Raw genomic sequence first — 71,562 nt, 5'->3', positions numbered from 1 at the left:
TCAGAAAGATTAAAAATGATGTTTGAAAGCCAACATGCAGATTTTGATAAATCAAAATTTGGCTTAACTCCTTCACTTAGCAATGAATCCCTAAAGAAAAAGGTTATCAATTCACTAAGCAAACCATTAAATAAGATAACTTATTTCAAACATGAAAAGAATGGGCATAACAACTTTACCTATCGTTCTAACATAATTAAATCAAGTAGTAAAGTTATTATAATTAAACAAATTTGGGTTCCAAAAGGAACTATATGTTCTAACTCTCAAGAACCCAAGCAAGCTTGGGTACCCAAAATGAAAATATGAGGATGTAGATTAAGGTGTGCCAAGATACCCATGAAACAAATAGAACTTTCATACAAATGGGTGCTCTAGACACACATTAAAGAGTGAAACTTAAAATACACTTATGAAAAGTAATTAAAAAATTAATAATAATGAAATCAGTAACCCTTGCATCTCATCATTACTTTTGCTTTAGTATTTGATTAAAATATGAATTGCAAGTATTGATCAATTTTGTGATATAGAAAATACTTTTGAAAATATTATCAAATCACTTCATTTTATAGTATGATTTACTCACTATTGGATAAGTTGCTAAGAATAATTCTATGAATTCTCTATATGCTTGATTGAGAGTTTTTATCCATGGCATTATTGTTTATCGATCATAGATATGAAAATGTGCACTTGGTATACCTTTGAATATATGCACTATGAATACCAAGATTAAAGAAACCATTTTGGATATAAAATCAACTCATGCTAGTATGTACTTAATCTCAAAAGACCTTGCCTTTGGCTTACTTAGAGTATCTTCTGAAAGGTCAAAGTTTACTATGCATGTTAACTAAGGAAACAAACAAAAATCAATTTTTTAAATCTAAAAATGTTGTTTTCAATACTAAGTTTTCAAAAGCTTACATTGGTTTTGTTCTTGGCACTTAAATTGAAATATTTTCTGCATTGGCACAAACTCACAAAAAGGAATCAAATGAAAAAGATTTGCAAACTATGAATCATGGCATAGTGTTGAAAACCAATTTTGTATTAAGTTGTGCACAGAAGATAATATTGAATGCAATTGCTTCTGCACCAAGAACACCATAAGTTAAAATAGGATCAATAGAATTCTTGAAGAAATGAAGAAGGCAATGTTGTATGATAGTCTGATTAAAAACTATCATCATTGCTTGTCATATATATGGTATCTATTAGGTCTATTATTGATGAAAACTCCATTTGATCTTCTGAAAAATAGAAAATGATCTATTGCATATCTTTCATATTTTTCAGTAACTTATGATATGCTTGATATGGTCTTTTGAAAATAATGCCAAATCTGATACAGATATTTTTATCTTTGGATATCATTCATCAAGCAATGCATATAGAACATTCATGAAAAGATTCTAGTTGTAGAAATATGAATTCATTTTATTCTCTATGAGACTAATGATTTATTATCAAAATACTAAAATTAGATTATATATGTATATGGTTAATCTTTTACATATAACAATCTGAAAACTTGTTAATAATTAGAACCAAATTGAGTTTTTCAGAAATGCACTCAATAAAGAAAAATTGATAACTACTAAAAGACTAAATCAAGAAAAGATGAAATAGATCTTGATGAAATTCTTGCATGATTAGAAGTAAAGATCACCATAATCATCTGCTTGCTTTATGAGCTTTATATTCTGTCAAATGAATGTGTAGAATACACTCCTATGTGGTTATTTCATTAAAAAAGGATCTATGTAAAATAACCACCTTATTTGAAAACACTCATTACAAATATGATAAAGCAATTTGTGATTTGGAACAAACATCAAAAGCATGATAGAATAATTATTTAATAGACCAGACTGTGTGATCATTATGTGCCCTTGTGCAAGACTTCAATCTAACTCTAATGAATCATAATTTATTGATAACAAATGAATCATAATCTGAATTTTGATAGAAACAATTATTTAAGGCAATTTGATCAAAACTTAGCTAGCATGCCTTATTGATAATTATCTTAAGCAAATAGAATCTAAGCTAAATTGATGTTGAAAATAAGAAATTAATTTGACCTTGATGAATCTTCCGATTGCTTCACATGCTTGTCCTTGAACAGTCTTGGTTAATGAAACTATCTCTTTAGTTCAAGTGACATATGTTTGCTTATATTTAGGCAATCTCTTGAGTAAAGTGACTCAACATTCAATGATTATCATATCTTAGGTTGAGTTACCTAGTTAAGAAATATGTTATATGAATGTTTTGTATCTTGAAGAAACTAATGACTTTCTTTCAAGAAAGAAAAGAATTTTGTTAATAATGCAGGATCCTTGAGCAAGAAAATGAGAGATTTCAACTTGAAGGATATCTCCATGTAAGATACAATAAACATTCTCATGCAAATAAGAGAGAGGACCTTCTTCAGCCAAAAGTTCATACATAAGAAATCTAGTAGGTATTTGACTGAAGAATGCAGAATGGATTGGTAATTCTAGATACCTCTCTCATAAATTAATTGAGCAAAGTCAATAACTTAAATCTTAGTATGGCATGGTTAAAATCTTTAATTATTAATTTCTTGATATCATGTCTATATATATGTATTCATTGACTTATGCTTTCAGAAATTGATTCATGGTTTGCTCAAATTAAAATGCACCTATGCCTATATCATAACCATGAAATATACAAGTATATGCTTAAAATTTTGATGTAAAATAACTTGTGAAAAGTTATGAATCCTTGAGCACAATGAAAATATTGTTTGCATGATATACATCTATATGATACATAAGATTATTTCTTTATTCTGCTCTTTCATGTAAATTACTTGAGAATAACAAAAAGAGAGAGAGATAAAGAAAAGAAAATGGATATTATTCAAGAGATGTAAAATCTAAGCAAAGGCAAATACTCCAATCTTAAGAAAAAGAAAAACAAGCATAATATATTCAGCACTTTTGGAAGGGATAAAATCTGTAATTAATTACACTTAAACAGGGAAAGTTTGAAGTGAACATTTGAACCTTTCTATACTGCTCATCATAGGGATGGTGCCAATGGGGAGGCTAGTGGTAGTACCCGGCACTATTTGACCCAACTATTCGGTGTAGGGCATATTAGGGACGGCACAAGAGGGAGGCTAGTGGTAGTACCTCGTGCCCCTTCCAACTCCACCGGATAGGGAGCAAATAGAGAATAGAGCATAAGAAAGTAAAAATGAATGACAAAGTAAATGAAAGTATATAAGAAGCATCAAGTCAAGCTTTAATCACTTGGAAACACACCTTAAGGATGAAATCAATGCAAGATTATATTTAAATAGGGGGAGTTTATTTGAAAAAGAATTGATTTTGATCCTTGACATGCTTATTCTTAATATTTTAATGCATGACTTAACACGTAATATGTTTTGCATGTGGCATGATGCTTTAAATTACGGACTCTCAATATTGTGTAATGCTCCATGCTTGGATAATTTGATTGAATATTTGAAGTACTATTTTTTTTAAGTAATATTAAAAAAGAAATTTCAGTTTTGTCATTCACGTTTATCTTTGAAAGTTAAATAGATGTGCAAAAAGAAGAAGAGAAGAATATTTCTATTTAGGCAAAATGAATTGATCTTGATCTATCTTTCTACTTGCCTAACTTTGATACATAATGTCCTAATACTTGTTAAAATATCCTCCATCGTGTATCGAAACTCAATATTAAATATAAAGATTCTGAAAGTGCTCTAATGTTATTGAAATATGTGTTTTCAATCATAATGATTTAAGATGAGCTACAGTGTGGAAGATACATATATCAAATTATGACTTTGAAAGCCTCTATTGAAAATCTTTATGAAATTCAGAATCTGATTTTATATAAAAGCTTAAACTCAATATGATTTCTAAATAAAATCTTAATGTAAGAAAAACAGAATTAATTTACTTAACATCTTGATGCCTTGGTTGATTGCTCCGATACGCATCCGAAACATATCATTACTTATCTTTAGAGTGTACCAATATTGGTCCAAATAATGTGTCTTTCGATGATCTTGATTGCAAACAAAAATTTCTAAATATATGATTTTATTTTGATATTAAAAAGATTTATTGTGTTTCGTGTATACATTGCTGAAAAATTGTGATTAAGTAATTGAGTTCTATAAATCTATATACCTCAATGATCATCTATATGTTTTTCTCTCCTACATTCTTCAAGACTTCCATCAGAATATATATAGAGTGAATGATCTTAAAGCTAGAAATATTTCAGCTCACTCAAATGATTCTAAAAGAAAGAAAATGTAAATGCTTTTGAAAGAAACTGAGCTTAAAATGAATCATTTTCTGTTTAATATTTCTATATATTTTCTCTAAGATTAAGAGAAAACATAACTTGTTCTTGAAGGATTAGAAAGAGTAATTGCCACAAATTTTGAATAATACTAGATTACTCTACATTCTCGATATCATAGAATTTCAGTCTTATTCACGTTTATCATTAAAATCTGAAATTCAACAATAGAAAAGAATGATTAAAGAAGAATGCATCTTTTGAGGGGGAGCTTTAGATATTCAGTATCTTTTTATGGATTGATTTTAATGAACCTCCTTATATTGCAAAACTTGCTTTAATTATATAATGAGTTTATACCTTGAGATGAGTTCTATAAAGGTTGTCTTATCTCAAACATTGAGTCTTATGAAAATAAGCTGAAACTTATAGAAAATATTTTTTTTTGAGATTGACAATTTTACTGAACATTATCTTCAAATTCTAAACTCTTAAATGGAATGATCAATTGAGGGGGAGAAAGAAAATCTTAGAAGGAGAGATCTTATGGAACTTAATCGCATAAATCTATAACTAAAGGAGAGAGAAAGCATACTAAATGAAAAGTGATCCTAATGCTCTCCAATATGTATCATCTGAAATTTAATCTGAAAATCTTTATGATACACCTTGAGGCTTGTTATTTGGTTAATATATCTTATGCATAAATCACGAACCAAATTGCAATTCAAATAGTTGATCTTAAGAGCCTCTAATTTGATAAAAAAAGGGGGAGTATGATATGTTGAATTTGCTTGAGTATCTTTTAGAAAATCTATTTTGAAATTCACTAATGAGTCCTAATTGGCTTGCTCTTTAGAACTTCAAATTTTATGCCAATTCATATTTTTATGTATCAAATTGTGCTTATTTTCTAAAGAAATAAAAGAAAGTCTTTAAATGAGCTCTAAGATGTATCAAAAATTGCATATTTTGGTATTTGTGCCCCAATGTTCTTATTATCATAAAAGAACTTTGAAGTCATTAAGAATTAATGATCCAACATGATGATATGTTTTTCAAGTATATGAATTTTGCACTTATACTCTGAAAATTAATTAAATTGCTCTCATGTTGATAAAATACTTAATATATTGGGCAAAAGATCTTAAATGAACGAGCTTTCATACTTATTATTGAAGAGAGGTTAGATTTCCATTCGTGCTTTCTTTGAATATCATTCGTGGTACTTCTTGAATTAACTTAAAAAAGATTCCATCTACACTTGAGTTGAAAACTATCCTTGGAATCACATTCGATGTGTTCTGCCCTGAAATTATCTTAATTGGCTCTGATCTATGCTCATTAATCTTATTCTAATATTATTGCCTTGAGTTATATGATTCATATCCTTGCAATAATTTGACATGCAAATCAGAGTACAATAAGAAAAAGAAATATTTGAGTAGTCTTATCTTTGTGCTTAATGTTTCACTATCTTTTTGATGTTGTCAAAAAGGGGGAGAAATACCTAACTATATGTTCATAATGCTTTATATTCTGTATGTTCTGAATTGAATACAAACCAGCTTAAATTTAGATATGTTGATTATGTTAAGCTGATTAAATCTAAAGCATTATCATGAAGTATGTTTTAAATATATATGTTTTCTACTTCATGCAACTTAGCTATGCACTACTTCTAGAACACAATATATTTTATATTGCATATACTCCAAGTTTTGTCATCATCAAAAAGGGGGAGACTGATGACCCAAAGATTGATTTAAAGATTGATTTTGATGATCACAAAACCTTGAAGTATAAATACTAACGTTTGTGTTGCAAGGAGAAAGATAGTTATTTTGCAAGGAATATAGCAAGTTGGAAGAACACAAGAAGGCCTCCAAAGCTCTCAAGAAAAGTTGGAAGAAAGCTACAATTTATTGACCCAAGTTTCAAGTTCAAAGGACTCAAGTTGGAAGAGCAAATTCAAAGGAAAATCCAAAAGAATAGTCCTCGAGTCGACTCCTGGATAGTACGAGTCGACTCCAGGGAGTAACAAGGCAGAAACACAGAGAAGCTATTTTGGACCCTGAGAGCCGAGTCGACTCCTGAGGAACTCGAGTCGACTCCGATGGTTGGCAGGTCGACTCCAAAGGAAGCTAGAGTCGACTCCCAGAGGAAAACAAGCAAAAAGTCAGAGAGCCAATTTCAGACACTGAGAGCCGAGTCGACTCCCGCAAAATCCAAGTCGACTCCGAGGCAGCGCAACCCCAAAGACAGAAGACGGCATTTTCGTCTCTGAGAGGCGAGTCGACTCCAAGACAGTTCGAGTCGACTCCAAGGCAGCGCGACCCCAAAAGACAGAAGACTGTTTTTTGGATACTGAGGGCCGAGTCGACTCCGAGACAGTTCGAGTCGACTCCGAGACAGCACGAGCCAAAAGACAGAAGCTCGGGAGTTCGGACTCTGAGCACCGAGTCGACTCCCAGAATTTCCGAGTCGACTCGAGTAAGCAAAGTTGAAAAATGCATCCATGGATTCCTTGGGATGAGCCGACTCCAAAAGTGCAAGGTCAGCTCCAGATTTTGGCGAGTCGACTCCGGGTTAAGTCGAGTCGACTCCCAGTCGAGAAGACCACTTTAATTCAAATCTGGAACAGTTGCCGAGCCGACTCCAGAAAAGCATGAGTCGACTCCTGCTACAGTCGAGTCGACTCCAGATCGCGCGAGTCGACTCCGATCCCAACGGGAACTTTGTCAGGAGTTGCAGACTGTGGACAACGGCTCTATTTTTGTCTCTAACGGCTAGATTTCTGGTTCCACGACATGTAAAGCTATAAAATCAAGAGGAGAGCTAGGGGAGACAGTATGGAAGTGGGAGAAAACATTTAGGAAAGAGATCTCAAAGAAAAATCTCCCAAAAGCACAAAAGGGCCATTCAAAGAAAAATAGAGAGAAGAAGAGCATCCGAGTGAATCCCAAAGCTTCCTCTCCAACTGTGTGCTGCCTCAGTGATCCTCTACCTCGTGCGAAATCAGAAGAGGGTCAAGTAAAGAAGAAGCCGAGTTTCCTCATCTACACAACTTGTTTGAGGGCTTCTCTTTACCTATTTGTTTATATTGTTATATTTGCTTGTTTAAGAAGCTTTGATTTGTTTTAAACCTTTGTTTTAATATCTTGTAACTTGATTCAATCAAGGGATTGAATCAAGGGGTTAAGGTTTGTTGGTGAGCCAAAGGGGAAAACCAACGGTGTAAGGTTGTGGTTGGTGAGCCTTTGGGAAAACCAACTGGGTTGGATTGTGAGCCCGTGAAAACAATCGGTTGGTTCTAGTCGGTGAGCCTGTGAAAACCGACCGAGTTCGTTGTGATCTCGCAAAACAACAAGTTGGGTTGAAAAACAACCGGCTGTAATCTGTAGGATTATAGTGAAATTCCCAAGAGGTCTTGGGGAGTGGATGTAGGTGCTGGGGTGCACCGAACCACTATATGTTTGTTGTGTTTGTGATGCTTTTTGTCATTGACTATCTTGCTCACTTACTTACCTAGATAAATTGCCTGCTTAACTCTTATCCGCGCATCCTTTAGTTGCAAGCATATTCAATTTACTTAATCAAGTCTCATTCGATAAATCAACGTATTGCTAAGTTTAAATTCCACTGTGCAACTATACAACTTAGCATAATTAATTGAAAAGTGTTAGAAGTAGCTTAAAAGTTTTAAAAGACCCAATTCACCCCCCCTCTTGGGTTGTATCTACTGGGCAACACCTTTCCGCGGCTTAAAATCTTTTCTCACGAGAGCCCTTTTGTGGGACAAAACCGTGAGGGACGCCCAAGCCCCCTGTACGAGCTCCGCGCCTGCAGGTGGGTGCGCACCCCGTGCGAGCTCCGCGCCTGCGGAGCCCAGAGCGGACAATACCTCAGGAGGGACGCAACCGCTTTTCCTGCTCGGCCGGTGTGCAGGCTGTTGCCGGGGTGAAAATCCCGCAACAGATACCAAAATCTATCCCTTTCTATAAAATATTGCTGGCGAATGGTATGTGCAACGCTCTCTACTGAGATATCATATATCTCTAGAAAAACTAATAGTGCTACTGCTTGGATGGCGATCTATATGATCAATCGTACTGAAATTATAGCATAGAATTTTTCGACAAATTCTCTCCTTTAATTTTTAAATATTTTATTTTTTGATTTCCATAAATGTATCTATATTGTATTGTTTAATTCACCATATTTATCAAAAACACAAAGAAATAGAAAACTTTGGGCTGCTGTGAGTGAAATATTAGGATAAGCCATTCACTGATTTTATTTGAGATGAGACATCACAGTATTCAGACAAATCCGAATGATCAAATGGTTATCAATTAAAGGTTGACTTGTCTAATAGATCCGTACCCGATGGGTTAATAACTTGTGAACACGTGAGACAATGATCATCGCATTCAGAAATCCAGTCATCAATAAACAACCCAAATAGGCCTGACAATATCTATGCTCTGTACCAGGCGTCCAACCTGTAAAGAGATAGTAGCAGCTGCTCGGGTCTACTTGTTTCAACCAAACCATGATTGGATGGATTCTTATTGATGAATTTTAACCATATGCGAATCTCACTTTACAACCTGGTTTGAAAAGAAGAAGAAGAAGAAAACTTGCTTTTATTCTTTTTTTTTTCTTTGATAGAAAAGAAGGGAGACTTATATATAACTATTTAGGTCCAAATGCTTAGAACGCATCATCCAAGATTTGAAGTCAAATCCTCTAAGCAGAGGGATATACACGACGATTAGGAGAAGTCCCAGTTCGCCGGTTTCAGTCTACTTGTTTCAGCATGATAATAATCAAATTTGGGGTGCAGTCAAAGGGCTTGGCTAGAACTTGACCAAATCTAACCTTATGTTAATTCTAAAAGATATCAACTAATTCATATTATTTGTGAGTCGTGACAGTAATCTGCGCAGGTCTTGAAATTAGCATGCCATGGTGATTTTTAATTAAAGCTGTTGCTGGAAATTGGACCCGGGGGCTGCCGCGAAGCCGGGGAAGGAGGAGCTCCGCTGCTACATGGGGCGGACGGCGGTGCGCCGGCCGGCGACGTCCTCCTGGAGGGTGTAAGTCCTGCAAAAAGCCGGTGGCCGGGCTCCCCGGCGCCGGCCCTCCGATGCCTAAGTCAGAGGGGGCCAATATGTGGAGAGAGCAGGGAAGAGAGTATATGGAGAAGACAGCAAGAACATCTGGGTAAGATAAAGAAGACGAAGAGGATGATGTCCTCAATTGTGTCTGTGCTTCCCGGCGGGTTCGGTCCCGGGGATCTGTTTCCGTTTTTTGTTGTCCCCCCCCCTTGGTTCTCCCAGCTTCCCTTTTATAGGAGGGGATTACGTTACCTGGGAGGTAACCGGGGGATTTGTCTCTGTCTGTGATAATTGGGCACGATTTGGCCCATTTATGGCATAGTGGAGAACGGGGCCGAATCAGACCGGGACCAGGGAGTTGTCACGGTCGATCGGACCTGTTGGAGTGGTTGAACCGCCGGCCGTAGCGGGCCTGGGGTCTGTGGATGGTAAGTGCATTTATTACCGAATGAACCGGCGGTCAGGTAGAGCCATGCGCTCTGACGGTTTAGTGATCCGGAGATCGTCTTGGGCCGTGTTCATTAAATGCCTGAGTGCATCAGAGACTTGAGGGAGTCTCATGCATTAATGGCAGGTCGTGCCGAACGCCTGCGGAGATCTTATGCCTTGATGGCTTGGAGATAGTGGCAGGTCGCAAGTCGTAGGAGTTGTCAAATCCCTTGGACTTTAGGCGGAGGTTGAACATTTGGTTAAGGCATGGGCTCGGCCTGCTGTGCTCGGCTCTCTGGTCTCGGCCTTCTGGTCTCGGCCTTCTGGTCTCGGCTCTCTGGTCTCGGCCTTCTGGTCTCGGCCTTTTGGTCTCGGCTCTCTGGTCTCGGCCTTCTAGTCTCGGCCTTCTGGTCTCGGCTCTCTGGTCTCGGCCTTCTGGTCTCGGCCTTCTGGTCTCGGCTCTCTGGTCTCGGCCTTCTGGTCTCGGCTCTCTGGTCTCGGCCTTCTGGAGATACTTCTGCATGGTCGGGTCTCTGGCTTCGAAGTCGCCCACAATTTGGTTGACGACGAGCTGAGAATCACTGAAGGCCTTCAAGTCCTTCACTCCTAGCTCTTTGGCTAGCTTAAGCCCGGCGACGAGCGCTTCATACTCCGCCATGTTATTGGAAGCAGGAAACTCGAGGCGCAGGGCCTGCTCGGCGACCACCCCCTCCGGGCTGGTGAGAATAAATCCTGCTCCACTACCCTCCGAGTTTGAAGAGCCATCGACATGTAGAGCCCATGTAAAACTCGGGGTCCGCTCCAGCGGTGGCTCGGGTTCAGGCTCGACCTCATCTGGTATGGTGCACTCGGCCATAAAGTCTGCGAGTGCTTGTGCTTTGATCGCCTGTCTGGGCCGGTACTCAATGTCGAATTCCCCGAGCTCAATGGCCCATTTAGTGATCCGACCCGCACGATCTGATCTCTGCAGGATCTGCTTGATCGGCTGGTCAGTCAGCACAGCCACTGTGTGAGCTTGGAAGTAGGGTCGGAGCCTCCGAGCTGAGATGACCAAAGCATAGGCGGTCTTCTCAAGCTTGGAGTATCGGGTCTCAGCATCCCTTAAGACCCGGCTGGTGTAGTACACCGGTTTCTGAAGTTTGCCCTCCTCTCGGACCAAGACCGAGCTTACCGCAACAGGGGAGACAGCTAAATACAAGTAGAGGAGCTCACCCTGTTGAGGCTTCGTGAGTAGGGGAGGGGAAGCCAGCAGGTGCTTGAGCTCTTCAAAAGATTGCTGGCACTCGTCCGACCACAAAAAGTTCTTCGGCTTCTTGAGGGCTGCAAAGAATGGAAGGCAGCGCTCGGCTGAGCGGGAGATAAACCTCCCGAGGGCTGCCACTCGGCCCGTGAGCCGCTGTACCTCCTTGACCGTCCTGGGAGGCGTCATCCTTTGGAGGGCTCGGATCTTCTCTGGATTGGCCTCGATTCCTCGTTGTGTAATGATGAAGCCGAGGAATTTGCCGGAGGTGACCCCGAATGCACATTTAGCTGGGTTGAGCTTTATCTGGTACTTTCGGAGTGTGGAGAATGCTTCGTTGAGGTCGGCTATGTGGTCTTGCGCCGCCTTGCTTTTCACCAGCATGTCATCCACGTAGACCTCCATGTTTCGGCCTATTTGGTCTTTGAAGATCCGGCTGACCAGCCTTTGATAAGTCGCCCCGGCATTTTTTAGACCGAATGGCATCACTTTGTAGCAGTAGGTTCCCCCGTCGGTGATGAAGGCTGTCTTTTCCTCGTCTTCTGGCGCCATGCGAATCTGGTTATATCCGGAAAAGGCATCCATGAATGCCAGCAGCTCGTGACCCGAGGTGGAGTCCACGAGCTGGTCGATGCTGGGAAGTGGAAAGCTGTCCTTCGGGCAGGCTTTATTCAGGTCGGTGTAGTCCACGCACATACGCCACTTTCCGCTAGCTTTTTTGACGAGGACCACATTGGCGAGCCATTCCGGGTAGGATATCTCCCGGATGAAGCCGGCTTTAAGGAGCTTGCCGACCTCCTCGGCTGCTGCTCGTTGTCGTTCAGGGGCGGCGCCTCGCTTCTTTTGTCGCACGGGCTTGCAGGTCGGCTTCACCTGAAGCCGGTGGACCATGACCTCCGGGTCTATCCCCGGCATGTCTACAGGCGACCAGGCGAAGACATTCATATTGTCCCGTAGGAAGTCGACGAGGCGACTCCTCTCGATTTCGCCAAGGCCAGAGCCGATCTGCACGGTTAGCTCGGGAAAGTTCTCTCGTAAGGAAACTTGAATTAACAACTCACCAGGCTCTACCCGCTCTTTCTGGGGGTTGACCCGTGCCTCCATAACTTCAGTTGAGGGCTGGTCAGTCGTTGGGGCGGGCACCTCGGCTGGTCGTTTTGCCTCGTGGGTCGCTAGGTAGCATCGCCTTGCCACCATTTGGTCCCTTCGGACTTCACCGACTCCCTGGCTGGTGGGGAATCGCATCAGCAGGTGGTGAGTTGAGACCGCTGCTCGGAGGGCGTTGAGTCCTGGCCTTCCAAGGATGGCGTTGTAAACCGAGGGCAGGCGTATCACAAGGAAGCTCATACCCACGGTACTTTCACGAGGGGCGAGCCCGGCTGTGATCAGAAGGTCGATCTCGCCCTCTACTGGGACTGAATCCCCAGTGAATCCAACTAGCGGAGCATTCATCCTCCGTAGCTGTTCTTTCGTCATCCCCATTTTACAATAAGCATCGAAATACAAAACATTCGCCGAGCTTCCATTATCAACCAGGATGCGTTTTACATCAAATTTATTTATGATCATGGAGATGACCATGGCATCATCATGGGGAGTTTCGACTCCTTCTAGATCGTCATCTGAGAAGGAGATGGCTTCAGAGGTGCGCGGGCGCTTCGAGGAGGCTCCTTCCCCTGAGGCTTCCCCAGCTGAGGTCCCTCCTCGGATAGTGTTGATGACGCCGGCGATGGGCCTGTTGGCATTGGAACCTTCAGGTTGTGCTGCTCCTTCGGCTGGCTTCTTCCCTTCACGCCGGCCTTGCACAAACCGATCGAGCACCCCTCGGCGAATGAGTGCTTCGATCTCATTTCGGAGCTGATAACAATCCTCGGTATCATGGCCGTGATCCCGGTGAAAACGGCAATACTTCCGGAGATCACGCCGGATTCTGGTGTCTGGCTTTGGAGGGGGGAGCCGGATGCAATCCCGATTCTCAATCTCCATGAGGATTTCAGCCCGAGGAGCATTGAGGGGAGTATACTTTTCATACCTCCCTTCAGGTGCACGGGCCTGCAGTGGGAACCTCGGGCGGAGTGACCTCTGCTGCGGCGGTCCTCTCAACCGGGGTGGACTCTTCGGGCAGGGCGGATTCTTAGCTCGTCGTGGAGACGGGCTTCTGGGTCGGCCGCGCTCCTCGCGGCGTCTTTTCTTGGGGTTCTGCTCGGTTCCACCCCGCCTAACTGCCACGGCCTCTTCTGCCTTGGCATACTTCCGCGCCCGAGCGAACATTTCGGTGAGGTCCGCTGGGAAATTCTTCTCAATCGAGAAGAGGAATCTGTAGGACCGGGCTCCAGTCTTCAGCGCCGATATGGCGATTGACTGGTCAAGCTCCCGGACTTCCCATGTTGCGGCGGTGAACCGGTCCAGATATTCCTTGAAGGACTCTCCCTCCTTTTGTTTGATGTCGAGGAGGGAGTCGGATGTCCGCCGCTGGGGCTGGCTAGCGGCGAAGTTGCCGGCAAACTGTCTGCCGAGCTGCTCAAAGGAGGAGACAGTACTTGGCTTCAGCCCGGTGAACCAAAGCCGGGCTGGTCCTCGGAGTGTCGCCGGGAAAGCCTTGCACATCATGGCTTCCGAGGCTCCTTGTAGGGCCATTAAGACCCGGTAACTCTCCAGGTGGTCAAAGGGATCAGCCTTGCCGTTGTAAGGCTCCACCTGGGGCATCTTGAACCGGAGGGGAACCGGTTCATCTTCAATCTCCTGGGAGAAGGGCGACTTCGTATTGAACTCGAAGTCGCCGTTACGTCCCGATTTTCTCCCGTGGAGTGCCTGGATTTGGCGCTCCAGCTTTTCGACCTTCTTGTCGAGTTCGTCATTCTGGAGGATCGCTACAGCGGTTCCTCCGGGTGCATGTTGCCCTGGAACCGACTCAGCTTCTGAAGGCTGTGGCCAGCCTCCGTGATCTCTGACTGGGTGCTCTCTCCAGAGGGAGGCCTGGACTTGAGAGTCCTGACCTCGAAGAGGAAGCCCGCTTGTAGGAGGCTCCGGTTGAACTGGAGCCGGGGGAGGCGGTGCTGCTGGGATGCCCCTGGGTTGCAAGCTTTGGACGGCGGTAGCCAACGCCTGCACTTGCTGCACGAGGGCATCAAATTGTTCCGGTTGAACTTGAGGTGCTGGCTCAACCGGGGGTGGTAAGTTCTGAACGGAACATTCTGGGCTTGGTGGAGGACGTCGAGAGGCATTGGAAGCCCCTTTGCTTCTTAGCTTCATGGTAGCGAACTCGGTCCCCTCCTTCTAGCGCCAACTGTTGCTGGAAATTGGACCCGGGGGCCGCCGCGAAGCCGGGGAAGGAGGAGCCCCGCAGCGGAGGACGCAGCCGGCCGGCGCACCGCCGTCCGCCCCCTGCAGCAGCGGAGCTCCTCCTTCCCCGGCTTCGCGGCGGCCCCCGGGTCCAATTTCCAGCAACAAAAGCCTTTATGACTGTTTTTTTGGTGAAGTACTGATGTCAATGGTGAAGATTGTGAAGGGGTCAGCTAAACCCTCAATCTGGATATGAATTGATTTCTTGGAGAAAAACAAAAAAGACAAGGCAGGGAAAAATATAAAATAGCAAACATGGCTCACAAACTGAAGAACTTAGAGATGTTCAGGTCTTGTCTTTTTGCGCGGGTTTACCCTCCCCAAAATTTAAGGGCCTAACTACGTCTTAGTTTAAGCTTTAGAGTTGGCCGTAGGGCAAAGGATTTGAGTGTATACAATTTTTTTGATACTACTCGATCAACACTGAAGGCGGCTTAGATTTTTCTTGCAAAAATGTAACCTGACAAGCCTAATTAGAAAAATGGAATTCATTTCCATCAAAAGATAGACCTTGCATCCGATACTACCTTCGATGTTAATATAACGCGAGTTTATGGAATTCCATGAAAACTTGTAATACTAATGATACTACCACATAACACTGAAATTGGTACATCTTTCTCGTCATTCACTATTTTTATATTTTAAGCTGAGCATCAATTTCAAGTTCTTATACACTCTTTCTTTTTTTGTCTACAACAAAAGGCATGTCGATAATTCGATCAAAAAACAATTTTTTTATGAAAAAAGTCACCAAATAGCATTACACTACTAATGATCTTATCTTTTGGAAAACTTCACATGTTTGCAATCACCAATTTCACATTATCTCACTTGCAACCACCAAACCAGAATGACATGATCAGGTACTCTTGAGGCATTACAAAATTGTGCAACGTAACCCCTTGTTCAAAGTTTTAAAATACAAATGCTCCACAAATTTTAATAAACATAAGGCGTATTGTTGATGTTTGATTATTTTTTCTCACTCTCATACCAATGCTAGGATCCATTGGCTAAGTTAGAAAGGTCTTCAGCTTCATTAACCTCTCCCGGAACGTGAAATTCCTTTACTTCTAGCTAGAGGCTGGAAACAAAGAAGTGGGGCTATTTGTGCAGCAAAACAACAAAAAATAACAAGAAGAACCTGAACATTTCCCACCCTTCAGGTTGGGCCGGGCTCAGATTATTAGGCCCACTCCATCCCAACATTATTTTAGATCTTTTTGTAAAAAATCATCTCTATTTCATGGATCTCAAACACACGGCCCCCCGATCACCGTCGGCAAGTCACATGCACCTTCCGCCGCGACCCTCAACGCAGGCTTGGGCTGTGAAGAGATCCAGTCTATTGGGTCCAACCAAATGAAGAGATCCAGAACCAGCCCGGCCCAGTCGGTGTCCGGCTCTGCTTCTTCCATTGCTACATGGTTAGAGGGATGGTTCAGGCTACTATCTGAACATCCATATATAAGATTCCGTTTGAAGAAAAGAATGATAAAGAATATATATACACACACACCGTTATCAAATAAAATACAAGTATACAAGATGAACATAGACATGTATGTACACAGCTATCGTACTGCTACAAAATTGACTACTTACAGCTGATAGCTGTGTTGACGAAATCAAATGATAGGAAAATCACTTTGATTTAAAATGGCATGGATCGAACTAAATCTTGGCATGTAACATTGAAAGCTTCCTTGCAATTTACATGCTCCTTGGATATGGCTCCCTTTAGAGATACAAAAAATCTTTCTTGCCTTCACTTGCTAAGTGCAATTTTATGGTAGCTAGGGAAGTCATTTTTGCACGTTGCCACCTGCACAAGATAGAAATTTATTGTTAGAGTGGTATGACCACCTTTCTTTTAATAAAATGATGCTTAGTAATGCAATTAGACTGCTAAGAATAGATGCACATGAACAACGTCCTTAGCTGAGAGTTATTGTTGCAAGGGTAGTTGCCATGTGATCTATATATGTAATAACCTAAGATCTTACTCAAAAAAAGCTAACAAGAAGATATTTTTTTTAAAATTTTTTAGTCATTTATAAGTATCCAAAATCTTCTCGGCAAATAACTGATGCGGGACTAAATATACGCCCGCACGGGTTTTCACAATATATTTATCTAATGAGCATTTCAAGTATTTTAGTATTGCTCGATATTTATTTATCTTTTGAAGTCGCTGCTCGCATATTTGAAAGATGGATTTAAGACAAATTGCTCAAAGTTAACTTTAGTACGTCGCTTGGAAGGATTAGATTGGGGTGATCGTACCAATTATTGAGGGATCTCAGTCAACTTGGTGGGTTCCGTAGGGGTCTAAATTGGAACCGTTTTTATAGAAGCCTAAGGGCTTGTTTGGTTCGCGGGAAAAGGAGGAAAAATGTGGTCAACGGGAAAGTAATGAGATGCCTCTTGTTTGGTTGGAGTTTTCAAATGAGAGAGACGGAAAAGTTGTATTTTCATGGGAATATGATTCCTACATTTCATGGAAAATTAACTTTCCCATGAGAAACATGGAAAAGTTACTTTCGAAGCGAGAATCACTCCATTTTTACTTTTTTCCAAAAAGGCCCTTCAGTATTAAAGAAGCATAAAAAAGGTATTAAAGAACTAATTTTTATTAAGGACATAATAGGAATTATACATAATTTTTCCAGGAAAGTGGATGGCCAACCAAACATAAGCACTTTGGAAATGTGTTACTTTCCCATGGTCAACCAAACATGCCAAAAGTACTTTTTTAGGCATCATCTTTATAGGAATTTGTTTTCCAAGAATCATATTTCTAGAAGGAAAAATGCTTTCCGCGAGCCGAACGAGCCCTAAATATTTGAATGTTCAACGTGACTAGGGCTGATTTGGGAACTTGTGTAGGTGATGAAAACTTTGAGAGTTTTGGGCCCAGCCCACTGAGACCAGCACGAACTCTTTGAATGTTTCAGCGTGTCAAGAAGAGGGTTGGTCACACGTCTTTGTATTGGTTATATTCTTACGGGTCATCAGTCAAAGTTACTCGGTCAAAACTAAGCTAATCTTATTGGTCAATTGAGTTTGAAGTATCGAACAATCTCCGGCATACAGTGCAAACTTTCTACAGTAGGGCCCAAGGGCCTCCATCTCTTACCGTTGCATGCTCGAACTTCAAGAAACTTCTAAACCGAGACCCGGGGGGTTGCCGAGTTTCACGGCAAAAATTTTTTCTTACTCAAATATTTTATTTAGAAAGCTGAATATATAATATCTAAAAATAATAATTTTTGTATATTTCTATTTTAGAATGATGAGCATCTATTTTTCTGAAAAAATATATAAAATTATCTTACTCTATCTAAAAGCTTCAGAATATTGTTGAAAAAAATATTATCCCAATTTTTAACTTGTAAGAACTGAGCTTTTCAATATTCCACATAGATTTTCCTTTTTATAAAATATGAATTCATGTTCTCATGGAAAAACTATTTTTTTTGTCTATCTTTTCTAAAAACTCTGATCAAATATAAGTTATTTTTTCTTATTCTCATTGACCATACTTTGTTATAAAAAAAAAAAATTAACCAAATATGAGCCATCTTTTTTTTTCTATATTGTCATTGACCCTACTTTCCTCTGTGAATTCCTCTATCTGCATTTTGATTAGATAAAATAAGAACTAAAAGTCAAAAAAGAAATACCTATGCCCATCAGTGTGTATTTTCAATAATTTTAGCAAAAATAATTATAATCTTCCATCTGATACTTTTGTTTTCGAATATATTGTATATGCTGAAATATTATTCTACCAAAAACAAGGGGAGAATGAGACTGACCGCTTCGACGTCAATTCTATAGACAAGCAACTTGCGCCTCTCCCGGCAGACGGTCCGGTAGGCCACCAGGATGTGAGCCATCGCCAGCGCCGCCGAGCTCAAAAACAAGCCCTCCATCGCCGCCGCGCCGTCCATCCCGTCAACCCTCACCTGGCTCCCTTCCCCTCGCACGGAGGCCGCCGCCCCGTACATCCCGATACCCTTAACCAACACGTACCCCATCGAACCAAAGCCACACAGCATCGCCACCCCCAGGTACAGCCCCCGTCCGCCACAAACCACATAAACACCTGCAAGCATGCGATACCAATGAGTACCAATTCATCCGGCGACACGATTCTCTTAGAACTGGATTTCCTTCTTACATAGGATGAGGAGGGATCTGGCTGCGGATATGATGGGCACGTCGACCAGCGAAGTCCGGAAATTGAAATCCTTCAGCTGGGCTGCGAGCGGTGCAGAGGGAAAGGCCGGATCGGAAGAGGTGGATACCAGGGCAGTTGGGACCAGGAGGTCGAGAATCACGATTAAAAGAGGAGGGGCGCAAACAACTAGAAGGGAGGCCACCATGGTTAGCAGGAAGAAGAGAGTCTTGGCCCATCTCCATGGCCGCCGAGTCCATAACACCTTGGATGAGACGCCTATCATCATCGTCATGCTCTACTATGCTTGGGGCAATGGAGTCCAGCTAGCCGGCGATGTATGTTGCTATGGGCTCATTGGACAACAGCCATATAAGGGACCGAAAGGAAGGGAATTTGGCAGAGAAATTTCTTTTTGCCGTCCGGGCGGGCTGGCCGCGTGCATAAGAATCCAGTTGACCGCCCCAACCGCCCCGTTTCCGTGTTGGCGTACGGCAGCAGCCTTGGGGGGCTCTCTCCCACCGGGGCCCGCGGAAGCTTCTTAGTTCTGACCCCAAACCTTTCCCTTTCTCTATTTTTATTTTTTATCTTTCTCGCATAATATATATATATATACTTGAATTTATATATTTATCCCTATAAATGTACTTTATATAAATGGAATTTTCTATGGTACTTCAAAAAAAAATTTAATATCCTTTCGACTCTGTATCTCTGACCATCCGATTTAGTATCGACGGTTTGACATATCTACGAGCAACCATCCTTCGTATACATGATTGGTATAGTAAATATATTAAATTTTAAGAGCATTTGGAAATAAAATTTATACTTTATTTTATAATTGCAGTTGAGTTAAGGGATGTTTTGAAAGCTTGTTACTCCTTTTTTTTTTTTTTCATCTTCTTCTCTTTTTAGACAGTTCCTTCTCCAAGAGTCCACGATACCTTGATAATGTACCATCTTCGTCCTCTGCCTTCCTTCTCATTGCCTCCATCCTCTGCCCCTTCGCCCTCATCATCACAAACAACAACGTCCAGGAGACTTCTAGATTCCGAACCTTAGGAGTTTGGCAGCCTTGACTCCATCTTCATCTTCGATGACACCACCACCCTCGACACTTAGCGCCTCATCCTTAGGCCCTCCTTTCCATTTAACTTCTCCTTTAGTGACCCCTGCAAGGCCTTTTACCTCTCCAGCATCTGCACCACGATCTCTGTCGTCTTTGCCGGCCACCACAATACCTAGTTTGTGCCCTTGCTTTCCTCTTGGACACCAAATTCACTGTCTCTAGAGTTGTTCCAAATCTATAAAGCCACCTTTTCCTTTTTTTTCCTCTACCACACACTTTGTTAGTGAGGGCGGCAAGTCGGCAACATGCAATCAAAGATAAACTCAATTATCTCCAAAAAATAAAACTACAGGAGAAACTCGCTCTTTGAAGAAAACTTGCTTTTGGAGGAGATTAAGAAAAGACAGACAAAAATAAAAAAATAATAAAATATAATAAAGAATATTTCTTTTTATAAAATAATAAAAAATAGATCCTGGTAACTAATAAAATATTTTTCTTTACAAGAAAAATAATAAAAAGGAGCGACTGGAAACTTACTGGTAATATGTTAACGATAAAATACGTTAAATATTCTATTTTATTGCACGATCAAGATGCCTTCTAACTTTTTTATAAAATAGTATAAAGTAGCAGCATAGCAAAACCCTATATAAATAGCTGCCCATGGTCCATATTTATCCAAGTAAATTCACGCATTTATTCCGATGGATATCCCTTCACTTTTATAAATTAATATTAAAAAAATTACCATAGCAAAACCCAAAAAATATTTTTTTATTTCCTATAAATGAAAGGATGAGGCTCCAGATATTCTCACCCACCATCGCAGAGGACGCGATGTTTCCGCGAATCATCACGTGGTGGGACGCCACGCTGTTTGCGGCTAAAGGAGCGGATCCAACACCCGTAAGCACAAACATCAACTGCTGGCTTTGGACAACGTTACGGTCCACAGGTGGCTTGGTCTGAAGGATCCGGTTCCATTTAGCCCTCTGTTGGTCAAAAGTCCACGTGAAGAGAACCTTCTCTTGTTCTGAAAAGGCAGTTATTGTGAGGTCCTGTTTGGGACCTCAGCCATCACCTCAGCGGCCAACCTCCAGCCACACCAATCCACATTTCGATTTATCTCAGATAGTTAAAAAAAACACCCAAGGAATTTCTTCGTAACTAGGAGTCCGGGGGGCAACCGCAGGCAACTGCCTATGTTGCAGCAAAATTTCAGCAATTAGAGCAATATGTGCTTTCAGCTAGTTCAGTCATCTTGAAGGGTGACTCGGCTACGATCATCAGCTGGATCCAGGAGATCCAAGGATTGCTGCTGCTGGCCATCTCTTGACTCGCGATATCTAAATGATGATGAGGGACGAAGGAGTTGTCCAGATGAAGTATGTATTTAGAGAAGCCAACGGAACTGCAGATTGGATGGCCACCTACGTGGCTAACCATGCTAGCAGCACCCTGTGGATGAGAGATGGGGAGCTACCTCGGGTGTATCCATACACCTGTTGTATGAATCATTTGGTCTAGCAAAAAAAAATATTTTTTAATATTTTTTAATTTTATATAAATATTTAATTTTTTTTGACAAATAATTGATATGGGCAAAATATATGCTGGTACAAGTTTTCACATCATGTGTCCGTGTGAGACACTGAAACAATGATTTGAATTTCTTCCGAGAGTTTCCATCTAGGGCTGTCAGCGAGCCGAGCCGAGCCCGAGCCTGGGAGAGCTCGGCTCGGCTCGTTTCACAGAAGCTCAGGCTCGGGCTCGGGCTCGGGCTCGGTAACGAGCTCTATTTTGAGCTCGAGCTCGGGCTTGCTTGGCAAAGCAAAAGCTTGGGCTTGAGCTCGTAAAGCTCGTTTCAATTACGAGCTCTAGAACGAGCCCGAGCTCGGGCTCGTAATCGGGCTCGAGCTCAGGCTCGGGCTCGATAACAAGCTATTTTTCTCTATGTGATTAGATTTTTATGAATTATGGTGCTGAAATAAAATTTTTCAGTGAAAGACTAGAGCTCGTTTGGGCTCGTGAGCTGCTCGGGCTCGAGCTCGGGCTCAGGCTCGAGTGTAAACGAGCCTCATATTGGGCTCGGGCTTGGGCTCGTTTGACTACCGAGCCGAGCCCGAGCCGAGCTTTTACCGAGCCGAGTCCGAGCCGAGCCCGAGCAGCTCGGCTCATTAACAGCCCTATTTCCATCCAAGCTGACCATGACATGAGCAAAGAAGCAATTACAGGGATCTCGTGTGGTTCACGTGATTTAAAGGCTGCGAGTTTTACCCAAAAAAAAAAAAGGGATGCAGGTTCCTTCACGAGCACAAGAAACTCACCAAAGTCATGCCTACAGATCACGAGCTCATGCGTGACGGTTCGTGGACGAATGAACGATTGACTACGCTTCTTCTCCCAAAAATAATAATAAAAAAAGGGGGCAAACCACAGCTGACGTAAATGATATCTATTGCATCAGTGGCTGAGCTGACCGCTGAAATTTTGTTCGATTGAGCCAATTAGGTTGTGATCCACGTCATGAGATTTGCTTTAGTTGTTTTAATTTAATCTAGATTTTGATCCAAAACAAGCCTCCTTATGGTGACGGAATATATTATAGGATGGTTGCAATAAAATTAATTTTAAATAACTATAGTGAAAATAACGTGTATTTTAGTCTTCCTAGCTAACTTTGATATTGATGGATAAGACATGTTATAAAAGGACATTCTATGAACTTAGTCTCCAACTCATCCAAAAATGTTTGTGAGATCTTTCCATCGAAAATATCTACAGTTGGGTTTGAAAAATCAAGATCTTGTTTGTGAGCAACGAGGAGCACAGCTGGATCTTCTTCACAATTCTTGTTGTGAAATATCTACAGTTGGGTTTGGAAAATTAAGATTCTATTCGTGGGCAGCGAGGAGCACAACTGGATCTTCTTCACAATTCTTGTTGTGATTGCAATTAGGCTGGTTCTAGTTGTCTCGATGGTATCAATAACTTCATCTTTATGTAAATTTTATTGTACTATATATTTTAATACTAATGACAAAGACTCGCATATTTATTATCCACAGAGCGGGGGTTGCCATGCCTTATCTCAAATCTGAGACATTGGATGTGTATGTAGGCATTTATTAAACGTGAAGAGGCTGCCCAATCACAGTCTGCTAGCAGTTTGTCCCAAAAGAACCTATAAAACGTCCAATTTAAAGAAGCAACATTTGCCTCGTTGCATACTCTGTAAAATAAATGAAAAATTAAAAGATTAGCAATCGCTTTCAAATCAGATGATGATGTCCAAATTTAAGCACACATGTCACGTTGCAACATGAATGAGCAATCAAAGATCAAGAAACGGTTGTTCCAGCAATATCTTCACGATTGTTTTGGAACGAAAGGTCTCTAGCATTTAACTGAGATCCATTCTCAGTTCTACCTTCTCTTACTCAAACGAATTCACCGTTCCATCACCGCAATGACCAACACCCCGTTTGGCAAAGCTGTTGGTAGTAGAGATTCAGTTTGACGAACAAACTGAGAAAGTACTTTTGGTATAACAAAATGGCTATAAAAGATCTTGGATAGTATTATATAACAAAGCATAATAAATATAATATATATTAATATATAAATATATAATATAGTATAATATTACTATAATGTAATATAATATTATTCTAATATAGTTAATATAATATTGTATACTATAGTATAATAATATAACATAATTTAATATTATATAACATAACATATTAATATAATAAAATATTATATTTATAGTATAATACAATACTTTGATTAGGGTTTCTTATTTGTTGGGGTCCTGCAGATTTTTTTTACTTTATAAATTATGATATAAATGGATACTTTCTGTAATTATATAATTTTATTATAAATATTTTGATCTAAAAAGAAAATTTTGTAAATCTAAAATAATTTTTCAACATGTGTTAAAAATATTTTTTCAAAGAAACTCTATTTTGAAACTTTTTCCAAGTAGACGTTTTCAGCTTTTTGCTAAAATTAAAATAAGTTTTTAATTTTTTTACTAAAAATTTATATTCACTCCAAAAAAAAATTTTGGAGTATCAAAAAGTGCTTTTTTTGCGGGAGAAGGGAGTTAATACGTGGGGTTGGAGCCAGCATCTTGGTATTTGTGCTAAGTATCCGTGTTACCCTAGCATTACTCTTCCTAAAGTCCCTAACGGCCAACCACCCCCGGGCCGCTGCGCCACGTCACCTGATAGGTCTCGGCGATTTGTTTATGCTCGGTCCGCGTTAAACTCGGTCTTCTCCTCGATACCGTTCTTGGCCATTCTGACCCTCTGTGCTCCTAGCCATGGCAGCAGACGAACTTCCCTTTCTCCCTCCTCCTCGGCGGTGAAGCGCCGGGGAGATCCCCATCTACTGGTTGACAGGTTCCCGGCTCCATTCCCAACTCCGGCGGGTTGTCGTCAGCCGTAGCAGTAGGCCCCTCGACCTCAGCATAACAGCATTCAGTAGCACCATGTCCAATCCTCCCACAGGGTACAGCCGGAACACCTTCTTCCCTTCCCTCCCACATCAACCCCCGGAGCCAGCGGTTCTTGGAATCGACAAGCACCAAATCTAGTTGAAGCGTTTAGGTCATCCAGATATACCGAAGAGGCCTCCAAGATCATCTCCCTCTTCTGGAACTCCATCGGGAAATCCTGGAACCGATCCCAAATGGCTGCATGTCGGATGGGTGTTTCGGCTGCCTGAAAATATCGTCTCCACGGTTCAATGCATTTTCTAGCCTCCATATGTTCTTCAGAGCAGAGGCTATCAACGCCTTCCTCAGTCTCTTCTCCAGCGTCGGCAAGTTTCCACTCTGCCCTTGATGTCCCTGACGACTCCTCAGGGAAAGTAATAACCTTGTGACAGTGTCGAGTTCTCCACTTCCTCCTCTGAGACTCGCAGCATCCGCCATCTGGGAGCCACCGGTCATGGCCATCCCCTGTTTTAGCCGTGGCGAGGGTGCCGCTCGGCAAGCACCGGCTTTCTCTCTGTTCGCTGTCTCACTCATCCTCCGATTCTCCAGACCTAATAAGGTTTCTAAAACTTAAATCATCATCTCTGTTTAAGAGGATGCAGGGATTTTGCACGCTTCTCAGAAAGGACAGGGCTACTCATAGAGATGCAGCACTGCCATACCGCACGGGCAGGCAATGGAGTAGGGGACACGGTGGCGTCGCATATCACGGGCAACTTGGGACAGCCGACGCACGGCACCATTGGTACAAGGGCTTCTTCCTTAATAAGGATAATTAAGCACCATCAGTTTCGCTTTTTAGTGGAGACTAGGAACTTTTACTTTAGCAACATTGCAATGCACAATAAGCCTAGGGGAAAAATAACGGTCAAATGAACAATAAAAAGGTCAAATAATAGCCATTATAAAATTTTCTTGCCTGAGACAGTGAAATTTCTGAAGTGAGTTTTCTGAGCAAGACAATGACAAGCCCTTTCAAATTTCCTAATAAATGAAATGAAACAACAAGAATAAACAAAAAAATTAATTAAAAACAAGAAAAAGAAAGGGGAAAAAAAGATAGGAACCTACAGCCAAAGCATCTAGATCTAGTCCAAGGAGAACAGCCAATCAATCAACACAAAATACAAACCGCATCATATGTATCACTCAATAAAATTATGGAATTAGAGACTCGTCACCCAGGCACCTATACCACACGCCCTGCCCTTGCTTTTTTTGTTTTTTTGTTTTTCTGTTCTGATGAAGATGAATCAAACCCATCTAGCATGAGTACATCCAAAAAAAAGTCAAACAATAAAAATCTCTCTTAATCAAAGCAGCATAAAAGCACGATCAAACCAAAAAATTCCTTCCCAATAATCTGTCATATATAAAGCTATCCAATCCTCCGTTCATCCTGCACTTGCTTCACCTCACAATGACTAGATGGGAGGAAAGAAGCAATGACGATACCCGAGCATCACATGCAGTTCACATAATTTTAAGTCCGCGAGATGCTTGACAAGCACCGGAAGCTTACCCAAGTCATGCCCACAAATCATGAGCTCATGCCTGACGCGATGAGAGGTAGTTGGCCTTAAAGGCAGTGATTGTAAACGAAGTAATGATTCATTAACTCCACTTGTGCTAAAAAAAAGTCATGATGAATATCACTTGATATATCACTGGTGATAACAACAAAGACTTGCAACTTTATCCACACAGGCACAAACGTAAAAAAAGAATAGCTGGGTCATGCCTTATCGCAAAAATCTGACATCACTAGGACGTATATGTAGTCATCTAAATAGGCTGCTAGCAGTTGGTACAAAGTCCGATTGGGAGAAGCATTTACATTCAAATCAGATATTGATATTGTGCAAATCTATGTAAACATATCACAAATGCAACATTAATGAGCAACTAGAAGGTCAAGCAACAATTTGCTCCAGCAACATCTCCAATCATTTTTGAGCTGAAGTTCACTGGCACTAGACTGAAATTTGAGTGTCAGTTCTACCCTCTCTTGCCCAAAAGAATTCATTCTGCCTCAATATTGCAGGCATTCATCAAATTACCTTGCCCTAAGGACCCGACCCTGATGCGTCTTTCCCCTCTTGGTTGGCCGTCCCTACAATTGACAGATCGATGTCAAGTGAGCAAAATTATAACAGTCTCCATAGCAGGAAATCTAGGTTGATTGAAGATCGACAAGACCCACAGTTATTGAAGGAAAAAGGAACCAACAATTTGCAGAAATCATTACAAAAAAATCATAACAAAAAAGGGCGCCAAAAGTTTCATTCTCAAAAATAATTTATCACAAGAAAGTTCACTTCTGTTGCCTATAAAACACAAATTATCCATTGTTCATTTTAAAATAATTCTAAGATGCACTAAGAATACATAGAGGCATCAAGCAATTGGCTCACATTACATAATTCCTTTTCTTAAGATGGGATGTCAAATAATAAAATATGATTTGGCTGCAAATTTTCCATTGATTTGCACCATGGCTAACATTAAGCATATTTATGGTAGTTGATTATAAGATTATGTTATGAGTAGCACAACAATCTAAACCTACTCCATCCTCTGTATTGTACTTGCAAATATGTAACCCATCTTTTTCTTAAATCCCAAACAGAGCATAAAACAATCCCTACCAAGAAGCAGATCTTCAACAAGGGCATTATATCAGAAAGATGGTGGATGAAGAAAGTGACTCGTATGATTTTGAGGGTGGTGGAGAATCATATCCTACATCTAATTGTCTGCTAAATAATGTGGGGTACCAGGTGCTGCACGTGCTTTAGTGCATTTTTTTTGAACCGAAAAAATAACATTAGAAGGGAACTATTTCTTGCTTCAAGGCATGACATAACCAACAAATTGGGAATAGACAACTTCAAAAAAAGGAGTTTTCAATAGTTAGTTGCATCATACAGCTTACATGTGAATCAGAAGTATCCAAACTCCCATGTTTTCACCTCTTGAAACAGAAAATCACATGATTTCCAGGAATAAAAAATGAAAGCAAATTCCATATGCAGATGACATAAATCAATATTTGAACATTTTAGATGGCTTTGCCCACATTTAGCTAAGACGTTAACAAAAAGAACTTACATGCAAGAAATCATAGACCTACACAACACCTAATTCCATCTCCAAAACCCTATTTACATCTCTCCATGTTAGAATAAAAGAACCGTAAATTACAATAAGTTAATAACCCAAATTTTAAAAGTAAACCCCATAAGTGTACACAGAAAAAGGACCAATGAACATTACTTAGGAACTATCGATATTGGCATGACAAAAAAAGTGCCAAATACAGTTGTTGGCCATCGTCATCTCCATCACCCTACGTGATCTGGAGCACTTGTAGCTGAAAAGGTGTGGCTCTTTGTTGGCCTGTACTTGAGGAATCCTTGAACTAAACCTCACCCGCATCATTGCAAAAGGGTATTGGGATCAAAGACCCTGCCCCTCCACCAAGCAGGTTCAATAATCTTCCAACAGTGAGAGTCAAAACTGGGAATCCATCAATTTAAAGGATAGGGGAGGCACTCTAACCAGGCTCTATTTTCACCGCTCATGAGAGACAAGGTCTGCAATTCTGGGATGCCCCAGGCTCCCCTCCTTTCCTATCCTTCTTCCTACAGACCTCTTACCAACTTCTGAATTAGAGTATCATCTTCTACCTCCATTCTGGGGAAGATGAGCTGGCTGTCTTAAAAGGCAATTGGGTGAATTGTTGGGTCTTATGGGGGTCAAGAGTTTTTTATTTTCATGTGAAGGGGTTTTTGTTGTGATTCTTCTCTATTACACAAACACACACACACACACAGAGAGAGAGAGAGAGACAGACAGACAGAACACAATACCATCAAGTCCTAGACCTACACACAAAAAAGAAACTAGAATGCCAAAGAGGTTTAAATAAAATGCACATAACACAAGGAAATGAGGGACAAAATCTCGCCTAATGAGCAGGGAGACACTTATAAGTGGGCACCAGAATACATATAAATCCAGGTGTTCATAAGAATGAAGACTATCTCAGCAACCTTCTCTTCCAGCTAAGCAAATAGCTGCAAAGGTTAGAAGAGGAAGGGAGAAGGGACATTCTTCACATGGCCATTTTCGAACAAAAAATATCTTACAGGGAAAAAAAATTGAAATCCATTTCCCCATTTGGTTGGACACAGTTTTTCAAACCTAAATTACAACCATGAGCTTTGAAATGGAATGTAGATGCAGAAACCCACAATCTACTTATCGTGTCAACTCAGGAAAGATAGCAGACGGTATTTAAAGAGAGAAAAGTTCAAAAATAACATCTGCACATGCAAATGCCTCAACAGCCAGCTAAAGACCTAAGATAACATTATAAAAATTAGATGAAAAGGTGCTTGCACATGCTCAAGGTACTTGCATTGTAGTAAAACCTCATGGTTATGGTTACTGTATTTTTGAATCCCCAAATCCGAACATATGAACAAACAATGTAATTTAGCTTCTGCAATTGTAGAAAATCAGTTCAATAAAGATGAATAAATCAACAATGAAGAGACTGAAAAGTTATTTTTTTTAAAAAAAACTTTTGCCCTTATAATAGACAGATATGTATCACATAATTCATATGTGGATCTTGTAAGTCTCCAAGAAATCCAATAGGTAAGCTAGATTATTAAAGAGCAGTACCATAATTGGAAGAAAAGAGATGAATATGCGTCTTTACCAAGCTTATGATTCCAAAAAGATATAAAATATATGAATATCTCATGTTATCCAGATTTTAAACTTATTTTTCTCTCAACTATTAAGACCGACTATCAATAAGTGAATTTTTACACTGTCACATACAAGTGAATAGAAAAGTGCTAGACAAATACAGTCACCTCATCAGATGGATCTGCATGACGTGCTAATAAGGAGTGTACCTGCGACTGCTGCAAAGCTTCATGAGCACTGGAGGTGTCGGGAGCCTATCAGGAAGAAACACACGATGAAACATGTCATCCAAAATAGTACATTTGGTAAATTCAAGTACAGCTAAATTTTTACCTGTCTGGAGCCCAAAGGCTCTGATGGTGCACCTGTATTACCAGATAACTGCTCATCAAGGAACCTCCTATGCATAGCCCCTATTCTTGTTATCATCATAGTCATCTGAGTTTGCATCTCAGTATATTTTTGCTCCATAGCATTCATTTTCTCCTTCATCATGCGCACCTCCTCATCAGCAGCCGTCTTAGCCTCTGAAACCATTTTCATGGCCTCACTGGGGGTTGGTCGTGGGCCCTAGATATCAGAGGGAGAAGGACCCAAACCATATGTATGCAGATCGCCAGGCTTTTCTTCTCCCATAATCCCAATCAATGCTACCATGTGAGCTCTCAGCTAGCTGTCTTGCTTGTTCATGAAGTTGTGACTGCAACAAAATCCAAAGTATCCAAATAATGCAGTTGAACAAGTAGTAATAAGCTAATGCCCAAGATTTCAAAAAGAGGCCATGGCATGGATATAGTTGTGAACAGTAGAAAACTAGAAACAACTCAGTAGTAGTTCAAATATGTTTGTAGGTGCTTACAGGCCACTCTGCTTTTTTTTTGGGTGGCAGTTTGTGTGTGAGGGGGGGGGGGGGGTGTTGTAGGGGGGTTGGGGTGGAAGAGTTAAATTAAATAGAAATTTGCAAATTAGAATGCTTAAACATACAATTGCCTCCAATGAAGCCCCATCCACGGGCTGCCTGTTTTTGTGTGTATGGGTCAATACAAAAAGCTCCACCTGAGATAGCTCCTGCCTATCAAGCCTCTTCGCCCACTATTCATATAAACAACAATGAATTTCTGAGTTATGATGTAAATCTTTTTATATTGATGGCATGCATACAGATATAGGTTTCACAAAGTACACAAGCTTACCTCCTCTTCACATATACATGCAAAGCTCTTTTGTGCCAGAAGTATGGCCAAACCTCAGATGCACGTGATTAGCCCTGTTGGTTTCACTACGTGCCTACAAACAAGGGTGCAAGCATAATTGTCATGTTTCCATTTTCAGTGTGAAGGAGAAGATACAGGTAAATGTAGATTTTGCCTTTTCAGCAGAAAAAATGATCATGTAAGACATCAAAGTTTATTATCATCTTGGAAACAAACATTATATTGTATGTGCCACTGGTGTTTCAGAATTCACGACAATTAGGCAGAAAGCCCTCAAATATTGTTATGTGAAGATATTGCTGAAAAAAAAAGAGATGGAAGATGTGCTCAAATTATATAAAAAGACACCAGCAAACTATAACATACATGGCAAGATTTTAAATTTATATAAAACTTTCAAACATATAATCTCATTGATTTTATGTTAAGATTTTAACTAGAGAAATAGAAAAACCTAATAAAAAAATAAGAATTTAACTGTCAATTGAATGAGAAATGTTTTAATAAAATAAAAATATTGCAAATAAAATTTATACAGGTGATGTGTTACTTTCCTCTTGTTCCGAATCTTGTAGCCAGAACTGGCAGTTTAAAAGGAGCAACTACTAATCAGTTGTGTAACAGTTTTGTGTGAATTTTCAATCTGACATCATCACTTCTGCTTATTTTTTTGAGGTTGATCAGGCCATCATGAAATATTTGGAAGGTAAAGACAAGGGCATAAAATGGACTAATAGCACTAAAGAAAATTTGAGAAAGACCTTCAAAGAATATGGGTTTTCATAGGCAATGGTGAAGTAGGAACAATTAGGCCAATTATGACAGGCTGTAAAGCAATAGCTGCGTGCTCAATTTAAGATGCTTAATTTCATAGTACCTCAGCAGCAGAAAAGAGGCTACTTGCATATAGATAAGCACAGGTTTTTGACAATAGGCACCACTGGTGCCCAATATACAATCTACAAATCTTTGTTCCCCTAGTCACCAATTATGGGTCGCACATCTGACTACTTCCGCATCCAGTAATATGGATGGGTTGACCCTTGCTATTTTAGCTTCACACTACAGCTGGAGGAAAAGGATGCAAATCATCAGAAGCTACCTTAAAGTATTATCGAGAAAATCTCATGTGAAATGGTTGTAAATCTAATTGATGAATGACTTGGTTGAGGTTTACTAGGAAGAAGACTGGGTTTCACATGATGCCAACAATGAAGTACGATCTGCCTTTAGTTTAATTCTTTCTCCATTTTGTAATACAAAAGACAACATATCCTCAATTGTGAGATTAGATATAATAAAACTTTTAGGTTAAAAAAATATTATATGTATTAATAAAGAAAATACCTATGTCATTCCTCATGTTTCTTGGGGAACATAACAGCGGACAGAGTCTGTTATGTTTTTAAGGGAAAATAAAAATAGACATTTAACTGAAACCTATGACTCACCCATGAACCAAAGCTAGAATTGCAGTGAATGATAACAAATATAGATAGTTAAAAGACATGGAGAGAAGAATGAGGAAATTGTTCAATAATGCTTTTTCTTGACAGAAGATGTCCAATAATGCTTGCTAGTATCACACACGTTCTTTATTGGCATTCCGATGTGGTCTATCGATTCTTTTATCACAAAGGACGCCCAAAACTCAAGTTATTAGATTCTTTGAATGCAGGATAAAGCAACTCAAACTTTCTGTCCCCTGGCATTTAACTTTCACCAATTTTTTTTGACAAAATATAGCACTCATAATATGTCAAAATAGCAAGCAGAAGGACTAAGATAACTGCAAATCCATGTTTCAACTTCATGATGAAATGGAACAAATTCAGAACAAGACATACTTGTAAATATCTACCAGATAGCAAGGTCAAATAGTTCAAAAGTTACACAGAATTGAAAAATTTCACCAGAGGGGGGATCAGCAAAAAGCCTTTCTCTTAGGAATCAAAATGTTAGTTAGTAAAAAACTCTTAACTATATTAATAAGTTAACAATAGTGATAACTAACAAAAATATATGCATGTACACAAACTCATGGAATCACCTCATGTAACCTACACAAACATTCAGTAAACTTCAACTCAAACCTTCCCCTTTTTAGAGCTCCAATATGCCATGAGAAATGTCCACTGATCTCGTACAACCCTCTCATCACAATCCGCCGGCCGCTCCTCATCAGTCTTGTGACTATCATAATGGGCAGCCTTTAACTCAGCTTTCCAGTTCCTCCATTTTGTACCCAAGGACTTCAAGACCCAATCCTTACCAATTGGGTCAATGTCAAACTTGCAGCCTTTAACTCAGCTTTCCAGTTCCTCCATTTTGTACCCAAGGACTTCAAGACCCAATCCTTACCAATTGGGTCAATGTCAAACTTTGACTACATAAGACATTAGAAATCACACAATCAAATAATGGGGGTAAAAAATAAGAATGAACAAAATATGTTGCTTTTGATACCTCAACAAGCTGCCACATCTTCTCCTTATATCCATCTGGCATAGCCCTCCAATCAATAAAATTAAGGGGCGCCAAGTGCCCATCTCATGCTATAGTACCCAAGAAGTTGCTTAGCTTTGCTGCCTTCCGGCTGATTGGCTAGCCCAGGTTGTTGAAAGCAACATGTAAGCGCTGGCCCTCAGGACTGTTCCATACATCAAGGCACCGTGTAGGACCTCGACCCCTTCATTTTCTTGCAGAACTCATTCAAAAAGAGAATAATTAAAAAATAAAGATCAAAAAAGAAAAGGGGCAGCATAAAAGTTGATATGAAGATCATTGATGTCAAAGTAGTGAAAATTTAGGAAAAAAATGTTTGTTAGTAGCATGCAGGAATCCTTTAAAGCAGTCAACAGTGGATGGGACATAGAAAGCTACCAAACTATGTTAGGAACTATGAGCATGTTCTTTAGTTGTTCAGCACATTGCAAGATCTATAACGAAGATCATGAGCTATTCTCAAGAGATTTCATGGTTTCCAATAGAATGCATCAGCGAACAGGATCCTAACCCCCAACACAAATGGGGCTATAGAGACTCATCCTTTTACATGGCCTAAACACCATGAAGATACATGCCAATTTTTTTGAGGGATCAGCTTGGACTCTACACTCTCATGCACCCAAAACATCAATAATACAAATTTTGGTCAGATTTCCATCTTTCATCTGATCAAGGTTATCATAGTAAAGTTACTGAATAGTTAAATGACATCAGTAACACCTCGCTTATAATTAATTAGGCAATTATCAAGATGTTTGCAGAAAAAGTTAAATGGCAAAGTAGGACATGAGCTTACTGGATCCAATTGATCAAAGTACTAAAGTGTTTCCTTCTCTAACAAGATATGAACTACAACAACCAATGTGACTGCCCCAGTATTATAATTATAAATATTTACTGGATTCAAGTGAATAATCTACCAAAATTTTTACACCTGTCATAAGACATGAACTATGTCCACATGATCAATATGATTTTCTTGGATTCAAAATCCAAGATTAACAGGCTCTGTATATCAAGTGAATCTGAAAGGCTTCATCACTATGTTTCATTGATGCTTAGGCACATTGAATAAGCCAAGAAATGATATTTTGAGAAAACAAGACATCATCCAGAAAACTCCAAAACATGTGTGCAGGTAAGGTAGTAATGTCCACCTTTCAACTAATATTGGATGTTCTCTCAAAGATAAGTTGGTTCGTATTCTACAACGTGTTATTTATTCTGACCACAAAAACATGAAAAAAAATTCATACAACTCAAAGCAATTTGAATTGAAGTTTGTCTTATCATGGAGACAAACAAACAGCATTTTATAATATTGCACGGCTTTGGCTTTGTTTGATACTGAGAAGTACATAATAAGGACACTAAATTGAATATTTTTTTGATTTTCTTCATTTATATTGATGGCATGCTAGTTTCCAGAACATCTAAAGCTCTCCAATTCTACAAATAATTTATAACAATATGCAAATATCTACAGTCAATTTCACAAAGTTACTGCTATGGAATCAATCTTCAGTTTCTGAGGCACCACTCTTAAACAGCGCTTGCATTGTTGTTTTCTGTTTTTCTCTTTCCTATTCTTTCAACATTTTGCACTGCATTGTGTCTATACATATTTTTCTATGGCATCGCTAGAACAGAATTACCACCAACTTCGTGTCATCCCAAGAAGTATCTTCATAGTCTCATCAGCGCAAATAAAAAACCATATAAACAAAAATGAGCACCCAAGACCAAGATCAGATATTGAAAGGAGGCATGGGAAAGATCATTCAGGAAAGTTTCAGCTTAGATTAATAGAACAAAACTTATATACATCCTTAAAACATCCGAAAGGGGAGTAACCACATATTACCGATATGGCAATACAGCCGATGCGATCTCCAGTGCCGCCAGAGAGAGGGAGGGGGGAGAGAGAGAAAGAGGCGTACCGAGTAGCAGCATAGTCTTCCTTCGCTCGCCATAGATGGCGGCCGGACCGAGGGCGTCGGGTGGAGGGATGGCCTTCAAAGAGACATGAGAAGGGGAGCAGAGGGCTCCGAGTAGAGAGAAGAGAGGAAGCGATTTGGAGGGAAAAAAGAAACCTAAGCTTGGCGGTCGGCAATTTTCTGGGGGATAAATTGAAAGAATTCGCCGCCGGTCCGTGCTCAAGAAACGCCGCTAGGCTCCTTTATTTTGAAGTCAGGAGCAACAACGGCGACAATAATAACCATTATGGGACACGAGACATGCACGTTCAAAAAAATGTAAGGCTATGATTTTACCTGGGCCGCATAACTGACGGTACGAGGAAGCTGAAAGTTTACCTCGTTGGTGGTAATCTTGATCGGATGGTAAGTAATAACCTCAGGTAAAAAATAAAATTAGAATCATTAAAGTCTACCAAAAAAAAAAAAGCAGCATGTGCAAGAGACTTGGAGACACAATTCCACTTTTTGTATGCTAATTCTTTTGGATGTCTTTGGTATTTTAAGGAGGAAATGTTATTCCTCGAATTGTGCAATGACACATGGAGATCTAGAGTTTTTGATACAATTGATTTTAAAAGAAATTCTAGTGAGATCACGACATAAGCTGATATTGAATGTTTTTCTCATATGTTTGTTGTAGTGCTAATAAGTTCTTTAAATTAGAGAATTGCAGCCATTATTAATATAAATCAAGAACGAGAGAGCTAATAACTATATATAAGAAAAAGAGACAAGATATTTTGAAAATTTGGTCAACATTATATCTTGGTTAATATAAAGATGCCAACCAGGAGATAATGACATGAAATCCATGCTAGGTAGACCCAAATGGAAACAGAAAAATACATGATCTCATTCATCAATGAGATAATAGATAGGCAGAGATGGTGTCATAGCAATAACATCGGAAACTTAGAACAAGCAATGCATAGCATTATTGATACAATGGTTTCTTCCTTAAAAAAGAATATTGGATAATTACTTACTAATCAGGTTCGTCTTCTACTAGAGGCCAAGGAAAATTTTTTTTAGCAACATGTAATGCACAATAAACTCAAGATTCAATAAAACAATTGGATTCTTGAAAAAACAATCAAATGAATAATGAAAAGATCATCTATTAGTGACAGTATTATGAGCAAGATGGTAACAAGCCCACTTACATTTCATAATAAATGAAATAAATAAAACGATAAGAGTTAACAAGAAAAATAAAAAAAAGAAAAAAAAAGGAAAGTAAGAAGTAGTTCCAAATACAAACCAGACCATGAAAAATGCTTGGTGGTCCGGTGGATTTGGCCCAGCATAGAGGGCCATCAGGAGCCAATCTATCAACACAAAATGCAGATCAAATCAGACTCATCTAGTGTACACCCAACAACTGACTTCCACTCGATAAAAACATTAGATATTTGTCACCCATGCATCTCGTGCCACACGCACTTGAACAATATGGCAGTCCCATTCCTGTTCAACTAAGATCCTCTGCAATGTGCAGGCCATACTGAAGAGTATTGTGTAGCCCTCGATGGCTCCCATCTGACGGCGGCTATCAAACAACTTTGAAAATTGTCTATCTTCTCATGGCAGCCATCGAGGACCGTACAAGATTCTATGGTATAGCTTGTGCACCCATAGGATTCATGCTTGCTTCTATTTCACTCACATACAACTGATTACCGTCGACTTATCTATTATTTTAAAACCATGCATGCAAAGAGCACCAGACCCAGTCGAGTTTCCATCACCTAGGTGTCAATAAAGCAATTACAATGTCTGATCATCACATGCAGTTTGCATGATTTAAAGATAGTGAGGTGCATGACATGCACAAGAAAACCACCCCATGCCTACGGATCATGAGCTCAAGCTCATGCATTACGCAAAGAGGGCCAGACTCTCTTAAATAATAGTGATTTGTGAAAGCGTGATTTACCACACACGACTTATGAATTAATGAAATTCGTTACATAAGCAGTTTAGCTTTTTTATGGAAAAAAGAAATACTTTTTGCAAATTTATCCACAAAAAAATAATATTTGTGCCTTTTTAGAAACTCTAACATCTCTAGGTTGTATATATAAGCATTTTAAAAAAAATGGACAGTTCAAATAATTTAAAACAATACATATTTTTTTGATTACTTGATGTTAAGAGTCTCCAAATCATACAATTTTTGGTTTGCAAGCAGATTGAAAATATTAGGTCGCATTCAAACAACTTGAATTATTGGTGTGGGATTCCTATCTTCCAACCTAGACCTTGCTAGATCTGAGTGAAGATCTAGTTGAGTATAGCTAAGTTTACCTCTCTCTCTCTACTTATATTACATACATTGTATGCATATATTTATATATGTATATATACATATGTTTGTACTTATGCATGTATATATGCTTGTATGTATATATGTTATGTTTTTGCTTCACCTTCGATGATCCATGATATTGCCACACTGTTCCGTCCTTCTGCCTACCTTTCTCCTTTTTCTTATCCTTGCAACTATATACTTAATTAGAAGAGAAAGGTTGGTGAGCTGGTTTTCAATCTTATGTATCACCTAAATTTTATATATATCCTATAACTTTGTTATTAGTATTTCCTTACCAATATATTATAATATACATAATATAATATAACATAACATAACATAATATAATATAATATTGTATTTATTATATTATATTGTATATTATAATGATATTTTAATACATGATAATTTAGCATTTGTTAGAAATAATAATAATCTATTGTATTATAATAATATTAGTATAATATCATAATATTATAAAAATATCCTTATATTTTTATATTAAATATTAAATATTTAATATTATACTATCTAGATTTAAATATCAAAGTAAATAATATATAAATGAAGAATACCTTATAATACTAGTTTTTTGATAGCAGAAATATTCAGATAATTGAAAGTACTATGCAGTATCCTTTATTGTTATTTCATGATACTAAAAGTATTTTCCCAATGTGATTACTAAATAGATGTTACAGTATCACCGCACTTCATAAATATAGTTATATAAATATTTTTTTTTATTAAAAACTCTGCTGCCCTTGATAGTTGACAACTTTACTACTGATAGTGATGCCAAATAGGGACAAAATATTATACAGATATGGTCCTACAAGTAACCGAAAGGAATCCTTGATTTTTTGGAGCAAAATTATCTAAAAGCTACTGTCAGCCATGTCACCTTAAATAAATATTAAAAATAATATGTTCTATCCATTAACTTTATGTTTACTAACTATATGGATTATGATCTTTCAAATATCGAGACTCCCTCAACAATTTCAAAGTTAGAAGGTTCATAAATGCCATCCTTCCGATCAACCAAATCTATAACTTCTAAGTGATCCCTTGCTAATTTAAAATTTAAATGAGTGAGAAGTCATCAAATTTGGTATTGAAATAATATTTCTATTTTATTTACTTTCTTAAACGTGCATTAGACATGCATGGATTGCTAATATCAATTTAGGGTGATGTGGAGGACAAATCCCCCACAAAACGTACCATTCCTGATTCCTTCGAGCCACAGGTGTGGGCTCAAAGTCTAAACGACTAAACCCCCCCTTCCGCCGCATTATCCGATTCCGCCTCGGTTATACCAGTCAGCGCTATACACGTGATCAAATAATGGGCTCCGAGCTATCTTTCGATTCGAACATTTCTCCCTCCGGGGAACATCCGTACCATTCGATTGGAACATTGGGTTCAGTGCGCGGACGGACTTCTAGTTACCTTTTCGAATTAATTGTTTTCCGAGTTCCTTCACGCAAAAGTCGTGTCTTAAAACCCTCGCAGTTTTAAGTGTTTCCTGTTCCGGGTCGTCACAGCTCATTCGAAGCAATCTCCGCGATGGCGACGCGGTTGCTTCCCTGGCATCATCGTACTCGACGAATCCTTCATTTAGTAATTTTGCAAATGGTTAAAAAAGCCTCACGAGTCCCTCGAAGCGAAAAAACCCAGAAACCCACCCCACGCGAAGCTGCTCATTTTTTGATGACTTGGGTGCACTTTTGGGCTCCTCGGCAAGCGTGAATGCTCGAAATTATTGCACTTCCCTAGACCTTCATCCAAAAAACAGGAAACAGAATCTTCTAGAAATCAAGACGCGATTTCTTTCCTTGACCGTGGTCCACGGGTTTTGTTCCCTTTCGTTTATTCCCGGCGTCGGGCTTCTCGCAACGGCGGATATAAAAAAATCGTCGCTGACCAGTGGGCCTCTTCTAGAAACGAGAAATATCGCTCTCCCTTCGTAATTCCCCCGCCGCGTTCCATTCCCCAAGGCCCAGTCCCACTCGCCTCTCTTTGGACTCCGGATCGAAGGGGTGGGCGAGGAGTAGCTCACCCGGATCTCGATCTCCGCTGCCCGATCAGAGCTCGCGATCGATCGTCGTCTTCGCGGGCGGCGGCGAATCCGGCAATGGCGTCGCAGTCGTACGTCGACAAGATGCAGCTCCGGCAGAGCTACCGAAATCTTTGGCACGTCGATCTCATGAGCACCATGACAGCCGACTGCCCTTGTGAGCCACTTGTTGTCCCCGATATATCGAACTTTTATTTTTTTCTCGCTTGTTTTATGGTGATGTCTGACCGATGTGATCGTTGTTTTCCTCAGATTGTTGCTTGGCGCTCTGGTGGTGAGTGTTTCGAGCTTCATGTTGTGTTTTTTACTGTTTCTTGGTTCGATCTTGAGAGACCTATCCAATGCAGCTGCTTTTCTTGTATTGATTCAGTCCACCGATGTTTCTTTCTCTTTTTGTTAATTATATATATAATATATGATGAGTGCTTCTGAATTTTTTGTGTAATCCCTGAGGTCTAAGGTTTTGGGCGCAATTCGACTTGGAATATATTTCAATCGACTTTTTGCATTTTTTGATTCCTTTTAGTTTTTCTATCTTTATTTCTCCTTCTCACTGTGGTTCTCCTTAAAGTATGTATGCTTGACGGATGCTGAATAAGTGGATGAATAGTAATCTTAGTTTTATCGCTCGGTTGCTACTATGTGAATAGTAGAAATCGGCTACTTGAATCTTTTACCGGTGTCGAAGATTTAACAACTGGACTATTTACTTCGTCTGAAAGAAATAGAAATAATATCTTAAGGAGAAACGAGGAGAAGATGAAAGGGAAAGAAAGAAAGGGTGAGGTTTTAGTGATGCATTTACCGCACAAACAGCAATAAAAAAAAATAGACTCAATCATCTGGAAATGGTTTGATTTTAGGCATCAAAATGCTTATGATTGTGCAGAATATGAAATTTAGTTTATAACAATGATACTTAAACAAGAAATTTGGGATCTTAATAGAACTCTACTGAAACGTGAACTTTTCTAAGCCAATTGTCTTTTCGCGATTAGTTTCTCCATGAAATATCTAATTTAGGACTCAAAACAACCTGTCCTGTCTTGTCTTTTTCAGATCATCATAATATGACCTAAACAAACTGCATGTTACTGGAAGCTTAAACTTACATACTTCCATGTCTCGGCCGTTCATCTTCAACTACAGGACATTACATCTATGTCAATTATATGATGGCTATAGATACAACAAACTTCTGTGAATTGTTCTGTGACAATCACTATTGGTTCTGGTTCAATGATCGCAAAGTAAATTATCCTACCATATATCATCTAATAGAAACTTTTGGGTGCATTTACAAATTTATATGCCATCATGTAGGTGCGGGATGGTGTCTGGAATATTTGGAGTTAACCATATAAAATTACACTGATATCCACACGTAAAGTGCATACTTTGACAATGATGCCAAACATATCTAGAGCAGCAATGATGAGGTTTCATTTAATTTAATCAACTCTAGAATTTATTTGATTTTTAGTTGGTTCATGGAATTTTTTTCTGGTGTTTATTTTAGGTTATTGGATACTTGATACCAGGATAAGCAGACGGTCCAGACCTGTTATTGAGAAGAAATTCTTGCCCTTTTGTAAAAGTCAAATAAATGATAAGAGCTTGAAGCAGAATCTAGATGCCCTTTGGTAGGATGACAATAGTTTCTTTTGCTGGTTCTGCCAAAGCTTTCATACTAGAGTTGTCTATGTCTACTGTAAGAATTTTCAATGTTAAACACAATGAACTTTTTATTCCTTGTTTCATGACTAGCCGACTAGTAGACAATTTTCAGAATAACATGTACCATCCATCACGAAATTTGGTGTATTGATAACAAAAAAAAATAATGAAGAAAATAACCACAGAATTCTAGAGTGGAAGAATTGATCCTAGTACTCGTGTCTGGAAATGGAAATTCATTACTCTTTTTACAGCCTATTATTCTGATATGCCAGAATTCACAATGGTTTCATGCACATGCATCATTGTTTCTTGCAGAATAGTGTGCACGTGCATGTGTGTATGTGGCAGTTGCCTCAGGTCAGTCTTAGATGTGACTTGTACATAATGATCTCTGTGCATTCACACTCCACAGTGATCACTTTCTCAGAAGTCAGAATAGTTATCTGCAGTGATCATAAAGGACATTGTGTAAAGAGCGAAATGTTAAAGAATGTCTTTGTTGCTATTTTCAGTTTAGCACACTACATAAGATTAGGGTTAAATTTCGTTTTAGACTCTTCTCAGGCAGAATTTGATCTAAATGTTTCAATCCTGGCCAAAGGATCTGACTGAATGTTTTAATTTTGGACAGGCAGTACTGAGATCACAATTTTACAGTAATCATTTGCATGATTTAGAAACATGTAAATTGCAAGATGCAGACCATATAGTTTATAACTGCTTAGGGGTGGGTTGAAATGGATAATGTTATATGAGGTAGCAGTGACATTATCACTGTCATGGCAAAAGCATGTAGAAATAGAAGGAAAAGATGCATATGGTGTTTTTATATATTTATATTGGCTTGCTAGTTCAGGTATATATAAGATAACAGTTCAGTCAAATGCATTTATGCAGTCTATTTAATTATGTACTTAAATGCAGAAGCTTAAGTATGTAGTAATATAATATAGAATGTCTTATATTAGATCAAATTTATATTTGTTCGTGCACTTGTGCGTGCATGTGTGCACAGGAGCAAATTGCTTATGCTCTTATTGGGGACAAACATGCTGACAGATGGAAGCAGAATTGCTCAGTCATGCAGATATAAACAATCTCTCACTCTCTTATATATTTGTATAATGAGTATACAAATAAGTGCAAACATATGTGGATTTAGAAGAAAAGGTTAATATTGGGCCATTTTAGCAGCAAGTCCATGGTTCACCATAGTGACCTGTACATCCTGTAATGATTGTACTATACTGTGCCAGTAAGGTATTGGTACAATACCAAGTTTAGTATGGTGCAAGGGCTAAACCGGCTTGTATAGGGTCAAACCGATCGGTTCCACCCCATTTTTTTTGTTGTACCAACCTTACTGCCTAGTTTCGAGAAGTACCATTGCTGAGCGTGAGAAAAAGGTATCCTAACCTTGTATCATTATGAGAGTTGCATCATACCATACTGGGCATACTATACCGTACTAGTAAGATACCAAATTCGCCTACAACGAACCTTGCAGCGATGGAGTGGTATTTTAGATTGCACTAAGCAAACTTGTCTGAATGTGCATGTAGGTACATACTTTCAGCAAGCAACATATATGAATCTCAACAGGCAAAGCATGTTTCCATGTCTTCTGTTTTCTGTGACACTGCTTTTTTATTGAGAAATAAGTCAAATTTACTGCTCATAGTTCTTGTCTCCATTTGCACTCTACATGCTTTGAATTACCTGTTTTTATCTGTCAAGCATGACCATTGATCTTAATCATTTGACAAAGTGACATGAGAAAGAAATTTACTATGGGTTAGCCTATGTTAGTTTTGTACTTTGCCCTTCCAGGTTTTTACTGTCCTTGGGTGAAAGTCATGGATATCTGATTGAAATCGGTGGTTTGAGTTGTTTATGTACTCAATATTTGCATTCTGCTAATGCTTGATCATGTAACATGCTCCAGTTTTCATTATTTTTTGCTTTGCTTTGCATATAATAGAAACATTATTACCATTTTATGCTAATTGAATTGGTTTACATGTTTATGTTTATTTTTTTAATCACGGTCTCATGCAAAATCTAATGCCTTGAATTAGTTTGAATATTCTCTAACACACTTGTTTCTCCTTAGTGGGCCATGTGTATCTTACATGCTCCGCAAACGAGCTCTTTACAATGACATGTCAAGGTAATTTCAGCTATCTTTTCTTCAGCATAAACTATAGAAGTAGATAGCCTTTCTTTCTTTCTATGGTCATTTTTTTTCTTTGTCCTTGTATGATTGCTTTCTGTTTAGGTATGTCTGCTGTGCTGGCTATCTACCATGTAGTGGCAAGTGTGGGGAGAGTCGATGTCCAGAGTTTTGCCTTTGCACTGAGGTATTAAATCACTTTATTTTTTTTTATATTTTTTTTTATTTCACAACATTATTCATTGACCTAAAATGAGGAGGTCCTTTATCTTTTGATATTGTCATAATGTATTATAATTGTTAATGTTGTTGTTGGGGGGAAAACCCAAGTCATGCCATCTCGGAGGCGCTCAACCAAAGAGCGCCGACCAAAGAGCGCCGACCAGAGAGGCGCTTGACTAAAGAGCGCCGACCAGAGAGGCGCCCGACCAAAGAGCGCCGACCAAAGAGCGCCGGCCAGAGAGGCGCCCGACCAAAGAGCGCCGACCAGAGGCGCACGACCAAAGAGCGCCGACCAGAGAGGCGCTCGACTAGAAAGTACCGACCAGAAGCAATCCCGCCACAGGACACTCCGCTGGGTGACCAGCTCAGCTCGGCACCCGTGCCAGGCCCATGCCTTAGCCGAATACCCAATCTCCGTCTAACCTTTTAAAGGATCTGACAACTAAATACATGACTCCACTACAACCTGTCGCCATCCCTAAGCCATCAAGGCACGAGATCTCCGCAGGTATTCGGCACGGCCTATCATTAATGCATGAGACCCCCTCAGGCCTCCGATGCACTCAGTCATTAAATGAACACGGCTCAAGATGATCTCCGGATCACTGAACCATCAAAGCGTATGGCTCTTCCTGACCGCCGGTTCGCTCAGCAATTAATGCACTTACCATCTACGAACCCCAGGCCCACCACGGCCGGCGGTTCAACCACCCCAATAGGTCCGATCAACTGCGACAACTCTCTGACTCCGGTCTGATCCGGCCTTATTCTCTACTACGCCATTAATGAGCAAAATCGTGCCCAATTATCACAAAAGAGGACAAATCCCCCTGTCACCTCCCAGGTAACATAATATCTTCCTATAAAAGGGAACCTGGGGGAAAGGAGGGAAGGGAGAGAACACAGAACGGATACAAATATACACAAAAAAGAACAAACACTCCTTCTCCTTTACTCCCCCCACATATTAGCCCCCTCTGACTTAAGCTTCGGAGGGCCGGCGCCAGAAAGCCCGGCCACGGGCTTTTTTGCAGGACTCTCCAGGAGGACGCCACCAATCGACGCACCGCCATCCACCGTCCCGGCAGCGGAGCTCCTCCCCCCTTGTTTCGCGGCAGCCCCCGGGTCCAATTTCCAGCAACAGTTGGCGCTAGAGGAAGGGCCCGAGTTGCTACCATGAAACTAAGAAGTAAAGGGGCTTTCAATGCCTCTCGACGTCTTCCACCCAGTCCTGAACACTCTGTCCAGAACTCGCCGCCTCCGGCCGAGTTAACTCCTCAAGTTCGGCCGGAGCAGTTTGATGCCCTGGTGCAACAAGTGCAAGCCTTGGCTACCGCTGTCCAAGGCTTGCAACCCAGGGGCGTCCCGACGGTACCACTTCCTCCGGCTCCAGTTCAACCGGATCCCCCTACAAGCGGGCTTCCCCTACGAGGTCAGGACTCTCAAGTCCAGGCCTCCTTCTGGAGAGAACGCCCAGTCGGAGGCCCTGGTGGTTGGCAACAACCTTCGGAGGCTGAGTCGGTTCCAGGGCAACTTGCACCCGAACGAACCGCTGCAGCGGTCCTCCAGAATGATCAACTCGACAAGAAGGTCGAGAAGCTGGAGCGCCAGATCCAGGCACTCCACGGAGGAAAATCGGGACGTGATGGTGACTTCGAGTTCACCACGAAGTCCCCCTTCTCCCCAAAGATTGAAGACGAGCCGGTCCCGTCGCGGTTCAAGATGCCCCAGGTGGAGCCTTACAACGGCAAGGCTGACCCCCTTGACCACCTGGAAAGTTATCGGGTCTTAATGGCCCTACAAGGAGCCTCGGAAGCCATGATGTGCAAAGCTTTCCCAGCGACACTCCGAGGACCGGCCCGGCTTTGGTTTACCGGGCTGAAGCCGAGTACTGTCTCCTCTTTTGAGCAGCTCGGCAGGCAGTTCGCCGGCAATTTTGCCGCCAGCCAGCCCCAGCGGCGGACATCAGACTCCCTCCTTGATATCAAACAAAAGGAGGGAGATTCCCTCAGGGAGTATTTGGACCGGTTTACCGCTGCAACATGGGAAGTCCGAAAACTTGACCAGTCAATCGCCATGTCAGCACTAAAGACTGGAGCCCGGTCTTACAGGTTCCTCTTCTCCATCGAAAAGAACTTTCCTGCAGACCTCACCAAAATGCTCGTTCGGGCGCGGAAGTACGCCAAGGCTGAGGAAGCCGTGGCTGCTAGGCGGAGCGGGGTCGAGCAAAACCCCAAGAAACAGAAGAGACGCCGCGAGGAGCATGGCTAGCCCAGAAGCCCGTCCCCGCGTCGAGCTAGAAATCCGCCCCGCCTGAAGAGTCCACCCCGACTACGGGGACCGCCTCAGCAGAGGTCACCATTCCGCCCGAGGTTCCCACCACGGGCCCGTGCACTCGAAGGGAGGTATGAAAACTACACTCCCCTCACTGCTCCTCGGGCCGAAATCCTCATGGAGATTGAGGGGCAGGATTGTATCCGGCTCCCACCTTCGAAACGAGACTCCGGAATCCGGCGTGATCCCCGGAAGTATTGCCGTTTCCATCGGGATCACGGCCATGATACCGAGGACTGCTATCAGCTCCGGAACGAGATCGAAGCACTCATCCGCCGAGGGGTGCTCGATCGATTTGTGCGAGGCCGGCGCGGAGAAAAGAAGCCAGCCGAAGAAGCCGCACAGCCTGAAGGTTCAAATGCCAACAGGCCCATCGCCGGCACCATCAACACCATCCGAGGCGGGCCCCCAGTTGGAGAAGCATCAAGGGAAGGAACCTCCTCGAAGCGTCTGCGCGTCTCGGAAGCCATCTCTTTCTCAGACGATGACTTGGAGGGAGTCGAAACTCCCCACGATGATGCCGTGGTCATCTCCATGATCATAAATAAATTTGATGTAAAACGCATCTTGATCGATAATGGAAGCTCGGCGAATATTTTGTATTTTGATGCCTACTGTAAAATGGGGATGACAGCAGAGCAACTACGGAGGATGAATGCTCCGTTGATTGGATTTACTAGGGATTCAGTCCTAGTAGAGGGCGAGGTCGACCTCCTGGTCACAGTCGGGCTCGCCCCCCGTGAAAGTACTGTGGGGATGAGCTTCCTCGTGATACGCCTGCCCTCGGTCTACAATGCCATTCTGGGAAGACCAGGACTCAACGCCCTCCGAGCGGTAGTCTCGACTCGTCACCTGCTCATACGATTCCCCACCAGCCAAGGAGTTGGCAAAGTTCGTGGGGACCAGACGGTAGCAAGGCGATGCTACATGGTGATCCACGAGGCGAAACGACCAGCTGAGGTGCCTGTTCCAACAACCGACCAGCCTTCAACTGAAACTCGGGAGGCACGGGTCAACCCTCAGAAAAAGCGGGTGGAGCCTGGTGAGTTATTAATCCAAGTTTCTTTGCGCACAAACTCTTCCGAGCTAACCGTGCAGGTCGGCTCTGGCCTCAACGAGTGCGAAAGGGATCGCCTCATCAACTTCTTGCGAGACAACATGGACGTCTTCGCATGGTCGCCCGCGGATATACCGGAGATAGATCCAGAAATCATGGTCCACCGGCTCCAAGTGAAGCCAACCTGCAAGCCCGTGCGACAAAAGAAGCGAGGCGCCGCCCCTGAACGACAACGAGCAGCAGCCGAGGAGGTTAACAAGCTCCTTGAAGCTGGCTTCATCCGGGAGATATCCTACCCGGAGTGGCTCGCCAATGTGGTCCTCGTCAAAAAAGCCAGCGGAAAATGGCGCATGTGCGTGGACTACACCGACCTGAATAAAGCCTGCCCAAAGGATAGCTTCCCACTCTCCAGCATCGACCAGCTCGTGGACTCCACCTCGGGTCACGAGCTGTTAGCCTTCATGGACGCCTTTTTCGGATACAACCAGATCCGCATGGCGCCAGAAGATGAAGAAAAAATGGCTTTCATCACCGATGGGAGAACCTACTGCTACAAAGTAATGCCATTCGGCTTAAAGAATGCCGGGGCAACTTATCAGAGGCTGGTCAGCCGGATCTTCAAAGATCAGATAGGCCGAAATATGGAGGTCTACATTGATGACATGCTGGTGAAAAGCAAGGTGGCGCAAGACCATGTGGCCGACCTTGATGAAGCATTCTCCACACTCCGAAGGTACCAGATGAAGCTCAACCCAGCCAAATGCGCATTCGGAGTCACTTCCGGCAAATTCCTCGGCTTCATCATTACACAGCGGGGAATCGAGGCCAATCCTGAAAAGATCCGAGCCCTCCAAAAAATGACGCCTCCAAGGACAGTTAAAGAGGTACAACGGCTCACGGGCCGAGTTGCAGCTCTCGGGAGATTTATCTCCCGCTCGGCCGAGCGCTGCCTTCCATTCTTTGCGGCTCTCAAGAAGCCAAGGAACTTCTTATGGTCGGACGAGTGCCAGCAGTCTTTTGAAGAGCTCAAGCACCTTCTGGCTTCCCCTCCCCTGCTCACAAAGCCTCAACAGGGTGAACTTCTTTATCTGTTTTTAGCCATTTCTCCTGTGGCGGTAAGCTCGGTCCTGGTCCGAGAGGAGGGCAAACTCCAAAAACTAGTATATTACACCAGCCGGGTCTTGAGGGATGCCGAAACCCGATACTCCAAGCTGGAGAAGACTGCTTATGCATTGGTCATCTCAGCTCGGAGGCTCCGGCCTTACTTCCAAGCCCACACAATGGCCGTGCTGACCGACCAGCCAGTAAAGCAGATTCTGTAAAGATCAGACCGCGCAGGCCGGATCACTAAATGGGCCATCGAGCTCGGAGAATTTGACCTCGAGTACCGACCCAGACCGGCGATCAAAGCGCAAGCACTCGCCGACTTCATAGTCGAGTGCACCGTACCAGACGAGGTCGAGCCTGAACCTGAGCCACCAACGGAACGGACCCCGAGTTTGACATGGACTTTGCATGTCGACGGCTCTTCAAACTCGGAGGGTAGCGGGGCAGGTCTCATCCTCACCAGCCCGGAGGGGGTGGTCGCTGAGCAAGCCCTACGCCTCGAGTTTCCTGCTTCCAACAACATGGCAGAGTACGAAGCACTTGTCGCCGGGCTCAAGCTGGCCAGAGAGCTAGGAGTGAAGGACTTGGAGGCCTTCAGTGATTCTCAGCTCGTCGTCAACCAAATAATGGGTGACTTCGAAGCCAGAGACCCCACAATGCAGAAATATCTCCAGAAGGTACGGGATCTCGCCTCAACCTTGGATTCTTTCCACATCCAACATATTGCCAGGTCGGAGAACCTTAGGGCCGACCAGCTATCAAAACTAGCATCCTCTCGCATGAGCGAGCTCCCCAAAGCGGCAGCGCTGGAGTATCTCCAAAAACCCAGTACGGAGGAGCCCGAGCAGGCCCTTTGTATAGAGTCCGAGCCAAGCTGGATGGACGAGCTCATCAGCTATCTGCAAGACGAAGTCCTCCCCAGTGATGAACGAGAGGCTCGCCGAATAAAGCGCTCCGCCACCTAGTACATATTGCATGAGGGAAAGCTTTATCGGAGATCTTTCACCTCTCCCCTCCTCAGATGCCTTCGCCCAACAGAGGCTGATTATGCAATGCGCGAAGTCCATGAAGGGATTTGCGGAAATCATCTGGGAGGACGAGCATTGGCCCATAAAATTTTGCGCCAATGATATTATTAGCCGACACTCCAGAAGGATGCTGTGGACTTTGTCCGAAGATGCGACCGATGCCAGAGAAACGCCAATGTCCAACGCCGACCCTCGGCCCCCCTAACTTCTATCAGCTCCCCTTGGCCTTTTGCCCAGTGGGGAATTGACATTCTAGGGCCATTTCCTCTGGCTACCGGGCAAAGAAAATTCCTGGTCGTCTCCATCGACTATTTTACAAAGTGGGTAGAAGCCGAGCCTCTTGCCCGGATCACCGAGCAGAAGATGCGGGATTTTGTCTGGAAATCAATAATTTGCAGATTCGGACTCCCCCACATCCTCATATCCGACAACGGTCGCCAGTTCGACAACCTCCATTTTAGAGAATTCTGCTCTGAGCTTGGCATCGACCACCGCTTCACCTCGGTCGCACACCCTCAGACGAACGGAGAAACCGAGGTAACAAACCGTACTATTTTGCAGGGGCTCAAAGCCAGGCTCGACAAATCCAAAGAACAATGGGTCGAGGACCTATACAATGTTCTGTGGGCTTACCGGACAACATTCCGTGTCCCCACCGGCGAGACTCCCTTCAATCTGACATATGGAACGGAAGCTGTCATCCCGTTGGAGATTGGGCTTCCTTCTCCAAGAGTAGAACATCACGATGCCAGCTCCAACTCCTCACAGCTCAGGAACAACCTTGACCTGATCGAGGAAACAAGGGAGGCCGCCCGAGTTCGCATGGCGAGGTACCAGCAGAAGATAGCTCGGTATTACAACGCCAGGGTCAAGGTCAAATCCTTCAAAACAGGGGACCTTGTCCTCAGAAGAGCCGAGGCCTCCCGACCAACTGAGCAAGGGAAATTGGCCCCAAACTGAGAAGGACCCTACCGAGTCACGCGCATCCGCCGGCCCGGAACTTACAAGCTAGAGTCTCTAGATGGGACTCCCATTCCACGAAGCTGGAGTTCTGAGAATCTCCGCGTGTATCACCAGTAGGACCCCAAGGGGTCCCCCACTATTCAACCATATATTTCATTTTATGATGACTTGTGATGGTTTGTGTACTTATTCGAACTCACCAATTCTCCTAATTGTCTCATGGTACCAGGCTCGTTCTCCTACCCTGACCACGGTCGGGATGCCCCAATATTCCGGGACGATGGAGTACCTACGTGGACTCCCTGGAGATGTTCGCGGGTTCGTGATGCATTCTCCACCGACCAACGAGCACGGCTCGTTCTCCATCGACTTCAACCAACGAGCTCGGCTCGTTCTCCATCGACTTCAACCAACGAGCTCGGCTCGTTCTCCATCGACTTCAGCCAACGAGCTCGGCTCGTTCTCCTACCCCGACCACGGTCGGGATGCCCCGATACTTCGGGATGCGGTCTTCACCGACCAACGAGCTCGGCTCGTTCTCCTACCCCGACCACGGTCGGGATGCCCCGATACTTCGGGATGCGGTCTTCACCAACCAACAAGCTCGGCTCGTTCTCCATCGACTTCAACCAACGAGCTCGGCTCGTTCTCCATCGACTTTAGCCAACGAGCTCGGCTCGTTCTCCTACCCCGACCACGGTCGGGATGCCCCGATACTTCGGGATGCGGTCTTCACTGACCAATGAGCTCGGCTCGTTCTCCATCGACTTCAGCCAACGAGCTCGGCTCGTTCTCCTACCCTGACCACGGTCGGGATGCCCCGATACTTCGGGATGCGGTCTTCACCGACCAACGAGCTCGGCTCGTTCTCCATCGACTTCAACCAACGAGCTCGGCTCATTCTCCATCGACTTCAACCAACGAGCTTGGCTCGTTCTCCATCGACTTCAGCCAACGAGCTCGGCTCGTTCTCCTACCCCGACCACGATCGGGATGCCCCGATACTTCGGGATGCGGTCTTCACCGACCAACGAGCTCGGCTCGTTCTCCATCGACTTCAACCAACGAGCTCGGCTCGTTCTCCATCGACTTCAGCCAACGAGCTCGGCTCGTTCTCCTACCCCGACCACGGTCGGGATGCCCCGATACTTCGGGATGCGGTCTTCACCGACCAACGAGCTCGGCTCGTTCTCCATCGACTTCAACCAACGAGCTCGGCTCGTTCTCCATCGGCTTCAGCCAACGAGCTCGGCTCGTTCTCCATCGATCACGGAGCTCGACTCAATCCCCTGTTCGTAATCAGCGAAAAGTCCGTGATTGCCAACAAACTGGATTCTTCTCTGCCGACGTCCCCAAAGAGCGGACTCCGAGCAGAAAAGCATTTTCAGTCGCCAGGCGGAGTTCACGGCCTCGGCGTAAGAACGCTCACGGTACCAGGTACCCGTTCAATTAATGTCTTTACATTATCTCATTTATTTTCTTGGATTCTTCTCTGCCGACGTCCCCAAAGAGCGGACTCCGAGCATAAAAGCGTTTTCAGTCGCCAGGCGGAGTTCACGACCTCGGCGTAAGAACGCTCACGGTACCAGGTACCCATTCAATTAACGTCTTTACATTATCTCATTTATTTTCTTGGATTCTTCTCTGCCGACGTCCCCAAAGAGCGGACTACGAGCAGAAAAGCGTTTTCAGTCGCCAGGCGGAGTTCACGGCCTCGGCGTAAGAACGCTCACGGTACCAGGTACCCACTCAATGTCTACATTCTCAATTTACTTTCATCCTTGGTTAAGTAATTACTTGAATGAACCCCCGACTGACGTCGAGGCACCCGGTCGGGCCAGTCATCGCTCGGCCTCGCCCCTCCTACATGCACCATTTAATAGTAAACTTGGTCTATACCGTCAGCTCGATGAATCCTCATCACGAGTTGACGAGCGATTCAATCCGTGTTGTCCGAAAAAGTCCGATCATCCGCCCCGGCGGCCCGAGGTCCGGACTTCACTAAACTTCAAAGTCTTAGTGACAATCCTAGGGCTCGGTCGAATTCTGAGCTAAGCTCGAGAAGACTCCCCCGAGCCCAAACGCATCCTAGACAAACGTCACTATATTACGTGTCTTAGGGCCGAGCAATGGAAACTCAAACCTAAGCTCGGTGTGCCGAGCCTAAACGAAAGTCCAATTGTGGCGGACGGAGTTGAGACCGTAGAGCCCATGTCCCTGGAGCCTAAAGGGGATCCAAGCAGAGAAACCTAAGTCTACCACAGGCACTTACGAGTTGCGGAAAATATATGTATATTCATTTCAAAAAGCCCATAGGCTAAGTACAAAGCTCGGGCTCGGCCCTTACAAATGTGGGGACCATCCCGACTTGAAAAAAAAAAAACTATACTAAGGCTCGGCCTCGGCAGCTTCGGGAACGGCCGGCTCTGCGGTCAAGGCCTCCTCTTCGGCAGCCTCGGCAGCAACAGGAACATCCTCGGAGGCCACGTCGGAGACTTCGGGGACGGCTTCGGCCGCCTCGGCCAGACCTTCCTAGTCGGCCTCCGGAGCTTCTGCCTCCGCCTCCGCCTCCGCCTCCGACCTTTCGACCCCTGCTCCTGGTCTGAGCAGGTTCAGGTCGAAGTCGGGAAGGAGCTGCCGCAATTGGTTGCGGAAGTCCTTGAAGCCTTGAATCAGCCCGTTCACGCCCTCCTCTTCTAGGAGGTCACGGAATTCCTCCGACTCGCGGAAGAGCTTCACTGCGTCTTGGGCTTGCTCCCGAGCCTCTTGCTGCCGAGCCTCGTGGTATGCGGCTTTCCGCTCGAGAGTTTTTATTTCCCGCTCAAGCTCCAAGGTCTTGAGACGGGCATTCCCCACCTCCTGCTCACAGGTGGCCAGTGCCAGCTCGGCCTCGGCCAAACGAGCCTCCACGGCGCGCACTTCAGATCTCGCCAACGTGTGCGCACCCTTCTCCTCTTCGAGCTCGGCGGTCAGAGCTCGAACCTCGTCCTCGGATGCTCCCACCTTTGCTTGGAGCACAAGGCGCTCGGCCTCGGACGCCTGGCACCTTGCCTCGGCCTCCTCGTGCCCCCGCTGATGCCTCCGGGCCCGCTCCCGGTAGTCTTGCACTATGTGCATCAGCGTCTCCGTCTCATGCAGATGCTGTAAAAGAGACGTGAGAAACATGAGACACTAAAAATAATACTTTACATAACTGTACAAACAGGAAGACTAACTTACCCGAACGGCGGAGCAGAGAGTGGAGTCCATGAAGGCGCTGTAGTTCATGGACCGGATTTTGGCCTGGTCGACCGGAAGTAGCGCGACCCGGAATACTTCGCGCGCCACTTGGGGATTATCGAGGGCCGAGTCGCCCTCGAAGACCGACCAGACGGGAGCGTAAGGCACCCACTCTCGTGAGCCCGACGAGCCCGGAAGGCCGACTTCGACTGGCCCGGGCAGAGCCGACCCCGCAGCTCCTTGGCTGCTCCCCGGCTCGGAATTGGAGGGCTGGGGTCGGACAGGCGGCCGATCTGGCTGCCGCAAAACTGGGGCGGGGCGCGCAAGCGCCAGACCCACGGAACTTCCCCCCTGGCCGGCAACTGGGGCTTCCTGCCGACCAGGAATCTGCGACAATGGCACCGGGCACGGGAGCGCCGCCGTAGCTCCCTAAAGCCCGCGCCCCTGGAATCCGCGCCCTCCCTTCGACCAGCGTCGGAATGCGCGGGGCGAGGAGCGCCCACCTCGACCGCTGCGGTCGCCGAGGTCTTCGCCTTCTTCCTCGGCTCGGTTGGTTCTCCCGAGAGCTCGGCCGCCCTCTTCTGAAAACGGGCGTATAGGATCTCGCTCTTGGTCACCATCTTTGCGATATCTGCAAGGGCGAGCAAGATTAGAACTTAGAACTGTAACAAAACGAAAAAGACATCCTACTATTACTCTTACCATGGGGACGCGCCGAGCTCAGGCCAACGTTCACTAGAGCGTCCTCACTTATGAGGTCGTTCAGTAAAATACCGTCCCCGAGGCTGCGGATGGTGTCGATGATCCCCTGCTCACGCGGAGAGAGCTTGGGGGCTTTGTTGACAGACCTAAGCTGGGTCGGCCCCCACCTAGGGTCAAACCCCCATGTCCGTTCAGAACCTAGGAAGAAGAACTTCTTCTTCCAGTCGTGAATGGACGAAGGAGCGCCCTGAAAGAGTGGCCGACCCGCCCGAAGGGCGATGTAGAGCCACTCTCCATCTCCCGGATTCGACTTCAAAACAAAAAGTCACCGGAAAACATTGACAGAGGTCGGAATCCCGTGCAGTAAGCACAATGATAGAAAACCGATCACTGTCCTCCAGGCATTCGGAGCGAGTTGCGCCGGAACCAATTGGTATACCGTCAACAACTCGTTCACGAAGCCGTGAAGAGGGAATCGTAGGCCGGCCTAGAGTGATTCTAGATACACTCCAATCCGGCCTACCGGAGGATCGGTTATCCGATCCCTCCGCCTGGCGGGTTCCAAACGGAACCCTTGAAGAGGGAAAAACCATTCTTCGGTCATTTCGACCTCCAGAACACTCATGGTAGACTCAACCTCACTTGGAACGGAACCCATTAGGAGGAAGAGGGAGAGATTGAGAGGAAAAAGGGGACCTGTAGAAGACGCCGGAGAAAGAAAACTTCGGACCGAGGAGAGCTGGAGGAAGGAGACAATAAGAAAGGAACGGGAGGCCAGGTGAAGGTTTACATAGACCCCTCCAACGGCCCGGATCAGCGAGAAAAACGCTGCACCTCGTTTAGATTACGACACGTGTCGGCCCAAAAGACGGAGCGCCACATTTAATTCAGGTTGACGCTTCGAACACCGAAGCGCCCCATCGGATAGTGCGGCCCCATCATGAGCCCACGACGCGAGGACGCTTCGGAGAAGGCGTCCCAATAATGAGACATTTCGGGAAAGAAGAGACGCCGCCTATTAAAGGCACCTCGAAGCGCCCGATAATTCGAAACGCGCAATAATTTAAAATTTTCGGAATCCATAATGACCCAACTAAAACTACTTCCCGCGCTCAAGCTGGTAGCCAGCTGGAACTCGGAAGTCGGGGGGTAGTGTTGGGGGGAAAATCCAAGTCATGCCATCTCGGAGGCGCTCAACCAAAGAGCGCCGACCAAAGAGCGCCGACCAGAGAGGCGCTCGACCAAAGAGCGCCGACCAGAGAGGCGCCCGACCAAAGAGCGCCGACCAAAGAGCGCCGACCAGAGAGGCGTCCGACCAGAGAGCGCCGGCCAGAGAAGCGCTCGACCAAAGAGCGCCGACCAGAGGCGCACGACCAAAGAGCGCCGACCAGAGAGGCGCTCGACTAGAAAGTACCGACCAGAAGCAATCCCGCCACAGGACACTCCGCTGGGTGACCAGCTCGGCTCGGCACCCATGCCAGGCCCATGCCTTAGTCGAATACCCAATCTCCGTCTAACCCTTTAAAGGATCTGACAACTAAATACATGACTCCACTACAACCTGTCGCCATCCCTAAGCCATCAAGGCACGAGATCTCTGCAGGTATTCGGCACGGCCTATCATTAATGCATGAGACCCCCTCAGGCCTCCGATGCACTCAGTCATTAAATGAACACGACTCAAGATGATCTCCGGATCACTGAACCATCAAAGCGTATGGCTCTTCCTGACCGCCGGTTCACTCAGCAATTAATGCACTTACCATCTACGAACCCCAGGCCCACCACGGCCGGCGGTTCAACCACCCCAATGGGTCCGATCAACCGCGACAACTCCCTGACTCCGGTCTGATCCGGCCTTATTCTCCACTACGCCATTAATGAGCAAAATCGTGCCCAATTATCACAAAAGAGGACAAATCCCCCTGTCACCTCCCAGGTAACATAATATCTTCCTATAAAAGAGAACCTGGGGGGAAGGAGGGAAGGGAGAGAACACAGAACGGATACAAATATACACAAAAAAGAACAAACATTCCTTCTCCTTTACTCCCCCCACATATTAGCCCCCTCTGACTTAAGCTTCGGAGGGCCGGCGCCGGAAAGCCCGGCCACCGGCTTTTTTGCAGGACTCTCTAGGAGGACGCCACCAATCGACGCACCGCCATCCACCGTCCCGGCAGCGGAGCTCGTCCCCCCTTGTTTCGCGGCAGCCCCCGGGTCCAATTTCCAGCAACAGTTGTTATGACATTTGAAAGCATGGTATCTTCAGTTGGCATCGTCACTGTCTTGAATTTGCATCATTTTTAAAAAAAAATTGGTTCTTTACCTTATCTTAAACCAAAGAAAAATAAGTACCTGAATCAGTTTAATAGACAATCAGGTCTTGTGAGCATCTTTTGCACTAGCACGAACTCGATAATTGAAACACTATGTTAACTAATTTCCTTCTGCAGAGAATGTCTATTATGTTACAGGTATATTGTCTCTTTAATTTTTTTTTCAATGATAGATATATAAAGTTCGAATGAGATATACCAATCTTGGTACTTTGATAAATTGTTTGAACATCCCCATCAAGATTTACGGAATTGGTATCGATCGTCGTATCAGCTGACGATTGGTTTGGTACGATACAGGTCCGTACCATGTCATTCTGGGACGAACTGAAAATAGGGAGAGGGAGAGGAAGAGAGGAAGAGAGAGGCAGTGAGGGAGGGAGAGGGAGGGAGGGAATAAGGGAGGGAGGAAGGGGGAGAGAGAGCAGGGAGGGTGGGAATCTAGGGAGGAGGACCACCATGGACATAGGGGGAAGAGAGTTAGATAGAGAGAGAGATGGAGAGAGAGGGGGGAGAGAGAAACTCTAACCCTTGGAGAGGGAGGGAGGAGGGGGTTAGAGAGAAGCCCTAACCCGAATGCTGGGAGAGGGAGAGGAGAGAAAGGGAGGGAGGTAGAGAGGGAGAGGGGGAAGAGAGGGAGGGAGGGACTCACCTGTTAGGAACGAGAGAAGTGGCTGGAGGAGGCTTTGTGAGAGTGTCGATAGAGAAAGGAGCCATTGGAGGAGGCTCGTGAGGGCATCAGAATAGAGAGGAACAGCCGAAAAGGCTTTGCAAGGGTGTCAGGAGAGAGAGGAGCAGCCACACACATCAAGAAGGGGAGAGACAAAGCTCGCACGGTTGGGAGGAAGAAAGATGAGCCTCGACTTAACTTATGCTGAATTGTGCTGGTAACCGACTGGTCCAGTTTGATACATTCTAATAGATATAATTGGTATGCTGAATCATGCCGGTAACCCCATGCTCTCCTATAGATAAACTTACGGAAGATTATTTTTCTTGTAGAGGAGAGCATTGTTGTCTCAAAGAATGAGAAGACATTTCAGTCTTGTTCAACTCTACAAACTTCTCTCCTTGCGTTCAAGGGATGTTCATATACACATGTATGCACATAAAAACTACAACATTGATATTAGAATATCATATTTTGAACAGACTATTCAAAAAAGCCAGTAAGTCAAAAAAAATATAGATTAAAAACTCAAAATAAATTCGAAATCTTTAACAATAGTCTTCACAAACGTGTGCATCAGCATTGAGTGAAGGAAAAAGTGAAGGGACGTTTTTCAGCATTTTGGATTACAGCATGAGTTGGATGTTGTTTGTGTAATGTGTGATGTACAATTAAAAGATAGTATTTTCCCCTTTTAGCTCACCTAATTCTGAGTAAATGCTAGATTATGTATATAACAGGCCTTGCTATATTCATTGACTCTTATCCTTCTGTTCCATTTCTATTTACTTGCATTCGTGTTAACACTACTATTTTTCAGATCCTTGCAAAACTTTTATCCAGCTCTGGAAGGTCTCCTGTTGTTTCCATGAATGTTCTTACATGAATTGAAGACTCTTCTTTTTGGAGTCTCCTTTAGTAGATGTGCAGGCTATCTTAGTTTTTCTCCATTTCATTTTCCTCTTTTGGTGCAACAAGTGCCATAACTAGAAATAATAAAGACGAGAGGAGAAGAAGGGGCTGGGGGGGGCAAGAAATGAGACACAGAGATGTATCTGCTTCTTTTACCATACAGGGGATCTCAATGGTTTAGGAAGTTGGAAAATGCCAGCTACCTTTCTAAAGAAATAAATGTGTGTATCGGATGCTTATATGACTGAGATTGGAGGGAAATAAGGAATTATTGGCAGGTCATTACCCCTTTATCTTTTCTATTTTTCTTCTGGTGCAAGGGGGCCCTTGAGACTTATCATATTTATTCTCTGTTTCCAGAATTTTTCATAAATAGTGATTGAAAACATACCTTTTCTCATTAGTTTATATGTGAAAAGCAGTTCTAAAATGGGTACTTTATAGCGGCAGCAGCCAGTTTTACTTGAGGGTTATATTGAGGTTGGCTTTCATGCTTCATGATAGATCTAGATTACTTTTACTCAGTTTATAATTCTTTTCCATCCTTTCTTTTAAAAAGAAATGATAATTTTTTGTCCTCTTGTTATTATCTTGCCAGGAAGGTTGACGATTCTCAAATTTAGAACCATGTGATGAGTTAGCCTTCAGTTACTCTTCTTTAGTAATTAGAATCCTTACTTAATCATTCTCCAAAATCCTGCTAAAATTGCAATTACTTGTTGATAACCGCACCCTGCTAAAATTGTTCTTTTAAACTACTTGATTGTTGTAGTTTTAGTGAAATTTCAGGTCTGCCTCAAAACACCAGCAGCATGAAACTTTTAACTTATATAAGCCCCCATACGCTTTAGTTTCTTCCCTGCTCAAGTATATGCTGAATCCTTTACCATAAAAGCCCTTATTAATCAGCAAAGCCACCCCTTCCCTGCATCATATTTACCATTGCTTGGCTTCTTGTATCCTTGCTTGAAGAAATATCTTCCCAACTGTTATGTATGCTTCACTAAGGTCCATTTAAATTATGTTTCTCTTTGTATGTGCTGCTTACAGTTAGACTAGCAAATTGTTCGTGTTGTCACTGCTGTAATACAACAAGCAATAGGACATTCCATCTTATTAGATCCAATTTTTAAGTTCTAGTTCTTTTCTATAATGTTTAATAAATAATTCCACATTTTGTTCTGTTGCATACCCGAAAGGTACTCTCTGGCATCTCATCTTGTTACTTCTTGTTCTTGGTATCATGCATCCACAACTGCTAGCCTATGTTATGATGTCAAATTTTCTCTGTTTTTTCTCATCCGGATGTGTTATTTCTTTTAATTTTGCCATAAAAACATATTACTGCCATGATTTTCATAATATCCTTTCTAGGATATTTATTTGCCATTGTTAGCTTGTACGTTTTGGTCAAATCTAACTCTGGGATCCTTTCTGTACTGATCCATATACTTTGTCAGTCCCTATAACTAGGTAATTCACCAGCTCTATACTTCTTGCTCATGCATCAATCAATTTGTCATGCAAAGTAGTTCAGATCCTATGTAAATCTATATCTTAAAAGTAATAACTTTTGTTATTAGAAAAAATGTTGTTTCAATATTAATAACTACTAATATTTGGTATCTAATGAGTTTTTTTGGGTAAACTTTTAAATATGCTAGGCATATGTTGCATTCCTGCATGTAAAACATGTATTTTATCCGTATGTTGTATTCCTCCAAACAAAAACAGTGCGCAATAATGATATAGTTTTAGAGATCATGAGCTTGTCATTGACCTGGCCTTTTGATTCTTTTTTTTCAATGTACCTATGTTAAACTAAAAGAGGGAACTGCTAGCAACAAAGGAGCAGCTCTCTCTCTCTCTCTCTCTCTCTCTCTCTCTCTCTCTTCCTTTCATCTCACTCACTGCTAGCCAGCAGCAAAGGACAGCGGTGGTCGGTTGAGTCATGTTGAGTTTGATATTCTTCAAGTTGGACATGGGTTAATCGCTAGTCTTGTATTTGGACTTGAGCTTGACTCATTTAATCAATGGGATTGGTACAATGTTTATTCAGGTGTAAACTTTAGAACTAAATCAAACATGCTGTGTTAATTTTTGTTTTAGATCATTTGTATCAGACTTCTGTCAGCCCCTTTATGAGTGCTGTTTTGGGACCTATTATTAACCCACAAATCCTGAATTCTAGACAGGGTGGGGTTGCTTCTTATTCTAAATGCATTTGCAACCCTTACTGTACCTTTTATAACATGTGAGCTTGCATGTTAAATGCAGTTATAGGGATAACATGTATCATTCTTTTGGTGTAAAGTTTAGAGTTTCTTCTACTGTAATTTTAGTTCATAGGAAGCCTTTTTTAATTTATAATTTATTCCTTCTATCCTAGTTGTTGCACGAGTGCTACTAAAATTTACTTATGCTAAATAACTATTAATGTTTGACCATATTTTTCTCAAATTTTTCTAGTTTTGTTCTTCATATCATACTTATGCGTTATTCCTACTCCTGTCTACCATAACTCATAATTCATTCCTCCTATCCTACTTGTCGCACAGGTGCTAATAAAATTTACTTTTATTAAATAGCTAGTAACGTATACCCTTTTTTTATTTGTGTGTTTAATTTTTCATATTTTATTACACTTATGTGCGATAGTTCATCAAGTTTTTATCTAGTAGCCATGTTTTATCCCTTTTAAGCTTGGAACATTAAATTGCCATCTGAAACATTTTATTTTGTGTTATTTTTTTAAAGGTCATTCTTCTTGTTCAAGGTGCCACATTTCTGGTTGGATATTACCTCTGTAATCTTTCACTGCTCAGTTTTCAATTCATTTGGAAGCTCATCTATCTCATCCTTTCAATTCAGTGCTGCTTCTGCTCATCACATCTAGTTTCTTCACCATAATCAATTTGAAATGGTTTATGTTCTTGATAACCAATTCCCTTTTATCACAAGGTTGGGTTACATTTGGGTTCATTGCTTTAAAATCACCCTTATATGGTCTGTAGTTGATAGTTATATGTATTTGATAACTTCACCCTTGTTGGCGTATATAAACCAAACTGAAGAATCCTATCCTATGAGAGCATGTGCAGAAAATTAGTGCTATAGTTTCATTTGCATTTTAGAATGGTCTTATATACAATATTAAATGGAAAAAATTGAATGTGTATATGCAATATTAAATGGAAAAAAAAAATTGAATTGTGTATTCTCCTTCACTGTGTATAGACAAAACTTGAGCTATGAAATGTCATTCAATAACTGGATCTTACACATTCATTTATGGATATTGAAATTCTGCTTGACAATTTTGTTTCAGGTTTTCCTATGCTTTGGTAACTCAGTTTCCTCGACACTCTTCTTGCTGCAAGATGAGTTCAACATACAGACGACCAGTGCGATAACTGCATTATTGTACTTATCTTTCTTCCAAAGATATCAATTCTTGTTCTGAAACGAGCTGCTGTCTTAGAAAATTGCACTTTAATATACATTTAAATGCAGGGATTCATGTTCTGCCTCCAACAAATTGCATGCATTTTCTCCATTGTTGCCATGATTGTTGGAAGTGATGAAATCAAGGATGCTTCCCAGACTTTGTCCTGCCTGGCTGACTTTGTATACTGGACGTAAGGATACTTTCTTTTCCATCTTTATTTTTAGTTCTTGTTAGAGACCATTAAGGACCATACTTATGTACTTGCATATTATTTGCAGGGCCTGTGCATGCATGCAGGTAAGCAAGAATGCCTAGGTTATGTCAGAATTCCATCTGCCTTTTTGCATTTCCAGTGACACTTTTCAATTGATACTTTTGTATTTTTGAGTTCAGACACAACATAAGATCGAAATGGATAAGAGAGATGGTAAGTTTGGTCCATCACCAGTGATGGCAGTGCCTCCAGTCCAACAAATGTCACGCATTGATCAGCCTATTCCACCTCCTGTTGGATATCCACCCCAGCCAGTGTATGGGCAAACTTACGGGTATCCACCACCTCCTCAGGGTGGATATCCACCTGCCTATTTCCAAGCCGATTCTTACCCACCACCTGCTTATCCTGCTGGAAACAAGTAGAGGGAATTTGCATCAATAGGAAAACTGGGATTTAGGTTGACATGCGTATAAGGGAAGCATAAGATTTTAGTCATTTCTTGGTCTTCAGATATTCTTTTGAGGGGCTTACCTCTGTTTTCTGGGAGTACTACATTCTTAGAAGTTCACGATACATTGAATAATGCGTACAAACAACAGTTTGATCACTTTATCTTCCAGAGTTCCTTGTCTATTACTTGTACTGGCAGAATCTTGGTTTTTATGTTGTATTCTTTTCCCTTATCTTGACACACAATGATTCCATGATGTTACATAGGAATTTCTCTCAGCTTGTTTTCTGCAAAATCTAAATGACTTCTTAGTATTTTTCAATATTTAATGATTGCAAAAACTTTAATTATTACTTATAGTAAAATATGTAGCAAGTTTGAGAAAAGTTTTAAAATTGTCTTCCATTTGTTGATCCCAGGTCTTCCCGTTGTCTTTTCTTTCCGAAGCGCATTGCAAAGTCGAGCACTTCATAGTTAGTTCAGCCTTCAGAACATTGTGCTCATAGTTTGCTAAAATTTAAGAATGAAAAATTCAAGCTATTCATGTTTGCAACTAGAAATTTGTGAAATGATTAATAATCAGCATAATGAGAGCATCAGCAACATCGACTGGAAAATAACGAAATGCCTGGACGGTTCTACAGCGGAAAAGAACTTTGGGTCCTGCTTGAGATAATATATCGAAGACAACTCGATTTATATACTGATAAAATTAATTTCATGCTGAAAAGGAGACGACACCATGTCAGATGTTGTGTGTTTCTGTCAGATATCCGGGCCAAGGTTACAGTTCCCCAGCCGAGTTGTTAGTGTCTGACTTCTTTAGCAATATTAGGCCATTCTTTACACAACCATAGAAAACTTCTAAAAAGGAGAAAAATAAAAGTTGGGTATCTGTATTGTATTATTCTATAATAAAAGTCGTAGAATATCGCCAACCAGCCGGCTTAGCTCAGGTGATTGGCATCTGTATTGTATTCCTCAAAAGGAGAAAAATAAGTTGAATAGTATTTCCTCGGATACCCTACACTCATGATCTCTCTCCTTGCTATGGTTATCTTCTATTAATTCGATCAAAATTATTAGTTGAGTTCTTCGTCAGCTATCACGTTCGGGTTCAGGAACGAAGCACAATTGCCTCTTCCGAATTTGAATTCGGTTTTCCTTCTTCTCTTAGGCAGAATCCCACTTGAACAAGTTTTCTGGGAAACTCATGCGATATTTTTAGAAAGTCATTCTAAAACCCAAACTTGGAAAGAAGAGGAACTTCTAGAAATTGAAGGCTTAAAACAAATAGCTAGACAGAGCAAACAGGGTTTTGGGTAAAGAAAAGTCTGAATTGAAAATTTCCCAAGGGCCTATTTGGATATTTTGCAGGAATATCCCGTACAATCGGGTCTCTCGCTTGCTGAGCCCACAAACTTCTAAGAGGCCATTCAAGTCCCGACTTATGGGCCTGTTGGGTTGGAGAAGAAACAAATAAATAAATAAAAAAGCCAGAAGGTTTTTTCTTTTTTTTTTCATGCTCAAATAAGCAGTTTAATTTATGAATCCAACAAAAAAAATCTAACCCAACCTTGCTGGATTATTCAAATAGACACTAAGCGGCCTTGAAATTTATCTTTTTTTTTCAACCTTCTATTTATTTCTTCTAGAAAGAGAGCACTCACCAGAAAAAGAGGAGTTTTTCTAAACAAATATTAATAAATAAACTTGTAGTTTTTAGTGTGTTAAAATCATATGATTGATTAGGTTCATTGATTGATTGATTATGCCAAACTCAATTAGTTTTACTAAACTTCACCTTGATTGATTTGTGATTGATTGTGCCAAACTTAGTCGGTCTTACTAAACTTCGTTAGCCTTCTAGTTTACATAAATACTGCTCCTATATATTGTAACAGATAGCCAAAAATGCAATGTTTTTTCTATAATTCTTCTTTTTTAATATAGTATCAGAGCTATCGATCACGTAACCTACTGTCGTCCTCTCTTCTGTCTTTTTTGGGGCCGTCGTCGTTCCAAAATTCTCTATTTCTTCTATCTCGTTTCTAACCGTCTTTTCATTTTTTTTTTCTCTTTAATTAATTTTTTGTTATTTTTCTATTTTTTTATTTTTGTATTTGACTTTCAATTGGAAGATGACGCCGGCCCACTTGGATGCTCAGGCAGCACCTGCTATAGTGTTTTTTCTCTCTCTTTTTCACTCCAAAAATAAAAAAGTAAAATAAAAAAAAGGGCCGCCGTGGGGTTGCTGTTCTCTGGCGTTGGATTCCTCTCCCGAAGTGGTATCAGCATCTCACCTCCTCCCGTCCACACTCCACAGGGAATTCTTCTCTCTCTCTCTCTCGGCCTGCTCTGTTTGTTGTCCTCACATGGCATTCTCTCCCTTTAATAATATTTAAGAAGGTGCATCTCACAAGTTCTCCCCCATGCTCTCTTCGGTAGCTGTGCATTCTTCTTCTAAAACGCCCAATACAACCCGAGTTTGCCTAAGCTTTTTAGATCCGTAACGAGAGTACGAGATAAAGCAAGGACTTTGATTTCTTGTGGGAAAAAAAAAACGATCTTTTTTTCACTGTGTCGTTGTTTGAATCAAAATCCTTCCTTTTGCTTGATGGGCTATTAATCTCTTCTTGTAAGCATTCCTTTGGGTGCTTTGTTTCCTGGTAGGATGGTTTTGTGGGAAGGCTATGTCAGTGATGAGCTGATGGGCACGTTTGCCCCCATTGTTGTTTATTGTCTCTACGCCCATTGGATCGTTACCGATTGCACACTGGAAAAGAAGAAGAGCAGAAGAACTTGGTGCCCTCGTCGTCGGTGGTTAAGGGTGTTCTACTTCAGCAGCTTGTTCAAGCCACTGTTGCGCAAGTTCTTTTCCTGTGATGGACACATTGGCTAGCAGATCCTGCTCCTCCGAAGACGAGGGAGTTAAGCTCTCCGAGCATTCGCTTCTGGTACTAATGTTCCTCCATGTCGATGACCCTTTTACCAAACTGCAGCAGCAGCACGTCAAACCATACTGTTAAAAATTTGGCGGATAAATTTGGTAGACGCGATCTCGCTCTCGATCATGGAGGCATATATCTGTTTGGCATCGCCCGAGTCCTCAATCTCCAATTTTATTTGTTGCCCCTGGCTCCTTCATCATTCAGTTCGAGGTCTCTTGCTCTTCTTCTATGGTGCTTTCGCTTACGAGCATCGTTGAGCTTCGGGTGCCTTCTCTTTGAGATCTATCCTTGCTGCGGACGTCTTCACCAAAGCTCATCCTTCTGACATCTTTCGATCTTTTGTTTCCAAACTCAAGTTGGTGTCCATTTTACCACTTTGAGTTTGAGGGGGGATGTTAAAATCATATGATTAATTAGGTCCATTGATTGATTGATTATATCAAATTTAGTCGGCCTTACTAAACTTTACGTTGATTGATTTGTAATTGATTGTGTCAAACTTAGTCGGTCTTACTAAACTTCGTCAGCCTCCTAGTCTATATAAAGGCTGCTCCTGTACATTGTAACATACAGTCAGAAATATAATTTTTTTTTCTAATTTATCTTTTTCAATATAGTGAAATGACTCTAGCTCGAGCAATTACATAAAACCCGCACTGTAACCTAATTACTTGGTGATTTTTAGGTGGTACCTATATATATTGTGCTTTTCATAATAACATTTTTGCTTATTGTATGGTAATTTTTTTTTTCTGCATCAGGGTCTCTTATTAATATCATTTTCCCGCATCAACGTCTCTTTTAATAATATCTTTTTATTTGTCAGACTTGTATTATTCTGCAACTATTCCCTAATGGCAACTATGAGGAAAACTATCTACGAAACTTATTTATCTACCAAACCTTGTTTTCCCTTTGTTTGTCTCAACTAAATAACCAAAAAAAGGGAAATTTTATTTGCGATTAAATTTTTAGATAGCTTTGAGATGAAAATTTTCTGCCTTTTCTTTTCCTTTTCCGTGGATTTTTTTTTTCTTTTTTGGTAATCAAAAAATTTGATTTTGTGGGTTTTCTAGAACAAAAAGATCATACTCATCATGCCAAGTTTAGATAAACAAAAGTGAGCTTAAGATCTCACTGAACAAAGCATTCATAAACTAAGTACTTCTATTTATCAAGCATAAAGGCTGCAGCAAATCACTGAACATCAATTAACAAACCATACCTTATTTGCATATCTCATAACATGGTTGAAATTTAGGTATAGGAAACACAATCAGAGTAAAAACTTTAAAGACATATAAACCAAATTATGAAACAATTCAATTCATCTCGTATACAAGTAGTCAGTACATAAAATGCATTGCTGTAGCCGGCTAAGAAAACTACAATGAAGTTACTCTTGCCTCTTATTTTGCTCCTTCCTGAATTAGTTTGTTAAAGTAGACTTGCAGCCTTTTACCTGCAAAGAAGTAGATAGAATTTTACCTTTTTTTTAAAAGAAATATCCACCATACAGACAAAAAGGATAGCACAAATTAATGTACCTTCTGCGCTTAGATTTCAAAGTTGTCGCTGACTGTGAGTTACTGTGCCAATTACGCTTTCTTTGGTTGATGAACCAATTGTTAATTTGTTTTAACTGCAAGCCAGTCTCCTCGACAAGTTTTGCTTTGTCATCTTCCTATAGAAAGGAATACCATAAAATATTTATTTCTATAGTTTTATTCAAAAAGCAATGAGGTGTTGTGATGATAGGCAAAGCATTCTATATGATCATCTAATATATGATGGCAGTTGTTATCTTGTCTGTTTCTATATCTTTTTGGACAGAATTTGAATGCTTCCATATCACGAGTGTAGCGCTGAAACCTCATCACCTTGCATGCTTAGCAGTCTATTTGTCCTCAAATGCTGTATCTACAGTAACTAATGAAAGATTATAACTCCAATGCACAATCACTTACTGTTGGGTATGGCCATTTAGAATGTTGCTGCCACCATTGCTTCAATACTGAAGTCGTGTCCCCAGGCAATTTCCCCGCCCTTCTTTTTCTTAGTATCTCCTCTCTTACATCTTCGATTCTTGATCTAAAACCCTACATTGCAGTATAGGGATGGTGTGAGAAAAGCTTGCTTGGAGAGTCAAATCCTATTACCAGTTTGAGTTGCAAGAATAATTGAACAGGAGAGAACCTGTTTTAATTGAATCTTCAATTCTTGTCTCACTCTGTCCATTAGGGACCGCTCAGATTCAGTTGGAAGAAGTGGGCCAAATCCCATCATATCATGCTCATGATCAACTGTCATATCTAAAGGGCAACCCTGCTGAAGCTCATCCTCATCATCAGACATTGTAGCTCCTGTTCCTTCTTCAAGAGTCACTCCTGAAAGAGTTTGCCAATTATGCATGGATTAAAAGTTTCTTATGTTTAAGAAAATATTGAATCAGGAGCATAGTTTTATCAATATGATATGAAGTAATTAAAAGTGTGTTCAATTAACATCCACACTAACGAAAGGGAGACAATTGATTAATATGTAAAATATAAAATTATTTCTCAAAATTTTTTGAAATATAAGGAAAGATGAAGAAAGGTAACAATGTTAAATAATTAACTTAACTATAAATAATTTCATTAAAGTTCAACCTAAAGACTGGAGATTGATGCAATGTATTTGCAGTTTTACCATGACAATTAGAAAATTTTAAAAACTGTTACCTTCAAAAAATTCCTCTCTCTCTCTCTCTCTCTCTCTCTCTCTCTCTCTCTCTATATATATATATATATATATATATATATATATATATATATATATATATATAATCTTAGATATAATTAAACTCTTATTTTCAGACATAGGATTCTTATAGAATTTAATCATAATAAATTTTCTTCTTAAATTCGTTGCATTTCCAATTCTTATAACTTAGATGTGATAAAGTCGCCGCGCCTCATTTAAGCTTCACAATATAGTATTCTGACAGACGCTCAATCCTTTGCTGCCACCGTCAAATCTCATTTCCAAAAGCCATTTTGTTCTACGGTTGCTCATTTGAAGGAGAATCTGATATGTACTCAAAAGTTATGTAGGACAAACATTATTTTTTTTTACTTGTTCGGAGTAGGCAACATTGAGACAACAGTATTATCGACTTGCAAATAATCTGATATATTTTGGTCTCCAAAGGCCCAACCATCAATTTGATCAAGATTGCTAGCTAAGTCTCTCTCTCTCTCTCTCTCTCTCTCTCTGAGAATTCAATGGGCCTCTATACAACACAATCTAAGGTGATACCATCTCTCCAAGGTTGATTGATGATAGAAACATTTCCAATTTTAATCCTAAAACAAGTACATCAAACTGCAAATAGAATTATGGCCGACATTTGAATATTTTATCATGCTAGTATTTTCATGGACATGATTCTGATGTTTTTTTGTTTTTTTTCCGATGATAGGATATGGTTCTGATGTTGTCTGGCCAAATAGAATTCCTTGATAAGCATGTTGTTAGTAGCACTATAATACAAGAATTACTCCGTAATGGAGCCTTCAAACAACATTATAAGGAACAAAAAAGCCTCCTCTTCATAGATCATCGGAAGTTCTATGTGTTAGAATATTTGGTAATGAATTTGATGTAATTTTGGTGATCTAAGTCTCTTTTCCCTTGACCAACTAAATTGAACATCAACTTGACATCTCCTGGAGTAAAGAAACAAGAAGGACATTTGAGTTTAATGTCTGTCCTCAGGAGATTTCTTCACCAATACGAGGCCTCGTCTAAGCAACTGGATTAAGGCCTTCCTTGCTTCCAGAGATGCTAAAAAACGTAGGACCGCTCCCACTTGTAGGACTACATACATTCTTAAATCTTAATTTATTGAGGACAAAACTATCGAAATGATCAAACCAATCATGGTTCACCATAGAAACATATAAGAATTTTGCCCGGAGGAAGGTTTAATTAAGCCCAAAAGTGGAGGACACGCGTGGGCCACGAAACTTGCCAAAGCCTCTTTTGTCGCCATTTGCCCACCTAACTAAACTAACGCCTCCCTTGGTCCCGACTCCTCACCCACAGTGCCTTTTAAGACTACCAATAAAAGGAGACTTGAAAAAAAAAAAAGAAGAAGCAAGCAGAGAATCCAACAGGACGTCCCTCCAATATCTATCTTGAAATCTTAACGCGTCCGGTAAGTGACAATCGAAGATGTTATATCGAAGAAATATCATAATTCGTAGCAAATCATCAAACTTAAAGGTTTTTTTTTTTAAAAAAAAAAATATTACATAGCCAATTGTATATGGATGGGATGACTCAAACTGTGAGAAGGTTTTGTATGGGAATTAATCAAGGGAGTTGGAACGAGGAGATGACATATGAACAGAGAGCAAGAGGGCGCTGTACCGGTGAGATCTTGTAACGATTGCTCGATCTCGTGGCAGGCCATGACGGCCTCCACGGCGTGGAGTCGGACGTGCTGCTGGAGCTGATCCCTAAAAGAACACAACACCAGAAGATACTGCGCCTGCGCGAGAACCATGAGAACAAAACGCTAAGAGAATTGAAGCAGCAGTACTTGCAGCAGCAGCAGCAGAAGAAGAAGAATTATGATGAATGATTCGACTTACGAGGAAGGCGTCGAGGTCATGCTTGTCCTGGGGGGAGAGGAAGGGGCGGTGGCGGGCGGCGTAGGACCGGAGGAGGTGGTGGGAGTTGGCGAGCTGGGCGTCGACGAGTGGGAGGTGGTCGATAGGGGTGGCCACCCGGAGGCACCCCACGTGTGCCCCCACCACTTGCTCCCACAGCGGGTGCACCGCCATCTCAGCCTTCAGCAGCTGCCGCTGCTCCTCCTCCGCGGCCGCCGCTGCCGCTGATGAAGACGAACACTCTCCCCCTCCTCCTCCTCCTCCTCCTCCTCCTCCTCCTCCTATTCCCATCTCCATCCTCAGCCCCCCTTGATCACCTTGCATCATCCTTCTCTCTCTTTTAAAGGACGAGTCTTATAAAAGAGAGGGTGGAGGAATCTTTTCGTGGGATCCGAGAGAGACACACAGAGAGAGAGAGAAATAAGAAGGACGGGGTTTGCTATAAGGAGTGAGTGGAAAAGAGGGGCAGGCTGTGTGAAAGAAAGGAAGAAAGCAAGGTGGGGGAAACGGAATCCAATTATGTTTTAAAAAGGAAGCTACCAAATCATGATATTGAGTTGTGTGCGTTTCTCTCTCTCTTTTCTGGTGAAGGAAAGAGGAGACCTTGGCCAAGAACTGCAGCTTAGCCTGCCATGGCCGTCTGCACCCTCCTCTCCTGGTCTCCCTCCACTTTAATCTATTACTTTAGTGACAACCCTAATTTATTATTGTATGGTCCTAATTAATATGCGTTGGTTGCATGCTTGTATCCTTGCTAACCACACCCTTATGAGTGGGCCCGCTTGGTGACTCGTTCTTGTCTTTGCTAATTTGTTAGTTTTATGGATTGCAATTTTGATTTTTATTAAAATAAAATCAAAGTAATGCCTGTAATTAGCATGGATTATGGGCATCGGTTAGCTCTACCTTGTACTCTGGATGTCTCAGACGTACGCCAAATTATTTCCATTTAGAGTTTAGAACAAGAAGATGTTATATATCTTCCAGTCGTAGGGATCGAAGTTTCTGTGAGAGCTGCGTGTCTCTCACCCTGGCCTCTTAAAAATACATTTCCTTCATCTAAGAATGGCACACAACTTCAATGTTGCAATAATTGAGAGATTTTACTGAAAAAGTTGTTCAGCTGGTTCTCAGCTTTTTCTCTTGCTCCAATATATGACATGCTGCGCAATGCCTACTTTCAGAAAAAGACATGATATACGCAATGTCAATTGAAAAGAAGCGATGTGAAAACTTCAACAAGATAATTTTTTCACATCAAATGCTTGAGTTGCCAAATCTTGTATGGAAAATATATAAATGCTTTGTGATCCGATTTCATCTTGGATAAAGCTAATTAAATTAATTGTAATTTCTATTAAGTATCACTGTTGTGTATGATGCTAATAGTCTGGCATTGGAAATTTGCATGTACGGCCATGATTCTCACCTTCTAGTGTGCACTTTGTCTTTTGTTTAATGGGTTCATCCTCATCTTCATCTTCTTTATATATATATATATATAAAGAAAGAAAGAACAAGATGAGCAGGTCATCCAAAAGTGGGAGTTTAGCTATTGATCTGCAGGAATATAAATTTTAAAGCAGACACTATGTAGGTTGAAGCGAAGTTCTATTCTACACATTTTATGGTGGGTTGTGCAGGTGCATTTGATGTGCCAAAAGCTTGTTATTTTGAGGAGAACCTTCATGAACGACAAGGCTATCACTTTCAATTTTGCAAAATGCTCTTAATTGAGAGGAAATCCGGGCAAGTCATTTCCTATCGACCAAGCTACTTAAACCGGTGGACGCAGATAGAGGTTTTTTTTCTTTTCACTACTCATATTCCTAATTCATAGATATATATATATATGCTTCATGTAAATAATAGCAACAAAAGTTCTTTTAACAGATATAATATAGGTTAATGAAACCACATGTAAGGTTTATAAACCGACATTAGAAGTTACATCACTCGAGAGCAATTAAAACTAGAAAATTGCTTCTAAATTAGAAAAGAAAAGCAAAGTGTGATAAATATACAAAAGAAAAATACATTTAGATTCCTAAAAAACCAAAAAAAGTAATAAAAATGCACAAATTCTAACAGTGAATCCAAGAGTTCTAGCACTATAAGGCAGGCTTCTAACTTTAATTGTGTTAAATTGTATAGATGTTGAGGGATATTTTTGAGAGAGAGAGCTGCAATGGGAACCTGATATTGGTAGACTCATTGAAAAAGTTGTTTTGTATACAGTTTTATTCAAAAACCACGTCGCAACAGACATGCCCAATAACAAGGACAGAAAATATCCAGATACAGATGAGTTTGATCTGAATCTAATCTTACCCTTAGCGACATCTAAATTAAAAGAAAAGAATTCCTTCCACTAAAAGAAAAAAGAAAAGAAAAAAATTCCATT

At 41.9% G+C, this 71,562-nt stretch overlaps 3 protein-coding genes and 1 pseudogene across 6 annotated transcripts; 1 reads left to right on the top strand and 3 right to left on the bottom strand.

The window, feature by feature from the left end:
- Positions 1-15,301: 15,301 nt before the first annotated feature.
- LOC103702687 (uncharacterized) lies at positions 15,302-19,034 on the bottom strand. Of its 3 annotated transcripts, none has more exons than XR_603348.6 (4): positions 18,632-19,034; positions 18,267-18,556; positions 16,051-16,270; positions 15,302-15,898 (listed from the first exon to the last, which is right to left on the bottom strand). XR_603348.6 is itself a non-coding variant. In XM_008785226.6 (3 exons), exons 1-3 carry the CDS (start codon positions 18,921-18,923, stop codon positions 16,214-16,216), a joined length of 639 nt encoding a protein of 212 aa, XP_008783448.2. In that variant the 5' UTR covers positions 18,924-19,034; the 3' UTR covers positions 15,924-16,213. The 3 variants fall into 3 exon arrangements, 1 of the variants encoding a protein (XP_008783448.2); XR_603347.6 differs by having other exon boundaries at positions 15,302-15,865; XM_008785226.6 differs by lacking the exon at positions 15,302-15,898 and having other exon boundaries at positions 15,924-16,270.
- Positions 19,035-25,853: 6,819 nt separating this feature from the next.
- Positions 25,854-34,817, bottom strand: LOC103702688 (uncharacterized). Its single transcript, XM_089929676.1, has 7 exons — positions 32,613-34,817; positions 32,197-32,532; positions 30,126-30,219; positions 29,917-30,024; positions 29,266-29,632; positions 29,100-29,186; positions 25,854-26,323 (listed from the first exon to the last, which is right to left on the bottom strand). The coding sequence occupies exons 5-7, from the start codon at positions 29,473-29,475 to the stop codon at positions 26,267-26,269; spliced, it is 354 nt and encodes a 117-aa protein (XP_089785802.1). The 5' UTR covers positions 29,476-29,632; positions 29,917-30,024; positions 30,126-30,219; positions 32,197-32,532; positions 32,613-34,817; the 3' UTR covers positions 25,854-26,266.
- Positions 34,818-38,885: 4,068 nt separating this feature from the next.
- Positions 38,886-61,781, top strand: LOC103702691 (uncharacterized; annotated as a pseudogene). The gene is made up of 8 exons (XR_016399897.1): positions 38,886-39,184; positions 39,280-39,301; positions 42,821-42,877; positions 42,986-43,067; positions 60,762-60,856; positions 60,947-61,071; positions 61,160-61,178; positions 61,275-61,781. The product of XR_016399897.1 is annotated as an uncharacterized LOC103702691 (transcript).
- Positions 61,782-65,711: 3,930 nt separating this feature from the next.
- Positions 65,712-69,927, bottom strand: LOC103702747 (homeobox protein knotted-1-like 3). The gene is made up of 6 exons (XM_017841697.5): positions 69,141-69,927; positions 68,917-69,037; positions 66,697-66,887; positions 66,468-66,599; positions 66,048-66,184; positions 65,712-65,962 (listed from the first exon to the last, which is right to left on the bottom strand). Exons 1-6 carry the CDS (start codon positions 69,483-69,485, stop codon positions 65,959-65,961), a joined length of 930 nt encoding a protein of 309 aa, XP_017697186.3. The 5' UTR covers positions 69,486-69,927; the 3' UTR covers positions 65,712-65,958.
- Positions 69,928-71,562: the final 1,635 nt, after the last annotated feature.

Source organism: Phoenix dactylifera, chromosome 3, assembly GCF_051530095.1.
Source record: "Phoenix dactylifera cultivar Ajwa chromosome 3, Ajwa_hap1_PhDact_Kaust_v1.1, whole genome shotgun sequence".
Classification (NCBI taxonomy): domain Eukaryota; kingdom Viridiplantae; phylum Streptophyta; class Magnoliopsida; order Arecales; family Arecaceae; genus Phoenix; species Phoenix dactylifera.
This window is presented reverse-complemented; position numbering and strand designations above follow the sequence as displayed.

Coding starts and splice junctions, on each gene's coding strand:
- LOC103702687 (XM_008785226.6), bottom strand. CDS start 18,923: ATGACGATGATGATAGGCGTCTCATCCAAGGTGTTATGGACTCGGCGG. Junction 18,557..18,631: donor CAGATCCCTCCTCATCCTAT/GTAAGAAGGAAA, acceptor GCATGCTTGCAG/GTGTTTATGTGGTTTGTGGC. Junction 16,271..18,266: donor ATAGAATTGACGTCGAAGCG/GTCAGTCTCATT, acceptor TATCTTGTGCAG/GTGGCAACGTGCAAAAATGA.
- LOC103702688 (XM_089929676.1), bottom strand. CDS start 29,475: ATGAAAATGGTTTCAGAGGCTAAGACGGCTGCTGATGAGGAGGTGCGC. Junction 29,187..29,265: donor AGCCTTTGGGCTCCAGACAG/GTAAAAATTTAG, acceptor TCTTCCTGATAG/GCTCCCGACACCTCCAGTGC. Junction 26,324..29,099: donor ATGCAGATCCATCTGATGAG/GTGACTGTATTT, acceptor TGTCAATTGTAG/GGACGGCCAACCAAGAGGGG.
- LOC103702747 (XM_017841697.5), bottom strand. CDS start 69,485: ATGATGCAAGGTGATCAAGGGGGGCTGAGGATGGAGATGGGAATAGGA. Junction 69,038..69,140: donor ATGACCTCGACGCCTTCCTC/GTAAGTCGAATC, acceptor GTTCTCGCGCAG/GCGCAGTATCTTCTGGTGTT. Junction 66,600..66,696: donor TGAAGATTCAATTAAAACAG/GTTCTCTCCTGT, acceptor ACTGCAATGTAG/GGTTTTAGATCAAGAATCGA.